The sequence below is a fragment of the Chrysemys picta genome, chromosome 5 (genome assembly GCF_011386835.1).
Source record: "Chrysemys picta bellii isolate R12L10 chromosome 5, ASM1138683v2, whole genome shotgun sequence".
Lineage (NCBI taxonomy): Eukaryota > Metazoa > Chordata > Testudines > Emydidae > Chrysemys > Chrysemys picta.
Window position 1 is genome coordinate 51693831 of NC_088795.1, and position 72089 is coordinate 51765919.

Genomic DNA, 72089 nt, shown 5'->3' on the forward strand with positions numbered 1-72089 from the left:
CCTGCACTGGCTGTGTTGGTGCTGGATTTTATCTATAAAGCCCTAAATAGGTTGGGATCTTAATAATTGAGAGACCATCCTACTCTCTGTACCATATTGCAGCAGTTGAAATAGGTAAAGATATTCGAGCTGGCTCCCACTTCTGTGTATGTGTGTGTGTGTGTGCTGGGGTTTTTTGTTTGTTTGTTTGTTTTTAGAACATGAGACTGACAGTAGAGCATTCATTGTGAGGGCTCTTGATCTTGGACAGGCTTCCTCCATGATATAAAATAACACAAGTCTATTTGCCTTCAGAGCATGCTACAATGTGCTTCTGTTTATGCAGGCTGTTGCAGATATGGGCTTCTGAGAATAAGAGAGATCCTGGTGTTCTATGGAGATCTATTTTTGCTTTTGTAATTTGTGGAAAAGGGACCATAGAATCGTAGAATCATAGAATATCAGGGTTGGAAGGGACCTCAGGAGATCATCTAGTCCAACCCCGTGCTCAAAGCAGGACCAGAAGCCTTGGCTAGAATGTCTTCTTTAGAAATCTAATAATAATAATCACCTAGCCTCTTGCTGTACTGAACTGGAAACTATTTATCCAGAACGATGCACTCAGGGGAGCAGCAGAAAGAGGCAGAAAAACTAAGGATGATTTGAGCATGAGAAAAAACAAATAGGATAGGGGACCTCCATTTCTTCTATTTCTACCATATAGTTCTTTTCTTTCTTTTCTGTTGGGTAGCATATGCATAATTGCCAGCAGGTATCATGAGCCTTTGTGTCAGCATTCACTGTTCTAAACATCAACTCTTATCAGGCCTTACAAACTCACTTCACCTATCACGCTGCTGTCATAATATTTATCTAAAATGTCTAAAATAAAGAATGCCATGTGAGATCTTAAATGACGGTGTGGGGGAGGAATCTTCTTTGAAGAATATAAATAGAATTTGAGGAAACATTTTGTTATCCATTCAATGAGGAAACCCCCATGAAGAGCCAAGGATGTATTCATGAACTCTTGGATCTTGGTTTCCCTGAAAACCAGATAGCTCTGTAAAAGACTGAATTCTTGGAGGAAATCTGCTTTATTAAATAGGAAAGGTAACCACTGATAAGTGTAGACCCCAGTTTGCATTTTTTTTATTTTTGTTTTATATGTAACCATTCCTGGTTTCCATTATCATAACTCACTATCTCTTAAATCTTAGCCTTTGTTTTCCACTATAAATAAGTTGATTATCAATGATTAGTGCTATGTTACATTGGAACTGATCCTCCGTTAAATCAAACAAGCTGGTGTATGCACTGTCTTCTGGGGACAGCTTACCAGGTAAGTTGTGTGAGTCACAGGGGCTGCATACTACAGGGAAAGATTTCAAAGAAGCTTGGAGATTGGGGTGCACCAGTTACTAACCTGCAAAGCAAAGTAAGGACAGGCAAAGCCCTGAGGAGAGTGGTGGTGTCAGGGAGCTGACATCCATTTAAGCAGTTAAGATTAAGCAAATCTTCTTCTCAGTGGAGGCAGGAGGGTAACAGATGACTCAGTCCTTGGCACCTCAAGACAGCGTCACAATAATGTAGGCAGTTGATTGCTGCTAGAGCTGTGTGTGTGCATGTGCTTCAGCATTAGGGATAAAGAAACATCTTAGAATTTAAAAAAAAAAATTGCACGTTACTATTCTGCCCAATTTCATTGGCTTTGTAAAAGTCCTGGCCATTTGATTAAACACTATTTCTTTACCATTCTCCATTTTTGCAATGAAATATCAGTACCGACGTACTAAGATTGAGCTAACTGGATGTGCAATATAACTATTTAAAGAGTTTTGCTACTGTGTGGGGAAGTTACCACAGCAGCACATGCCCTAGGGGCACCTGGAGTTGTGAGGCACCTCACCACTATCTGCCTTTAGCATGAAGAAGTCTTGTCTTTGCCTGTTGTGGGATCAGCTCCATGAAACCACCAGCCTCTGGCAACACACTGCCTTCCAGGGCTCCACAGGCCTCGAGTTCTCTGTATGGGTTAGCAACGGGCACAAACCAATCCTAGAGTCCTCAGAGAATCCTTCTGGAGTGCTCAGCCCCAGTTCCAATGAACGCTCACAGGACTCCCAGACTTGCTATTCCCAAAGGAATAGTACACACCAGTTTGTAAGACTCAACCCGGGGTCACCAGTTAACTCACAACACACTAGAATAGGTTTAAATAATCAAAGAACAGAGATTCAAGTGATAGTGAAAATACTGGGGATGGTTACATACAAGACAAAATCATAACATGCTTTCTGAAGCCTAAACTTAACTAACAAGGCATTTCCCTATCTCCTATCAGATAGGTTACCTCAAGTCCTTTTCCCAGCATTTTCAACCAGGATGGTTGAGATCCCATCTAGATAGATCAAACCCATTGGTGGGTTGGCTTGAACTCAGTTATTCCTTCAGTCTGTGAGGACATCTGTACCCCAGGTATAGTTTCAGAAGTTGATTACCTTATTCCTAAACAGGATAACTCCTGCTTTTTGTTTTTTTCTCCTCCAGCCCCCCGCAATCTACTAATTTTAGCATTTTGCTCAAACTGTACTAAGGTTTTCATTGTGAACTATACAATAGTCATTTGCATACGACCAGCCAGAGTGAGATAAGCATCTCTTCTCCCTGCATGATAGGGTTATGTGGATCATCTTTTGGTAACTTGCCTTGACTCTCAGATTTAAAGACCAAAATTATGTGTGTGTATACACAACTCTTCACATATTTTGCATACATCTCAAAGATTATGATGACCAATATGATACAAGCTTTCATTAGAGATCTTCCATGACACTCTTTGATAATCTAGTAAGTAGTTGCCAGACCGAGGGATTTCTGTAAACCTTATGTACCCGTATAGCCTGTGCCAGTTGGTATCAAGAGGCCTTCGGGTCACTCCTAGGAAAGGTCTAGTTATAGAGAGAGTAGAGAAGTCTGCAATTGCTGTGTTGAATTAAAAATGTGAGAGACTCTATTACAGTCTGCCTTGGTAATCCACTCAGACATCCAGCATTAGTTGTTTGTGTGCTACTCAATTCCATCCATAGTAGTAAAGATTAAGGTTCTTTTAAAAAAAATAATTGGGTCACATTACAAAGTTGACAGGCATTAATCTTCCCCTTCGGCTTGATCTTCTGCTCATCCATCACTACCTGAAACTAGATAATCAAACTGACACATGGGAACATGATTGCAGCATCTTTGAGGTTGCAAGTAACCATGGTATGAAAGATTTAAGGCCTTTGGTAAAGCAGATAAGTTCTAAAGTCATTGACTTTACAAATACTCTGAGGCAGTGCCTGTGTGAGTTCATATGTGATAGAAGTCTCCCTCCAACAGAGTTAGGAGAGTCTGCTAATTTTATCCATCCGGGGAAATGTATAGATCTATGCCAAATCTCACCACCTTTGTGATTCCAGACATAAAATTAAGTTGTCATGCGTTCATTAAGCAATATGGCAATTCAGAATATTGGGTACATTATAAAGTTGTGAGGGGAAAGCAAAGCCAATTTGTGCCGTTAGGTGTTATAAGTATTGGAGTTATCTCAGTCTCACACAGGGCCTTGGAGGTATTTTCCCCTTCAAAATGCTGTGGTGTTTTGCATGTGTTGATTTCATGCTCATGTTTATAGCTTATGATTTAAAACTTAATATTGCAAAAATAAACTGCAGATTATACCTTCCAATAAATAAATAAATAAATAAATCTCTCTTTCTCTCTTAATGTAAAGTGGAATAAACAGAGGAGTGGTAACCATGCAAATATTAAAATCTCATTCTAGTTGCTTTATATGTTAGAAATCCTGACATGTTACAAGGCACAGTTTAAAAAAATATGAAAATCATGGGGATTATGGAAAGTAAAGGGTCCTGAAGCAATAACTACTCTGAATTCCTGTGAGAAATTCCCTGATTTCATAATCAATATTATGTTTATTCTCCTAACATACTGTTAAAAAGGAGCTGTGGTTCCTGGAAAAATAAAAATCTGCAGATGTTTTTCTACAAACATAAAATATACCTTAATTCTAATATTACATTTTGTTTTGTATCCAGGATCTTGTTTGAGGTGATCTATCTCCCTGAGTTTTGGGAAGTTCAGATCCAGGTCTAAACTTTTATGGTTGTATCCACTTTCTGCAGTGGGCTGAAATAAATGCCCTCATTTCAATCTTCCTGAACTTGTTTGAAAAGGTTGTGTCTAGATATGATAAATGTAAAAGGGTTAAAAGACACCATGCTTCAAAGCAAAATCACTGTCTGGAGATGGGAAGAATCTTCAGTTTCTTCCCACAACTATTATGGTGTTTCTTGCACCTTCACCTGAAGCTTTTGGTAGCAACGACTGTCAGAGACAGTTTGAAAATGTAATAATCTCATTTCTGCATGAGTGAACTACAGTATTAACGAGGGAACCTGATTATGTTGAAGGACAGAGGAAACCCACCCATTTTATCCTTTTCCGTCACAGAAAATATGAAAGAAATTTTTAAAAGGCCATCTAATTTGTATTTTATTAAACTAAGGCACGACTACTTGCTTGAAGATATAAAGCGCTGTATATAGTAAATGCTAAATTCTTCTTTTTCTATTAATTTCTGCTGCTAAGTGCCATGTGTAAGAAATTTATCACTTGAATATGGAACACTCTGGGCTACTTAGCGATGCATCTGTTCTGTTGGAAGTGGTGTGAAGAGCTGCAAGTCAAATGGAAAAGCAAGATTAATTATTTTGTACTTTTCTAAATCAAGATTAAAATAAGAAATTGGGATGGAGGTTAGAAGATATGGTGGAACTGCAAGGGTGGCAGGAAGCTTTATTAGTATAAATGATGTGTGGCTGAGTGGAAATGGAGGCATGGTGGTTGGAGGTGGAAAAGGGAAGCTGTTTTTGTTAAATTGTTTAAGACTGTTTAGACAGTCATATTGTTCAGTCATAAATACACAGAACCTTTTTGAACCAATTTGTCATATTGGACAATGAGATAGTCAGTGGGCTGCTCATTGAGGACCAACATTGTTATTGTTGGAAGGTTGTTCTAGGGATATTCCAAATATGTATCAGACTCACTGTGCTTGATACACACAGGAGCAAATATAGGTTATCTTTCTGGTGTTCTTACTGATTGCACAAAACCAGGAAGAATAGATGACAGATAACTGTTTGATACTAGCACCATTTAATGAGAACCCTTTATGATACTAGCAATACATAAGTTGTGCAGTGATCAGTTATATATTTGAAGAGAGATTTTAAAGATCTTTACACACAAACACGGTGTACCATATAAATAAAGATACATTTGGCTATATTTTGGCAGTGAATAGACATATGCAGTCCTACTAAATCTAATTGTGCGTGAACACACAAGGCCAGAATCTGGCTGGCCCAACTTTCAAATCATGCTTTGCTTCTGGACATCCTACATCCTCATTTGGTTGCTACTGCTATATATTTCTATTTTGCAATTCTTTTGTCGCTACATGATAGTGATTAATAATACTAATTCTTTCTGGCCTATAATTTGATGTTAGGTTCATTTGAAGTTGTCAACTTTTGCTTAAAATTGCATTGTTGAAATTTCTGGTTTTCTTAAATATCTCGTATTCTGTAAGCAAGCATTAACTTCACAAATTTACTAAATACAATTCCCAAGTTGTGCCAAACATTCATTTTAAGAAATAAGTAAAACATGAATAATCAAGGTTTCCTCTGGAAAAGGGAAAAAATTGTAATAAAAATTCTCAGCCATATACAGATATGAATAACATTCCCTTTATTAAAAAGAAGAACAGGAGGACTTGTGGCACCTTAGAGACTAACAAATTTATTAGAGCATAAGCTTTCGTGGACTATAGCCCACTTCTTCGGATGCATATAGAATGGAACATATATTGAGGAGATATATATACACACATACAGAGAGCATAAACAGGTGGGAGTTGTCTTACCACCTCTGAGAGGCCAATTAATTAAGAGAAAAAAACTTTTGAAGTGATAATCAAGCTAGCCCAGCACAGACAGACAGTTAGATAACAAGTGTGAGAATACTTACAAGGGGAGATAGATTTCAATGTTTGTAATGGCCCAACCATTCCCAGTCCTTATTTAAACCGGAGTTGATTGTGTCTAGTTTGCATATCAATTCTAGCTCAGCAGTTTCTCGTTGGAGTCTGTTTTTGAAGTTTTTCTGTTGTAATATAGCCACCCGCAGGTCTGTCACTGAATGACCAGACAGGTTAAAGTGTTCTCCCACTGGGAGTGTACTCACCAGCAAAGTGTACTCACCAGCAACCACACATCACTGAACAAAACCACTAACCCAGGAACCTATCCTTGTAACAAACCCCGATGTCAACTCTGTCCACATATCTATTCCAGTGACATCATCATAGGACCTAATCACATCAGCCATACCATCAGGGGCTCGTTCACCTGCACATCTACCAATGTGATATATGCCATCATGTGCCAGCAATGCCCCTCTGCCATGTACATTGGCCAAACCGGACAGTCTCTACGCAAAAGAATTAATGGACACAAATCTGACATCAGGAATCAAAATACTCAAAAACCAGTGGGAGAACACTTTAACCTGTCTGGTCATTCAGTGACAGACCTGCGGGTGGCTATATTACAACAGAAAAACTTCAAAAACAGACTCCAACGAGAAACTGCTGAGCTAGAATTGATATGCAAACTAGACACAATCAACTCCGGTTTAAATAAGGACTGGGAATGGTTGGGCCATTACAAACATTGAAATCTATCTCCCCTTGTAAGTATTCTCACACTTGTTATCTAACTGTCTGTCTGTGCTGGGCTAGCTTGATTATCACTTCAAAAGTTTTTTTCTCTTAATTAATTGGCCTCTCAGAGGTGGTAAGACAACTCCCACCTGTTTATGCTCTCTGTATGTGTGTATATATATCTCCTCAATATATGTTCCATTCTATATGCATCCGAAGAAGTGGGCTATAGTCCACGAAAGCTTATGCTCTAATAAATTTGTTAGTCTCTAAGGTGCCACAAGTCCTCCTGTTCTTCTTTTTGCGGATACAGACTAACACGGCTGCTACTCTGAAACATTCCCTTTATTGATTACTACTAAGAGATGCCATAAAGGCTTTACTTGATAAATTTCCTGCATTCATCCCCCTTTGTTACCTGAAAGATTTATAGTTCATTATTTCTCTGTTTAGATAGATGTGATGAGATTTCATAATGCTTTGTATTCATCACTAAGTGCCACATGTTTCCCATTTCACTCCATTTCTGTGGAAACCTGAAATGAGCTCAGTGTGTTGCCTTTCAGTTTCCTGAAGGAAAAATAACTTTTCATTACTTTGGCATGCTCAACATCTAGAATAATTAGAATTTCATTCACTTCCTTTCTGCAGTATATTAAAAACATAATTAGCTCATGTTGTCTATTTGGTTGATAAATACCCATTTGGTTTTATGGACTAAAACTAGTCTGAACCACACCAGGCATAGTTGTCTGCCTAACAACTTAGATAAGGATACAGGAATATTACACATATAAACATACTTTCATTAGTTGGATTTTTGACCATACCACTTATGTATAGTGATTGGTCTGATAGTCAGTCTATGAAAATGACATTAAGGACACAGTTGTAATTTGGGCATTCTGTTTTTATTAACAATGTCAAAAGTACTCTCTCTACTTTTCACTAATTTTCATGGACATATCAAGAGTAGAGCTCGTCAAATACCATTAATTTAATACATACTTGATTAAATTTGTCCTTTTTCATTGAATCAGCCTTATTTTAATTATTGTTCAGTTCTTATTGAAAGATAAGATTCAGCTATATTGTGTTCTGCTATAATGACAAATATTTTTCACCAATGTGCAATGCCACTTGCAAATTTCATATACTTTTTCTATGTTAAGGACAAATTGCAGGTTACTTTGTAGAGTAACAGTGATGGAAACTTACACTAAGTATGAATGACCTGCTACTTAAAGTGATTGTTTGTAATTCTTGTATGTAGTATATTGAGGACTGTTTGTGGAATTGCAAGCTTTTGCTTTAAGAGTGGGTGTGTGAGACGGGTGAGCTGCCCCTTAAGGGTGGCTGTGCCCTGGGTCACAGCCCAACCCCAACACATGGCGTGGTTCCTTTAATATTTTTGGATGTTTGATCTCCAAAGACACAAGAAATACTGGGGAGAGGAAATGCTCCTGGGAATAAGTAGTGTTTGGGAAGAATCCCATTACTGTCTGGGACCCGGAGTCTTGAAGAGTGGGCTTTCCTTCTCCCAGTCAATAAGGATGAGTTTTAGGAGGGGAACCAGCTTATATTATGTCTCCTCCCTTGTAGCAGGGCACACTGGCAGGAGAAGGCTGCCTGCTGAAGCTACCCAACTGATGAGCTAATTGGGGAAAAGAGGCCAGCTGAAGGCCAAACCGGCCAAGGCCCTGCAGCTAGCCTAAATCCCAGCACCATGGAAGAGAGCTGGAGCGTCTCCTATCTGAAAGAGGAAAATACTGCCTGCCTTAAAATGAGACACAGAGACAGTGTTCGAAATACAACCCAGCTGCTGCCAGATGGGCTGAGTGGTTTTGGGGAAGCATCTCTGTAGCTAGCTGGGAAGATGCCATGAGGCATCAAAACCCAAGGTGTAAATAGCAGTTTGCAGATCTGGTGATGATCCCGCCAATCAGAATAAAGATAGGAGCAGCCCAGGGAAGTGGTGAAAGGATTGAAGGAATTGTCCTTCGCTGCCTAAAACAAGGTTCCTAGGCTAGAATTAAAAGGAGAGGGCGGGCCTGGGTTCTCCTACCTCTTCCCCAGACCAAGAGTGGAAATAAAGGCATCAGAAGTAAACCAGGCCAAAATCCCACAAGTTTCAGATGGAGACTGAGGGCTGGGTTTAGAGACCACTAAGCTTTGGGGCATTCTGTCTTTAGATTTTCCTGTGATACCTGGAAAGGGTCTGACAGGTGATCTGGTGTGAGAGCTAAGCCATGGAAGCAGCAGGTTGTTGTGGAACCAGGACTGATAAGAGGGCACTGCAGTGAAAGATTGCCTGCAACACTGCCCTGACATGAGGGGGCTCCCTGGTGGTGAGTTCACCACATAGCAGAGGTTTCAGAGTAGCAGCCATTTTAGTCTGTATCGTCAAAAAGAACAGGAGTACTTGTGGCACCTTAGAGACTAACAAATTTATTTGAGCATAAGCTTTCGTGGGCTACAGCACGTGCATCCGATGAAGTGAGCTGTTGCCCACGAAAGCTTATGCTCAAATAAATTTGTTAGTCTCTAAGGTGCCACAAGTACTCCTGTTCTTTTTGCACATAGCAGAGGGTTTCCAGGTCCTGCTTGCAGGCTAGAGGGCTCTGTAACAATGCATGTGAGATGGTTTGAAAAGAGCCAGTTTGTTTAAAGGAAGGTGGGGTGAGTTGTGCCCCTCTGTTTTAGGAAGCAGCCTGTTTTGTTTCTCTGTTTTGCAGTTCCTGTGTACACTGACTTCTGAAAAATAAAGTAGTGTTATGTTGCAATTTCCCGGCAAAGTATTGTATGCCTTTATCTAATTTCTCTGTTCTTACGCTGTGAAGTGTAACCGTGAATGGCTACAAGACAAACAGTAATCTATGGCAAATATTGGCAACTTACGATTAGAGTTTCATTTTAAATCTATAGATCTGTTAACTGTATCATAAAAAGTGGACTATCTTAAATGCTTATGTATTGATGCATTGAAATATTTCAGACCTTTGGCTCTGTAAGCTCTGACATACTTGCAACTCCATTTTACATACATTTTGAAAAAAATCATTTTTGGTAATCAAAGTAATACTTTGATCTGTCTACATGATATGAAATTCTCTACAGAAAGTGGTAAACATAGACTGACAAGTGTGGGGAAAGAATTCTCACCCAGAGAGTCAAAGTGCTTGGATCTTTTAGTCTGGATGGAGAATCTGAAAGCTGCCTAGCAGTTTAAAACCCAGCCGAATTAGCCTATGCTCAATATTAGGAACATAGGAATTGCTGTATAATTGGGGGCTGATTTACGTCTTGAAGGTTTATATTTACTATTATAACTCTGGATATTCTTGCTATACAAATAAGCTTGAACCCCACTAAATGCTTGGTCTCAATATTCTCTTGTGACAATGAGTTCCATGTGTTAGTTGTGCATTGTATGAAAAAATAATTTCTTATCAATTTTGAGTCAGCCAGACAAGCAGGGCCATATGACTTTGAGCTGTGGTGCGTTCCCAGTGAGAGCTTAGGTGGCATCTTGAGCAGAAACAAGCAGCAGGCTAAAAGCAGGAGACGTGGACCAAAGGTCAGAGTGGCTGTTGTTTGGCTGCAAGTCTGGACACAGTGGTGTTTTAGCTGGAGTTTCTGCAAAAAGAATTTGTGTGTGTTTTTGCTGTTCTTGGTTTTTATTCAAGGTAAACAGGACTTGTGTATATTTTGTGGATAAAAATAGACTCAGAAAATTCTTTGAGTCTGTGTCACCAGTTTTTCTTCTAACAGGAAACTGACTCACTGCAGCTCCTCAAAGCAGCTGCCACTTGGGAGAGGGGTTGTATGATGCAACATCTTTCTAAGTAGGAAACAAAATTTGCCAATATGCCAGAATCTTTTTGAATTTGAGCTAATGTTAAGGCTGCATGTTCTTTTGCTAACTGTCTGACCGTATGAGATGAGTGTTCCTTTCTGGGCATGGTCAGATTGAGCAGGGAGTACTCCCAAAACCATCAATCAGGCAGAACCTCAGCAATTTGGGAGTTTTCTTATCCTGGTTGTGAAAGCCAAATCAAGACTGTGCTCTTATTGCTGGGCCTGATTCAGCACTCAGTGTTAATATGGTGTGAGATCAGAATCAGGTCCACTGTATGATCTTGCTAATAAAACAAGGTGGGAAAGGCACCTGCTCCTGTTCTGTGACTCCAGCTAGCTGAGCCTTCCCCCTCCCGCCACCCACCCTCTTCGATCTTCCCATATTTGATAATGTTAGCAATTGGAAAGGTCTCAGCTAAGCCTTAGAGTTTCAATATCATTGAAATGATTGAATGAGGAGACGGTTTGCTGTTTGTCTTCCCAAAACAAACCTATCTCAACCAGAGCTGCTTGGAATTCTTGTTTGTGCAAAAAAATTAGAAAAACCTTTTTAAATTTAGTTCAAAATGTCAGGATTTTTTTAAATAAATTTCAAAATGAATTTCTTCACTTTGTATAGAATTTTCAGTAAATTTCCCTCCAACTGAATATAACTTTCCCTTAGAATCATAGAATATTAGGGTTGGAAGAGACCTCAGGAGATCATCTAGTCCAATCCCCTGCTCAAAGCAAGACCAACGCCAACTAAATCATCCCACCCAGGGCTTTGTCAAGCCAGGCCTTATACCCTCTAAGGATGGAGATTCCACCACCTCCCTAGGTAACCCATTCCAGCACTTCACCACCCTCCTCGTGAAAGTGTTTCCTAATATCCAACCTAGACCTCCCCCACTGCAACTTGAGACCATTGCTCCTTGTTCTGTCATCTGGTACCACTAAGAACAGCCTAGGTCCATCCTCTTTGTAACCCCCCTTCAGGTAGTTGAGGGCTGCTATCACATCCTCCCTCACTCTTCTCTTCTGCACACTAAATAACCCCAATTTCCTCAGCCTCTCCTCGTAAGTCATGTGCCCCAGGCCCCTAATCATTTTTGTTGCCCTCCGATGGACTCTCTCCAATTTGTCCACATCCCTTCTGTAGTGGGGGGACCAAAACTGGACACAATACTCCAGGTGTGGCCTCGCCAGTGCCGAATAGAGGGGAATAATCACTTCCCTTGATCTGCTGGCAATCCTCCTACTAATACAGCCTTTCACACAACCTGCCATTTTTAAGGGGGGGACACACTTCTTCAGTCATAATTTCTAACACTTTATTTAAAAAAAAAATGTTTACACAATCAGACTATCTTTGTAACAGAAAGGATTTTAAATTACTTTAAAAAAAAAACAGAAAATATGAATTTCCCCCTTCACCCCCAGAAAATAGGTAAAGGTGCTGATATTGTGGAAAATCATTTAAGATTTTCCAGGGGCCTTGGCAATAAGTGATCTTTTGCTTAATACAGAACGTCACTACTATTGCAATGACAAACTGGTTGTCTTTTCATGAAGATACTTTACAGAATAAAACATTTTGCAGTGTGGCAATGTCTTATAACTGCACTTCTCAGGTTCTGATGGAATTTGACACCTCACTGTAGACCTGAGTCATGATGTTATCATAGAACGCCTCCCTCTTGCTTTATGGCATTACTTTATTTCTGCATCTTCTTTCCCCTGACAATACACTGGAGCGATGCATGAGAAATCTTACCAAACTTCATTCTCATACCAATATCTACACTGTTCCCGTAAGGTTGTGTGCCTGAGCTACAAAAGTGTATTCCATATACTTTGAATGATCCGACTTATGGAAGTTATTCATTATTTTCTGTTACTTTTAGAAACATCCATTTCATCTGTTTGTTTAAAGATAGGCTTGCATGGTGAAAAATTATCTTCCTAAAATGTTGCAATGTTTGGATTCACATGGTTAAGAGACATAGTTTGGATTTTAATCATATGTACAGCTTCTAGATCTGATATGTTAAAATTTGTTAAATGCACTATGTAATAATGTAGGATACAGTAGATCTCTGTAGTTCAGGACACAAGCGCCAAACCAATTTGTATGGTCCAACATTAGTTAGCTAACTGTCTTAAGAAATACTGATAAAAGTTCAAGTAGGACTGTTATGAATGAAATTGAGGTGTGTAAAGTATATAAATATGCAATAAGCTGGGAAGAAAAACCTATAGTAATATTTTACAAAAACATATGCTCTTGCTCAGACCTGAAAGTATTAAACATAAGGGTAAGATTTATAGTTTCAAAGCCCCTAAAATGCAAAAGATCAAAACATCTTATCTATAAATATCATACTATTCTTATCAGATATTTTAGATCTGATCAAATCTGGCATTGAATCACACTTGCCAGAATTTTAATAGCTGACTTTGACATTTAGAAGAAAATTAGATTCCCCCCTTCTCCCCCCAGAATATAAATTCTTAAAGAAAAGCAGTGGCAAGATACTGTATTAAGGTATCATGAACATCACATAAAATCTTGGTTCCATTAAAGCCAATGGGAATTTTGCCCAATGTGTTAAGTAATATTTCTTCAGCTTTAAGGTACTACTGTATTTCTGCAATAATCTCTTTAAAGATCAAAGTGATAAGGAAACCAGGAGTTTGGGAAGTGGAAACTTCAGATGATGCACACTACATACAAGGTAGTCCCGTGCTGCAGGAAGGCCCATGGGAGGTAGCTTAGGGGGAAGCAATTTTCATCCAGTTACCCCATAAAGAGTTCTTCTGGATCCTACTATTGAGCTAGTTCCCTACAGAAAAAGCTGTGGTAACCTGCCTCCAGACTCCACAGAGAATCTGGGTTTTTCCAGAATCCCAGGGGATCAGTGGGAAGCCAGGTCCTGTGCTCCTGCAGCCTGTGGCCCCTTTTGCTGTTTCCTCTTCCTGACATCACTGCTCCGTTGGAGTCATGCTAATAGTTACTTCTAGCCATATTTGCCCCTCTAAGTCACCCCACTTAAAGGGGAGGTTCCTTACCACAGGGGCCTGCAGGAAGGGTAACACAGACTCAAGCTCTACAAGACTGTTGGAGGGACAAACAACATCCTCCTTGACCCAACCCTTAACCCACCCTGGATCCTCTTCCCATGTAGTACACTATATAGAAACCCTTCAATTTAAACTACTCTGCACTTTCAGATAGAAAATCATTTCACCTGGCAACTTCTGACCAGGGCTATTTATTACAATCCCTTGGTATTACTGATATCAAAAGTCAAAGACAAACAGTTGCATTAAAACTTCATGTGTAATAGTTATTTAAGTTGCACCTTTCAGCAATTAGAATAAGACCTGCAGTGAGGTAAGCCTCTGGAATCAAGAAGAAATATTCTTGCAATAGCTATAAACTAGAGGAGGTCATACTAAGCAAAAAGGTAGCCTAGGCTTCATTATGATATCACACTAGGGCAGTTGTGCACCTGTAAAGTTCAATTGACTTCAGTGGAGTTACTTGTATCAGGGTAGGTTAATTGTAGTCAAGCCTATTTTGTTTCAGAATAAAATATTATATAATTATGTACCACCTTCTCTCCTACCACTCTCAAACAAAAGGCAAAACACTGTGCTTGCACAGCATCCTCTGTCTGATGCAAGTTTTTATCTTGACTACATACACTCATAATGGATTCCATTTAAAAAATCAACATTTGTCCACGGTTATATCACAGTGTTATATTTGAAATACTCTGCCCTCGATTTAGAATAGGAAATAGCTGTGGTATCTTGGATACCACTATATAGTAACTAATATAGACACTGATTTCTTTTTTTTTTTTTCAGTATATGTACTATATATTTCACCTTCATAAGGTGTAGAGTATAAATTGGCACTAATACTCTATTTCGGTCAGTTCTGGAAAGTATTTTCATATTTTTTTTCTAAATGTGTTTAACAATTTAAGCATCTGAGCCATAAAATGGAAGGAGATATGTTTGTAAAAAGTGTAGGCTATTTTATAGCTTATGCTGTAATTTATCAATTAATATGGCTTTTTCACCTTATTAAAGTTTTTGCTTGCTTGACAGCAACAGTAAATGTTTCTGCATCGCATAAATAAAAATGATTGATTGAAAAGTTTAACTTGGCTTTCCTGCACCATTTGTATATCATGAGCTTTCCTGCAGAGATAAGTGTGAGTGGCAATACATGGATAAATTCCTGCTATATGCAGAAATAAAGAGGTTTGTTTTCTCTTGCCAAAGCAAATAAAGGGCTAATGTGCCATTTTTAAGAAGGTAAGAGTAATTGAGTGCCATTTCTATAGCAACAAAGGTTTTTCATTTCCTATTCCCTCTCACACTATTATTCTGAGCCTGCTCTGGTATTTTGTAACCAATAAAAAGGGCACACAATATTTCCTGAATATTTGCAGTTATGCTACTCTTAATTTAACCCAAATGTGCACAGCAGACTGGCAGTTGTTCCAAAGATCTGCAATTAAAAGTCACCAAAATGTCCATTAAAGGCAGAGTTAGGGTTTGTGGATTTACAAGATTGAGCTAAATGAAGGAACTTCCTGGCAATACTATATCAACTGTGGTCACTCTGACTGGCACAACAGTCCTTAGTAGACATGTTCATTTGATCTGAATCTTTCCTTTAGGCAACAATGAATAGTAGTGCCCTGGCAAGTGTAATTTAATATTATAACTCATTATTTTGAAGGAGCATGTGCTTTGTTACACTAAGACAAATTAGTAATTATGCATCTACTTTTTCTGTATTTATAATTAAATCAATATGATTATTACTAGTAAAGGCCAGATGCTACCCTTGATCTTTGTGCAAACCTCCCTTTGACATCAGTGAGAGTCTCATTATGGTTTGAGGGTAGTATGGAGTGCGAAACGTATGTCTTTGCCCACTGACCATAATTAAACATTAATCCATCCCTTTTCACTGGATGAAGTTTGACACTCTTGTGGTGCATTTTGGCTGTGATGTATGTGGTTTGTCAGAAACTCTGAGGACCAAATTCAGCCCTGGTGTAAGCAGAGGCATCTGTCATGGGCCCATCGCAGAAATTTGATCTTGACTTTCTTTAATAAACTCCTCCTTTCTGCAATTGGTAACATGAGGATGTCAAACACCAACTACTCTTGTGACATCCAGCTCACTGACTCTTTCATTGTGGGTTTTTTGTTTGTTTGTTTGTTTGTTTGTTTGTTTTTTAAGGGATTTGCAGACCACAACAAATTTCAGCATGGTATCACCCAAATTCCACAGCTATATATCTGAGGTAAGAGAGATACTGAAAAAAAAACACCTTATGTTCATGTGTTAATAAATCGCTAACACAAACATCACTAGGCCTACATATCAGTGCTCCACAGAAAGGCAGATTAGAATACCAAGTTTCACTGTCAGGTATCATTCATGGTTTACTCTGCTTTGTAATAGTGTGTTGACCTGCCTAAAGAGGTCAGATTTCACCAACCAAAATATTCCTTTTTCAACTGCACCAAGTTGGACCCAAAAGCACAACCCCAAGGTATATTCATAGATTCTTTCCCTACCAACTTTGCTGATGGGTGCAATGTCAATAGCTATAGCTTTCTGATTTTATTTTATTTTTAAATTTTAAGTACTCCATGAATGGTGACAGATTGACAGCCTTGGTGTCTAGAGCTCTCTATTTATTCAAACAATAAAATATGTACAGCATAGGCAGTAGCAGAGCAAGCTTCCCCCATATCGCTTTTGAAGTGTTGCTTCCTATATGTGGCAAGACCACCTCTGTGGGCAAGAAGATAGCTCAGTGCTTGGCTTCTCTTTTGAGACTCCCAACAAGGTTGTTAATTAGTGCCAATTGTGCTGATTAATTGTGTTTTGTTAGGCACACATCCACTAGGAACCAGACTGAAATCATGTATGCCATGAGAGAGCCAGCAGATAACAATGAGTGTTTGATTACTGCTGACCTGTGCTTTTTCCTGCTTTATAGAATAGAAAGTACAAACATGATAGATCTCATGTAGGATCCCTGCCTCCACAGGGACTGACCTATGACCCAGCAGGAAGCCTTCAGAAGCAGCTTGTTCTGTCTTTTTGTGTTTGGTCTATTGGTAATCAGACTGGCCATTTCAGTGACCCTGCAGGTTTGTATCAAAGGAGCAGCTTCAGGCTTCCACATATGTGGACTCATGACTCTACCTCCTTGAAAGCAGAGATTAAATTTAGACTGCAAATGGGAGCGGGGGTCCTTGCCTGATGTATTCCCCATCCACACTCCCTCCCCTGGGGTTAACTAAGCAGAGACTTTTGTATGCTGTTAAACCCGTAATATAACTTTACTTCTGCTATGTAACAATGGTTTTGAGCACTTAGATATCTTTCAGACAGATCCTTATTTGACAGCAGATAGCACAAGATGGTTGACTTATTGCACAAGTGTGATCAGAGATGGTGTGAGTGTAGGAAAGGCTAAGCAGTTGACATTTCTCCTCACTACACAGACATCTCAAACCCCTTGCATAATTGCTTTCTTACATGCAAGTGAACAGGAGTGGGCTGATGGCAAAGAATGGGTGTGTCATGTGATCTTCAGCATACAACTGAGATGCTATGTGCTTCCTTCTTTGACTTCTCTCTGTCTCTTGTATGCAGATGTCTAGGTTCTGTAACCAGAGAACAGGTTGTATCAATGCAAGCTAGGCATTGTAAACCACCCTCCAGAAGTCGGGTTGAGCACTGTTCCACCACATGAGTTATTGTCTGCCATACTGTCATAGTTACAGCACTGGGAGGAAATCAGGCCAAGCTGGTGCATACTTATAGCAATTCTGGACAAGACAGAGTAGCCTGTTGAGCCTGGTCCAGGATCTCTGCTCAAGTGGACAAGGAAGCAGGTACAGCGATAGACTCTTGAATTTGTATGTGTGTTGGACTCTTTCACCAATTCTTCCACTCTGTAGAGACATAATTTTCAGCTCCCTGGTGGTGTTGAACATCTGTGTATGGTAAAAGGCCAATTGCACACTTGTCCAGAAGTATATGAGCTGCTGTAGCAAAGGGGTGTTAAGAGATCAGCTGTGGTGTCACATCCTGGTCTGCAGAAGTGGGATTCCTGACCTGAATAAGAACAGACATTTTGAGTTATTGGAATGTGTTGTTTACAGTCTGGGAATAGAATATCAGTCAACCAGACATGTAATGGGTTGGTTTAAGCTGTCACAGCTCTCCTGGAAGACTTACAGTATTTGCATCTCGTTGAAGGTCTGGTAGGTAGAGCTATGAACACTGCTAGCACATTCAAACTGGAGATTTGGTGCTTGACTCAAGTAGCCTCTCATAACATGAATGGCCGAATTTAACTCTGTTGACCAGCTGAGTGTGGTGGCTGCACCCTCAGACCACAGAGCAATATTCAGAGGGAGAAAACACAAGGGCCAATATGAAGAACCAAAGGGTCTGCTCTGCAAGAGCTTTTTAGGCACTGAAAGTGGCCTATTCCCCACCTGGCCGTCCCCACCAGAGATGATGAGTGCCAGCTGCTGCCATTTTTAAGTCACTTGCTTGAAGACCAGGCCTCTTTTATTTAGAAATATACATATGAATGTAACAGTCTGACTTTAGGCACCCATACTTGAAATATCTGACCACGTTTTATAACATGAATGTCCTTGGATAATGTTCACATGACTGACCACACTTTATTTTTTACAGTAATTCTTTCTTGGTTTACCTTCCATCATACAGGAAAAAAGGCTGAATTCCATAAGGCTAAAAAAAAAGTGTCATTGCAGTAGCTCCCCATTCTTAAAGGAAAGGGACAGAGAGAAACCTATGAGACAGCCGCAGACCCAACAGGAGAGAGAATCAGATCAAAGCTGGCAGGTGAGCCACTGGTTTGAACTATAAGAACTTTGTTCTGGGAAATTTACCCAGGCTCTTTTATCCCTGTGGGAGTTTGATTATATTTATAGAGATGTTTATACCCTTGACCAATGTGGCTATTTTTCACATCCCAAGAAAACGAGAAAACCTCTTAGGGTGCAAAACCCATTTTCGAACTATTTTATTTGTGGATCGGAAACTTTCTTCCAAACTGCACTACTGTAGCAACTGAAACAATTCTCTCTGCTTCTTTCTCATAGAAAGGTATAGTCCCATGGAAATGTGTTGAGATAGAATGGTTTAGAGGTAATTTTACCTCTGGTATTTAAATTTACACTTGTTTATCATCAGCTCTTCTTTTATTAATAGTAATAATTTTATATAGACTATAATTATACTAAAAGTTTTTTTGTAATGTTAGTTTACTTAAAAAGTGGGTTATTCTTTTTTGTATTTGTATCTTACTTGGCATATTGTGGCCACCACTAGAAACAGATAATGTAAGACTCTACAGTGCAGAACTAAACCAGGCTTTTAAAATGTGGGTTCTCTGATTTGTTTCTGTCAGCTTGTCTATTTATCAGAGTTTGTTATTTACTAGAAAAAATATTCAAATTATTCCATTAATATAGTCATTATATGTTCAATATAGTCAATGAATACTCTTCAATCCGCTATAGAGATTGCCGAATACCACACAAACACACTAGATGGTTGACAAACTCAAAATTTGCCAGTTAATGTATTCAATTAACAGTATTCAAATAAGTGGTATTTCTAATGTGCCAATCACCTTCTTGGTCTATCACAATCTAGGTCTGATTTTTGTAGTGATGAAAGAATGGCAGCACAGGCATTATATATTCATCAGTGAAATGTGTGGTGCATAGGTATAGGGATTATTTAGTTTATAGAATGAAGAATTGTCCTACCAGAGACGTTGCAGGCAAATCACTTAGAAGATCAGTCCTTGCCCCAGAGAGCTTACAATTGTCTAAGACAAATTAGAAATGGGAGTGGAAAGCAATATCTCACAAGAAGTTCTTAAATGTTATTTTTAGAACTGGTCAAAATAGTTTTCTGTCAGAAAATGCAGTTTCATCAAAATTAAGTGTTTCATGGGAACATGTTGATTTTGACTAAGTTCTTGATTGGAGGAATCAAAGAATAGCTTACAATTTTGATTTGATAATGTCAAAATGTTTCATTTCAATTGATTTGTTTTAACTTTAATATTATATTAACTTAAATAATATTTATACATAATATATATTTGACATTATCAAAACATAACTACTCAACATTACTGAAACTTTTTTTTCAGTGGTTCTAAACTGAAAACTGACAAAATTTTTGTTCTGCAGGAAATTTTGAAATTTTAGGTTTTTTGTTCCAATTTGGAACAACATTGTTTAATTGATGGAATTCCCCACTGAATGAAAAATCTGCATTCCAACTAGCTGCAGTTATTCACCCAAAAGCTAATTAGCTAGCCCCCACTTAGGTATTGTTTCTTGCCTTTTAATTCAAGCCTAGAACCCATTTTCTGGCATATATGTCTATCTACCATAGTTAAGTTGCATTTTCTTCCTTTTATGGCATTATTTATTTACAATGTATAACGTGGCAGTAAGTTAAATTGGCAAAAGGATTATTACCCTCCAAAACACACTAGAAAGAGTGGAAAGGTTGTCATCAACTATGATGCTAGCCAATTCAGTTATTTGTGTCCATAAAAGGTGATATTTTTAATTCTTATGCTATTATTTTTGTTGCATGTATTCTTTTCCTTACTGTGGAGTGTAATTCTTGAAAAATTATCAACTTGATCAAATGGACTTCCCAAAGTATGTTTTACTGTTTCCTGTCCTGTGTCTGTATTCCAGAATGAAACACATCTGAAAGAGAACTAATACTAGCAGAGAATAAATCTGCTAAAGAAATATCTCTATGTTCAGCCAGTAGATGTCTCTCTTATACCCATTCAGTGATTATATTAATTCAGTACACACACACCCCACTCGGTCTTATTGTCCTATGAACACCACAATGGTACTCTATCTTGATCTTTTTCTGGGAAGGAAAATAAATATAGAAGTTAATGTAACTTTAACAAAGGTCCAAATGTCAAACATTTTTACAAAATGACCTATTCCCACCACAAGAAAAAAACTAAGGGGGGGAAAATATATAATCCATTTTTGCTGTGTTGATGCTGCTTTTCCATACAATATACTTGTATAGTTCTGCCTCTCTGCAATCTTGCTGTGCCCATATTGCAATACCTAGGAGTTCAGAATCAATGGGTATCAACAAAATTGGGGGAAAAAACCCTCTCATCTGGCACAGCACAAACTAACTAGTGAATGAGAACTAGAACTGGACAAATACTTCAAAATGTTTTCCACAGCCATTCATTTGAATTTGCTTGAAATGGGTTTGCAACCTTTTTAATGTCGGATTTCCTGAGCATGTTCCTGTGAACAAATTGAATGGCAGGAAAACTCACCAAGTAGCATATTAAGTAATAGTTTCAGAAAACAATTCTGAAATTAATAAACATGAATATTTGTTCCAGAAACTTGATTCCAAGAGTTATGCTCATCCACTCAGAACAGAAACATAGCATGTGACCTATATGTCCAATCAAAACAGCTTGAATTTTTATTTCAATTATTTGCTTGTAAACAAGGTACAAACTGACACATTTGCAGAAATTACACAGGGAATGATTTAAAATGACTAATAAGGGACCAGATCCTACAATGTGGTGTGTACAGGTGGTCCCCAGCACCATGCAGAGCCCTACTGACTTCATCAGCTTCAGGGCTCCTTCTGTATTTTATATTGCAGATTCTGAGCCATTAAATTTCAGGTTCAGCAAAATCTGTGTGTGTGTGTGTGTGTGTGCGCGCGTGTGTTTGTGTGTATCAAAATTCTCACAAGCAAAGAGGATCAATTAAATGCATTTGTTATTTTCTCAGATTAGGGATAAAGTGGCAAAAGGACTAAGAAATGTCATTGCAACTGCATACTCCCTGATATGGTATTCATCTGTATGTTAACAAAACAGTGACGTTATGCATTTTATCCCATGTCTCTGTATATAGTACAAGCACATTGCTTTTAAATACATAAATGTTTCTCTAGTCATCTAAACTAATTTCTCTCAAAGGCTCCATCTCCCACTGTCTCCATGGTAAATGCATTTTTCTAAACTCCATTTTTTGGTTGTACTAGTTTGACATATTGAGCTCAGTCCTGCTTGCTGAGTGATATCAAGTACCATTGACTTCAGTGAGAGTTGAGGGTGCTCACAACCTCAAGGAAGTACTCTGTATCTTGTAGAATCAAGCCCATTGTGCCTAGTAATGGTTTTAACAGCTTTCTTCCTTCTCTTATGAAAGAGATGGCTGACTTTTGAATTTCCATACCATAGAGCTATGTCCCATTTTTAAAAGGGACTTAGATATCCAAAATTATAGTTAGGCATGTAGGGTACATCTACACGAGGGGTCGGCAACCTCTGGCATGCGGCTCGCCAGGGTAAGCACCCTGGCGGGCCGGGCCAGTTTGTTTACCTGTCGCGTCGGCAGATTCGGCCGATCGCGGCTCCCACTGGCCACAGTTCACCATCCCAGGCCAATGGGGGCAGCGGGAAACGGTGCGGGCGAGGGATGTGCTGGCCGCGGCTTCCCACTGCCCCCATTGGCCTGGGACAGTGAAGCGCAGCCAATGGGAGCCGCGGTCGGCCGCGTGCCAGAGGTTGCCGACCCCTGATCTACACTGTGGTGAAAGACTGCAGCTGGTCAAGGTCAGCTGACTCAAGATCACAGGGCTTAGTCTGTTTGGGCTATAAAATTGTAGTGTAGACTTTCAGGCTCTGAGACCCCACAAGAGGGATGGACATTGCTTATAAATACATAAGAACCTGCCAGAACCTGAATGTCTATGCTGCAAATTTTAGCCCCACAGCCTGAGTCAGCTGACCCTGGTTCTGAGACTCAGAGCCATGAGGTTTGGTGTGTTTATGGCAGTGTAGACCTACCTCCTAGATGCTTTTGAAAATTCCAGTAGGTGCCTATCTGCATCTTTATGCATGTAAATACGTTTAAAAATCTAGTCCCAAAATGCTTAAATTACTTTTGAAGGATTTTAGGCTCCTATGTCACTTATACCCTTTGGAAAAATTTACCCTAAATGAGTATTTTAATTTCTCTGAACACTGTCAAGCTGAAATATTTTTACTGTTAAAAACATTAGGACATTCTGCCTGGGCACAGTTCCCAACAAAATGGGTGATTGATTTATTCCTTCAATTCCACTGTGAAGCAAAAATTTAACACAAATTACTTTCCTGTGTCTTTTTTTTTTTTTTTAATTGTATGAGTGGTTTCTTAGGTTTGGTCCTGGCTCTTCTGTCAGTTTCTTTCCAATCCAAATCTTTTGACTGGGCTAAATACATGATCTCAACAACAGGTTATTTATCATGTTTGGTGGTGGATGCTGTGGTGATTGCCTCCTATTCTTTTCTGACTGTAAAACTGAATTAGAGCCTACACCATGCAAATGTACACAATACACATTGTAATGGCAGCTGGTGGAGACTGCTGCTGTAACCAATTCTAAGTCTTTCTGGTCACAACTTCTGTTTCTTGTCTTCAGTGCTTAGCTTCCTCCCCTCCCCCCCAAAAAATCAGTACCCCAAAGAAAAAGTAAAAAATACCAGCCAGTAGCACCAGCTGGTCCCATTCTAGTTCTCTGTAAACAGATATTCATCCTCCAGGTTTCCTCCCTGCTTATAGTCATGGTCTCTCAAATCTACATCTATGCAGAAAGAATCTACCTACTTTTTGTGAGGAAAGATTCAAACATTTTAGAAAATGGATTCTTGGGATTCTCCTATTCAATATGAGTCTCTCTTAAATATCTAAATAGTCAGCTCCCCCTCTTCCAGCCTCCAATATATAGATCAGTAGTCTTCTTTCTATCTTTCTCAAAGAGGTAGGGGTATAACAAGGGGTGAGTCAACTGTTTACAACTTAGAGGTTTAAAAGATTAGAAATCCTATTCATAAGTGTGTATATATGTCTCCTGACAGCACAGATGCTCTTAATTGTTATGCACATTTTTGTCACAGAAAGGAAATCGCAAGGGTAGCAGCTCTATGAAATATGGTATAAATAGCAGCAACCAAGAGCCTTCTCCCTCCTCCTTTTTTTCTTTTGCTTTTATTGGGTTTCTTCTGTTTTTATAGTACTCCGACAATTTCAATTCGGAGGTCTAAAGTTAAACACCAATATCTATATTCAGAGGTTCTGAGCACCTAGGGTCGCCAACTTTCTGATTGCAGAAAACTGAACACCTTTGCCCTGCCCTTTCTCTGAAGTCCCCCCACATTCCATTCCCCCCACTCTCTCTGTTGCTCACTCCCCCGCACCCTCACTCACTCGCTCATTTTCACTGGGCTGGGATTTGGGGTACAGGCTCTGGGCAGCGTTTACTTGGGGGGGCTCCCAGAAGTGGCCAGCATGTCCCTCCCCCTCATAGGCAGAGGAGTGGCCAGGGGGCTCCGTGTACTGTCCACGGGTGCTGCCCCCGCAGCTCCCATTGGCCGCAGTTCCCAGCCAATGAGAGCTTTGGAGCCAGCACTCAGGGTGGCGCCTGCACCACAGCCCGGGGGAGCGCTCAGAGCCCCCCTGGTTGCCCCAGTGCCTAGGAGCCGGATGCACATGTGGGAGCTGCCTGGAGCTGGCCACTGTGGCCAACCAGACTTTTAGCAGCCCAGTCAGCTATGCTGACCGGAATGCCAAGGTCCCTTTTTGACCAGGAGTTCTGGTTGAAACCCGGACATCTGGGAACCCTATGAGCACCACTGTATGTCAAGCCACTTATGTGCCTAAATATGGATTTAGTTGCTTAACTTTAGGCCTGAAAAATGTGCACTTGAGTTGATCTATTGCTGGGATCTCCATATCCCAGCATAATAAAGGTTCATCTGAGTTTACTGTTTGTTGATACAAGACACTATATCTTCTGATGTGGCCACCTAAATGATGGGCCAAAGGCACTTTGCAGACCCACTATGAGGTTGCTGACAATGACTGATTTGATTTTGCTGCTCCCTGTTATTTAGGGTTACCATATTTCAGCAAGCAAAAAAGAGGATGGGAGGAGCCCCGCCCCCGTCCTGCCCTAGCCCTGCCCCTGCCCCTCCCACTTCCCGCCCCCCTCAGAACCTTCAACCCTCCCCCCGTTCCTTGTCCCCTGACTGCCCCCTCCTGGGACCCCTGCCCCTAACTGACCCCCAGGACTCTACCCCCTACCTAAGCCTCCCTGCCTCTTGTCCCCTGACTGCCCCCTCCTGAGACCCTCCCCCCATTCTAACTGGCCCCCTAGGACCCTACCCCCTACCTGTACCCTGACTGCCCCAAACCTTCTCCACACCCCCAAAAAGCCCCTCCCGAACTCCTGACCCCCCCCCCGTCTCTTGACTGCCCCCTCCAAAATCTCTCTGCCCCTTCTCCTGCCCCCTGGCCCCCTTACCCTGCCGCTCAGAACATGGTGTTGGGCTCTGTGCGGAGCCGGACACGTGGCTGCGCTCCCCAGCGCAACACACAACCCGCCCTGCCCCTGCACAGTGCTGCCGGAGCGGGGCGCCGGGCTGCAGGGTAGGAGGAGCTGCCGAGGCCGATGCAAACGGCCCGGCAGGCCAGCCGGCTCAGAATGCAGGGAGGGAGCGGGGGGGGAGTAGCTCTACAGCTGCTCCGGAGTCCAGCCCGGCAAGCTGCGGGGGAAGGGCTCTGGCTGCCAGAGCCCCATGCGAGCGGCTGACTTTCCTGCAGCCCTTCCAGCCGCGCCTCGCTCTGCATGGGGGGGAAATCCCGGACATTTTTAGTGATTTACAAATTCCCCCCCGGACGCTATTTTTAACACAAAAAGGAGGACATGTCCGGGTAAATCCAGACGAATGGTAACCCTACTGTTATTACTGTTAAAGAAGAGCCTCTGAGTTTCAACTTCCATTTTCCTACAGTTACTGAAACAGCAGCTGAGCCTCATCTTTTCTCCATTTTCCATGATCTCAGTGAATTGGGCCTTTTATTTAAACTGCAGAAATCCTAATATGTACATTTTTGAGCCCTTTGAGACTTCAACACAGCTGTTTTACATCTGGTTTAAGGAGCAGGAGACACTCCGACACACATTAATCACTCTTGGTGTAAATAAGTTTTGCCTAAACCATTTTAGTGCCCAGGGCATTCTGAACTACGGTTCATCTGTGTCCTCATGTTTATAAGTCTGTTTAGCTGCACAAATAGTGTTATGGAATCCACTTTCTCTTCTTCCCTTTGAGAGCTGTGCTGAACTGTGGTATATGTGAACCTTTACAGTTTTGAGTCACTTGACTTTGGTTTTGATGAATTTCAAATTGTTTATTCAGTCCCCAAAGTACAGGGGTTTTTTTCACCCACATTCACATCAGACCTCTGTAAAACATTTGCATGGAATTGACATTAAACCATAAATCAGCCCAAGTTTGTTCATAAGGTTTGTCCTGAGATTTCAGTTTGAAACAAAATCCCCAGACAGGCTAATTTGAATTAATTGTAACAAGTTTTCCATAGTTTTAATCCTTACTTCTCTTTCTCCTCTCTATAGGGCTCAGGCATAGTAGAGATGAAGGGACTCTGAGGGAGGCAGCTGGCTGCAGATCCTGATTCTCAGTTGCCTGACTGCTCTGTTTCTCCGCTCTCCCCCCCCCCGCTTCCTGCGAATCAGCTGTTCACACAGGAAGCCTGGGGCGGAGAAGCAAGCAGCGGTGCGCTCAGGCCCAGGAAGGCAGAGGCGGAGCAGAGGTGGGCTGGGGCGGGGAGTGCAGGGCTGGCTCTAACTTTTTTTGCCGCCACCCCAAGCAAAAAAAAAAGTGAGGGGGCGCGTCTGGAGAAGCGAGGCGCGAGGAGGGGGCGGTGCGGCTGGAAGAGCCAAGGGGGCGGCATGGCACGGCTGGAGGAGCCAAGGGGGGGGCAGCGCGGCCGGAGAAGCGAGGGGGGGATGCAGCATGGCCACAGCGCGGCTGGAGGAGCCATGGGGGGGCGGTGCGGTTGAAGGAGCGAGGGGGGGCACGCAGCATGGCCGCAGTGTGGCCAGAGGAGCCATGGGTGAGGGGGGGCGGCACGGCACGGCCGGAGGCCAAGGGGAAGGCAGTGTGGCCAGAGGAGCAAGGGGGGGCGCAGCAGGCCACATGCAGCCGGAGAAGCCAACGGGGGGGGCCGCGGCACAGCCGGAGGAGCCAGGGAGGGCGCGGCCGGAGGAGCCAAGGGGGAGGGGGGGCGCAGCGGGAGGAGGAGCCAAGGGGGGCGCCTTTTTGTATGTGTTTGCTCCCCCTGCTCTTAGAACCTGGCTATGCCACTGGTGTGATCTCACCAGAGCTATGCACAGTGTCATCCTAGTGCTCTGCTTTACTAATTGCTGCCAGTTATCTCACTGATGGCTTTAATTTTCTGTTCCCTATCACGCTGACCTTTTTCTTGATTGGTGTTTGGGATCAGATTTATTTAAGTTTGGACAACACGAAATTTTGTAATATGAATGCATCATTGTTTTCCACTTAAGCTTAGGACATGAGTAAACTGCAGTCAAACTTCCTGGCTTGTGAAATATTTAGTAGCTAAACTAAGGAAAAATAATACATACAAAATAAACTGTCTCTTTCCTTGGAAAACTTTTCTCACTGATCTGTACAGCAATCACAAATATTTGCAAAGGTAAACATGAAAACAAATGAAAGACTTGGGGAAGATATAAAAAGAACAAATTTGTCAGTTTAAAGGCCTGCATCAAACATCATGCTGTTAGCTGTCTGCATCATGCTTAAAATTTAAAGCAAGGGAACAAAACATTCAGAACATACAGATAGTAAAGAACAAAATAGACTATAAATGGAAGACAGCTGGAGACAGCAATTCTGAAGCTATAATCTTTCTTGAGTATATCTAAAACAGAGTACTCATTTCTCCTCCTTGACACTAACAAAGAGCAACAGTGATTCCCTGAAAATGCAGAACTTGTTTTGAACTTCTGTATGAAGAATTTAGTTCTTAGTGACAATGTGAGAAAGCATTGTGCATTAAGAACCCAGTAGATAGCTGCACTTATTGTTAGAAGACTGGTAGTAAACAAAAGCATATCTGCCTCTGGGAACAAAAGTGAGGGTTTACTACCTGTTTATAACAAGAATAATTAGTCAGGAGCTGTCATCAAAGCACAGCAGTCTTGACAAGATTATAGAAATGGCAAAATTATAATTCAGTTTCAGCATGTGTTTGCCTATGTAAAAGATAGCAAACATGATTCTGATATCCTTTACAGTCACTCTGATTTGAGTAGCATTACTCCTGGTTTATACCAAAATAAATGGATTCAGAGTCCTTGCCTGTGAATTTGAAAACCCAGCAATGTTGGTGGAAATTAGTTGAAAATAGGAACAGTGAGAAGTCCCCTCCCCCAACCTCGGAATCTCAAGATTGCCAAGTACACTTACTGTGGTTCAGCATCATTTGAAAATAAAAAGGGTTGTGGAAACCCGGGCCTAAGTCACAGCCGGCAGCAGCAGGAGGGATATTGGCTGAATACAGAAGAGCAGATTCCATTCCCATAGATATGAAAATAGAAAGCAAACATGAAACTGTGGGTATGCAGATGATATAAGGCAATTCAGCTAACAGAATAGGAGACCCTGATCTTTTAATGTGTGCAAAGAATATATCTATCAGGACGTTCTCTTACATCATCCTCTTGGTATCAGGTTTTTGTTCTCTAGATAATACCTTGTGCTGTATTAGTTACTAAACACTTGTACAAATGTGGTTGGTGTTTTTTGTTGTATCCTTTCATCCATGTGGTGTTACACATTTTCAAAAGAATAGGCACAGGCAGTTCTGCATTTTTGGTTGCTAGAAAATCCTGAATAATCAGTCTCAGGTGAAAGAAAGGTATTAGAAACACTACTTGTTTATGATATTGCTGCTACAACCTTTAAGGATGAGAGGATACAACCCTGTGTATACAGGACATAACCTTTAGGGTTAGATCCTTGACCTCTCCAGCAGTGCAAAGCAGCCCTAAATCTAGATTAACTTGTCCTTTGAGGATTCCCTCTGTGGTATGGAATCCTCAGGTATCATAGCAGTTCCTATGCGACCCCACTTCTGACTTACATGTGCAGGTGTGTGCTCAGTAAAATGCATATGTGGATCTCACATGCCTGTACTCCGTTGATTCTCCATTTTGATATGGTGGGAAGCCTCCATAAGTTAAAGTAGCTTTTGAGCTGTTCTGATTTACATTAGATGTCTGATCCAGCAGTTTGGCCTCAGGATCCACAGCTGCCAAACTGACACAAACACCACCTTTGCTCCCTTTCTCCAATCTTGCCCCAAGCACAGCTCAGCCAGGCTGGAGGATCTTGCCATTGGAGTTCTTCAGAACAGTGGCATGTAATCCAAAACAAAACAGCATCTGCTTTCATTTTCACTATTATAATATATCCATACTTATATCTAAGTCCCTAATGTATGCAAGTCAATATCCACAAACATATAGCTGCAGAAATTCTTCTAACTACTGGGTGATTTTCAGATCCATTGAATTCAAATACCTGTCTTGTTTTTAACCAATAATTTCAATCTAGACCCACATATGTAATGTAGTTTACTGTGTGTGGGGTGGGGGGGGGACGACTTTGTACAAGTGAACATTCATGTATGCACAGTTACTCATTATGTGAGTTCAAATATGACATTATACACAATGGTTTCTCTCAGATTTTGAAGGTGTAATTTAGACAGATTTGAAACTTTTGTCCCAGATCAATTGCTGTTTAGATATGCCACAACATAGCCACTAAACCACAGATGCAGATGTAATGGAAGGTAGGTTTGTGTCTGATATTTTTGGTTTCACTGATACACAATCCACATAGCACAAAGTGCTGCAGACTCTATTTTCTTTTACAATCTAAGCACTTAGGTCATAGCATGATTAGACAGCTTCACATCTGAAGAGGCTCAACTCTATTAGGTTTTTTACCTTACCTACAAGCTGGAACAGTGGTTCTCAAACTTTTGTACTGGTGACTCCTTTCATGTAGCAAGTCTCTGGGTGTGACCCCTCCTTATAAGTTAAAAACACATTTATATATTTTTAACATCATTATACATGATGGAGGCAAAGCAGGGTTTGGGGTGGAGGCTGACAGCTCACGACCCCCCATCTAATAACCTTGCGACCCCCTGAGGGGTCCCGACCCCCAGTTTGAGAACCTCGGAGCTAGAATAACTATTTCCTGAACTCAGTGGTGGATAGTGAGCAAAATAATTGATGGAAATTTTCTCCCTCCCTCCACCTCCGCCCCATGATTGCAAAGCTTGTGTGCTGACCAAGGGTCCTCAAGAGATAAAACAACCACCAATTATCTCATTCAGCTTACACCATAAAGCATAGCAGCTGCAAAAAGTTACAACTCTGATAATTCTACAGAATGCTTTCCTGTCACTATCTGCTCAAATACTGACTGTTCTTTTAGTTTGTCCTTCATTTTGTATAGTAGCTATTCAAATCCTGTAGTTGTTACTATGTCTCACTCTGTCACCACTTGTAGGTTCTCTTCTCCTTTCCAGTTTGGAGACTGTGATGCTCTGTACCTCGGGGGAACACTCTACACCCACATGTTCATCTTTATAAAATGATTGTGTGGTAACCAATGCAAAGTTTGTCATGTTGGATGTCTTTGGAAGGTTCATGATGCACTGAGCATTGTTGTTACAGTAATGTTATAGTAATGTTATAGGTTATAATTGCATGTATATAGTTATGAGGCTGAAAATGTATCCTCATGGCTTAACATAAGCCCAGGCAAAAACTCTCCAAGAGCAGAGAGGCAGTTCACACCTCATCAGAGAAGGTATGGGACAAACCCAGCCCAGCCTCACAGGAACAAAAGACGCTAGCCTAGGCAGCAACAAAATAATATGTTAGGTTCTCCAGTGAGTCACCCCCCTTCCTTTGGTCAGTTTGGAACTGCAATGAGGTAATGCTCACCTGCCTCTGAAAGGCAGGGGAACAAAGCCAAGAGGGAAGAAAGGATATGATAAAAAGGAGAGACATTTGCCATGTTCGCTCTCTCTCTTTTCCTCCTACATCTACAGACACCACACCAAGCAACTGAAGCACTGATCAAAGGGGAGAGCCTGGCTGAAGTGAAACCAGCCAGCCTGTGATGAGAAACATCTAAGTTTGTAAGGACATTGAAAGTGTTAAGATCATCTTAGAATGCGTTTTGCTTTTATTTCATTTGATCAAATCTGACTTGTTATGTTTACATTTTAAGTGATTATAAGTCAATTTTTATAGTTAATAAATCTGTTTGTTTATTCTACCTTGAGCAGTGTGTTTGGTTTGAAGTGTGTCAGAGACTCTCCTTGGGATAACAAGCCTTGTACATATCAATTTCTTTGTTAAATTGACAAAATCCAGCGGGCATAACTGGACACTGCAAGATGGAGGTTCCTAGGGTTGTGTCTGGGACAGGAGACATTGGCCAGTGTCATTTGGTTAGACAATCCAAGGAGAAGTTTACATGCCAGAGGTTGTGTGTGAACAGCCCAGGAGTGAGGGTTCTCACAGCAGAGCAGGGTAAGGCTGGCACCCAGAGTCAAGGGTTGGAGTAACCTAGCAGATCACCGGTCCAGATAACACCAGAGGGGAACATCACAGGGACCCAATGCCTTTACAGTACAGGGGGAGGGAGAAGAAGTTAGCCACATCTTTTCAAATTTAACATCTTTCTGGCATCATGAAGCAGGTACAACTTTGGGTTCCTGTTCAGAAAACCTTGTCACCTCTTCACAGTCAAAAAGAGAATTCTGCTGAGCCTGTAGTTGATTGTTGATCCTAAATGCAGGGACCAAATATCCCTCTTTCTGCCTGCCTGTCTTTGCTTTCAGTTTTTGCTATTTTGGAATATCATTTGTACTCTTTAAGAATTCAATATTTCAGCAGGTAACATCTGTTGATCCTTAGTTTCCCAATAATAAATGAACTCATTGTTAAAATTTGAAGGTGAGGAAGGAGAGCCAATTTACATTTACATCCCACCTCTGCTCCATATGCCACCTGCTGTCAGCTCTGCTTCAACCCTCTGCTCTTTTTGTTCCCCTACCATCTGATTTCTTATCTGAGAGCACTTCTAGTTCTCACTACAAGGACCCAAAAGGTCACTTTTCAGTAAGTGGTATAGTCTGTCACCCTCAAGTTCTACCCGGAACTTGAGAAGCTCCAGCCCTCTTGAGAATTTCAGTCCACCAGGTGTAAACGTTCTCTCATCGGTTGTCTTTGCCACTTCCCCACCTACTGGGGGAAACCAGCTAATCTGGGCTGCTACAAGAAGCAGGCAGAATTCTACCCATTCCTCTCGGGAGTTACTGGGGAGGAGAAGGGGCAGTCAATACTATTATCTCAGGAGATGTGGGTGAGGAGGGAGAAGAAAGCGCTCAGGATGGCCTTGGTCCCTCCTTTCCCATTAGCTGTGAAAAATGGATCAGCCAACTCTGTGGGAGGAGCAGGTGGGCCAGGGCATATAGAATTAATTCGCTTGAATTTAGGGAGAAGCCGGTAGCTCCACACCATCAAACAGCTTACTCCATACATTTGATAGAGTTGGCAACAAACACTCTCACTCTCACGGCAGGCCAGGGAAATTCAGGGCATAGCTGTAAACAAAACTGAGTCTTATGGGTTGAATTCTTTGCTGGTATAAATTGCTGCAGCTTCCCTGACTTTACATTAGCAGAGAATTTGTCCTAGTATGTGCAATGAAAGCAGGCAAAGATTACTGAGAACTTCTCTTTTTTCTTCAGTTGCTGACAACATCTGAGTTGTTAAAACTATAATGCTAATGTTACCTTAAGGTACTTTTATGTGTTTACTACTAAGCACTGCTACTGTGCTTGTATGTGAACAAATTTTGAAATTGAGACCAAAATTAAGTAAACCAGGAACAGAAGAATAAAAAAGTTGGTCCCCTTTGCTATCTACATGTAACTCTAAAGAAAAGAAAGAAATAACAGCAAAACCAAAGTGCCATTAAATACTTCAGGTGTGCAGAAATTGCCGTGCTGGGCCAGATTCTCAAAAAGCAACACTTTCTCCTATTTTTAGTCACAAGCTTCTCTAAATGAATCATTAACATTGAAAGACTAAAATGAACTGAGTTTAAAAAAAAAACCCTAAAATATGCCTAAGGCATTTTTTTAAAATTGGTTATTTTCTTAACTTCCTTTTCTCTAGTATCTGGCATTATGGATGAAATAAATCATCCTAAATTCCAAAATTCTGATAACTAAATAAGTAATAGAGAGAGATGCTACACTAGTACATTCTACTCCTACAGTTTTCATTTGCTGTTCCTCCTAGTTTATGGATCAGTCTGTGGCACTTCATTCCAAAGTTTGATTTTTGGTGAGTGTGTGTGTGTGGGAATGAGCCCTCTGAGAAATAAAACACAATAATAATCTGCTCTGCAGAAGTATTCCATTTTTATTTCATGGTAGTTGCATTATCCCAGGTGATTTCTTGCAAGACATTGTAGCAAGCTTGTAATACACCATTATATGTTAATTTTAAAAGCAAGGTTCTTCTGAGTACTTGATTTTTTTCCCCCTGTAGAATTATATGGATTCTTCTGCTTTCTCCACTTTTAGTTTTTAAACTCTTATTTTGTTACAAAATCAGTTTTATACTGCACAGATAGGTACAGCTCATAAAGCCTTTTTTGAAGCCCAAGGGACAAAATTCAGAGCCAATGCACAATATTTGGAAGAAAGCAGGAGAGAAGGACAAGCTTAGTCAAAAGACAACACATCAAGCAGAACAATGTCCATAGTTGGGTAGTAGTTCAGTATGGAATCAGAAGGATAACTGTAGTCTACAGTAATAAATAAAAACAGTCCCTGAAACTCTTCAGATTTTCTTTGGTGATCTCACTTTCAATAGGTAGGATGGCTGCCAACATCACCCTTTGATATTCAACTTCTTGACTACCTTCAAGGATTACATGCACAACCGGATACCTATACTTCCATGCAGAGTCACTATGGCTGTGCATTCAAATTGTACAACTGCACTTTCAAATTGGCCTATCCATTTGTATGAATAACTGTGGTAACTGCATGTGCAACTGTTAACAAAAATATAGACATGCAATTGTGCATGAGCATGATTAGTGGAATTGGAGTCAGAGGACCCATGTTTCCTGGAGGGACTGTTATTGATGCAACACCAGGGGAATAGGGAATGGAGGGGAGTTAGTCTGGAAGCAATTTAGCCACAGGTAGGGTGACCAGATGTCCCGATTTTATAGGGACAGTCCCGATTTTTGGGTCTTTTTCTTATATAGGATCCTATTACCCCCCACCCTCTTTCCCAATTTTTCACACTTGCTGTCTGGTCACCCTAGCCACAGGGACAATATCAATGTAATCCCCCAGGTTTATTAAAGTGCCACTTGTTCCACTTAACTTGAATTCAGCATCACTCTTTGCAAATGAGACATGGTGATGGGTCTAAGCTGTGAATTCTCTGAAGTGCAACAGCTGGCAGCATGAGCTATGGAACTTGGTCTGAAGTCCCCTAGAGACCAGAATTTTTGTAGGCACAAATGTAGGCCAGCAATCTACTCAGTCAAAAGAGGATTTTGAGCTGTCAGCAGACCTGGCTGTGCAGGAGGATGACAACAGCAGTGCATGTGTTTTTGCTAGTCCATGTGGATGCCCACTTCTTTTCCAATGTGCTTCCATGTCAACTGTCTATTTCCTTGTGCAATACAATTTTTGTGTAGGAAAAAATCATTTTTGATGTGTCAAAACTAAATGTCAGTTTTTGTTTTGTATATGTGATCTCCTTTTTTAAAAAGCACTTGTAAAATACTTTGCCTTTCAAAACAGCCTCTTATGGTGAATGAAATGTTTGTCTTGTTTTGTTTTGTTTTTTCAACAGGACACTTCTGAATGTGTTAGAATATGGTCTAAGTTTAATCTATTGAATAATATCATACAGCTACTTAAGAAGCATGAACAAAAAGGCATATAAGAAATACATATTTTATTTACATTCAAAATTTTAAGTAACCAGATGACAGGTCAAGGATCTGTCAATAGTTTTAAAATCCAGGAGTTTGAGAGTATGTGAGGAAGCTCCATCTTGCTCCTTCTAATCTGATGGAATTTCTGGAAATATTTTTAATTTCTGCTACCATTTGAAACATACAAATAGGCATTCTAGAAACAGAAGTTAATAGTGCAACTGTCTAACTTCATACATACAAGAACTAGTCAATAGCATAAAGGAATCATTAGGTTAGGAATTTCAAAGATCCAAATATGTATAGAAATAGAGGAGGGCATATTATGCCTCAGATTGCAGTATGTTCTCTCTCTCCTTTCTGTATAAGAGAGAAATAGTCTATTACTAGTGGGTAGAGTTGCTCCTTTATCTCAAGTCATAAAGGTCCAAGCTTTTAAATAAAAAAATAAAAATTAATGGAGATATCCTATCTCCTAGAACTGGAAGGGACCTTGAAAGGTCATCAAGTCCAGCCCCCTACCTTCAGTAGCAGGACCAAGTACTGATTTTGCCCCAGATCCCTAAATGGCCCCCCTCAAGGATTGAACTCACAACCCTGGATTTAGCAGGCCAATGCTCAAACCACTGAATGTTGTAGATTCAGTCTTTACTTATGACATACAGGATGATGGGGGGAGAATTCATTACACTTGTGACTATAAGTAAATATATATATCTCCAATTTTATCATATATTGTGTTGATTCTGTTACTTCCTGCTATTTTCAATACACTCCTCTCCAACACATTCTTACATGTTACACAAGGCAAATGAAAGAGATCAAAAAGGAATAAGAGAAGTATTAAGAATTCTCTAATACTCTGCAAAGGTTTAGTCAGTATTGGACCTTTTATCCTGTTCCATTCAATGTTTTTCCAGGTCCATTAAATTGCAGAACTTTCAAACGATTGAAAGCCAAGACTCTTAAAGCAGATTTCAGTTATGACCACAAATCTCGCTGTCAGTGAAGTTAAAAGAGGGGGATAAATTCATGGCTAATTCAAAAACATGCCTAGAATGTGTGGGCCATTTATGGCTAATCTTTTCATCTGACAGTTGCACCAGACATAAAGGACAAATCACATTTTTGTGCCTGTTACTAATGGACAATCTGTCAGCTGTCTAAATGCATCAGTTGACCAGGTACCGTATTCTCTTCACACCTGGATGTATTAAACAAGGAGTTCAGGAAGTTTTGTCGCTTCATTCAATCAGATTTGAGCCCCAGCATAATACATTCCAAGCATAAACTATAAACTGCTGTAACACATGGGAAAATTAAATTTGGAACATAATATTTTAACCCATATCTTACCTTTTTCTAAACAAATTCTTCTGTTTGATGTTTCTCATGTGTGTATTCTTTTCCCATTTAAGCTTTGAGTTTGTATGTTTTTCTCCAGGGACTTGTCACATTGCAGGTTTCACCTTCATGATGTCAAATACCAACAAGATTTGCACAGTGTACAACAATACACAATGGGTGCAGGAATCTCAATCCACATTGTGAACACATTACCACACTGGGTACACATGCTCAACTAGATCTGGGCGGAAAACTTCAAATATTTTGAAGGAGGAAAATGCTGAAAAAAGTGTTTTGTGAATTGTTTTGTGAGTCCTCCTTTTTCAAAGCAGCGCTACCTCTAATCCAATCCCTGTATATCTTGACTTTGTGCCATAATGTATAAAGGAAAATAAAGGGGATGATAGAGGATGACAGAGGCTGTCTCCCTGCATCCAAATGAGCTCCCCGAATTCATGTGTACAGCACCCATTTTTGAAAGAAAAATAGGCACCTCTCCACACTTCCTGGAGTAACTGTAGTTTATGCAATGAAGTAACCAGGGCTACCACTTACTCAGATTTCTCCCATAGTCACATATGAATGAGCCCTATTCTTAGCTAATGTAGGGTCTGGCTATCTGTTCATTCATCCTAACATTTTCATTGCATTTTTTGACGGCCACTGTGCAGTGAACAGCGGTTTTTAATGACCCAACCACAATAGTACCCTGGTCCAATTTCTTGACTGGCTTCTATTAATTTAGAGCCCATAAATGTATGACTGTTTCAAATTATCCTGCTAAATATGCATTATCTTACAATTAAACAGTGAATTTCATATACTACTATGCTGAGCATTGACTTAGTTTTGTCAGTTCTTTCTAAAGCTCTTCAGGCTTCCCTATTTTTAACTGACCTAAATAATTGTGCTGTAGGCAAATTTTGCCCATTCACAACCTGCCTGTGTTTTGGGCTGTGGTTTCACTAGAGAACATCCTGCATTTACACTTCACTTTTTCACTCACTAAACCAGGCATAAGCAAGTTGTCCTTCAGTGAATGTCTTTGACGGAGAAGAAAAGCCACAGGGAAAGTGTGTGAATGATCTGTCTCCTGTATGCAGCATGCAGTTAAATATTGCCAAGTGGTATTGTACAGCCTGTACCCTTTAGTCTTTTGTGATACTATCAATATCTTCTGTAAGATGCTAAAATGTAGAAGCATTGGAGGACTTAATCTGAAACAGGTTCTGGTTGGCCATGTCACAGGTGAAACTAGGTTGATCTGATGCAAGTGCAGATCACATTTGATTTCACCCCACCACAGTTGGCTTTCTCCCTCTTTATCTGTCTTTGTTTTCTGACTAAGCATTTATACCCCATTTACCACAATAGTATCTAAGTGCCTAACAAAATTATCATCACTACACTATAGATGTCCACACAGGGTCTAGTGTCTCTGCCTACTTCCCTTGAGGCAGCAGGAGGGAATTTCTTTTACTCCTTCTCCTCCTTCTCCCTTTCCCCCCTTCATTGTTGTTTGTATTGTGTCCGTGGGAAAGCTAAGTTGAAGACATGAGTTTTACACTCTGTTCTGAAAGCGGTGAGATTTGTGGCCATTCTTGCCTCCTTCAAAAGTGAGTTCCATGGACTTGGGCAGGTTGCTGAGAACAGGGCCGGCTCTAGGCACCAGCAAAACAAGCAGGTGCTTGGGGCGGCACATTTGCAGGGGGCAGCATTCGGGCCATCCTTTTATTTTTTTATTTTTTAAACTCACTTCCTCCCCTCTCACAACCCTGCAAAAGCGGAGCCACGGAGCAGCTGGGGATCCAGCATGGGAGCTGAGAACCCATAGGACCCTGGGAGCTGTAGTTCCTTGCCTAGCTCCCTGCCTATAGAGCCAGCCCTGGAGCAGGGAAAGAACTACATTTCCCAGCAATCTCTTGGCAGCTATCAACAAGAAAGGGAGAGGTAGGGAGTGAGGTAGCTGAGCCATGCTGCAGCTTGCTGTGAGTCGAAAGGGGTGGTACTGTGAATGGGGATCAAGTGTGCCCAAGGAATAGAATGCTTTGCCCCATATATCCCCTTCAGAAGACTTTCCCAGACTGGATTCGGAATACAGGTGTGAGCTCACCTTGCAGCCCGCAAAGAAGGAATTGGGTGGACTAAATGGACAGTGCCCCTCTCTATCTGAAGCCTAGCAAGGGAGGTATGTGGATCCCACTAGAATTTAAAATGAAAAGTAAGGGAGGGGAGGCTCTGGACCTGGGCAGCTTTAGATACCGTACCAGGCACTTAGGAGGATTTCCAGTTCTGAGCCATGGACACAGAAAGTGACTTTTCCTTTCCAGATTTAGCTAATATTCAGAAAGGGAATCTAGCACCTGCCTTCAAAATTCAGGAGTGCTCAAGCTCAGTTCAGGCAGCTGTTACTTCATTTCTCCCAAATCAAATATACTGATCCACTGTAACTTGCTGTAGAAAAAGTAGGATAAAATTGAGCAAGAAATGCTTCCCAGTAGTTTTTAGGACTGGAATTGCTATTTTCAACAGCCATTGCCATTTTTTTTTTAGTTTTAGTTGTTTAAAAGGAAGACAGTGATATTGCATTGGCAAATTCCCCATAGAAAGAAAGAGTGGAACAAAAGAATAGTAAAGGCACCTCAACTTTTCCTCATTTATGGAGGGCAGTTTTATAATATACATCCAGATATCCTCCAATCACACAAGCTGAAAATTGTTCCACTTTACTGCAGTTCTGAAACCATACGGGAACCAATCCTGTCGGTGTTCTGTGCACATCCAAAATTCCTGCTGAATGACCTGCCCTGGGAGCGAGTTACCAGTGACCCAGGGCTGGGACAGCAGGAGGGTGCAGGTTGGGGGGATAGCCCAGGGCTGAGGCGGCAGGGGGGTGGGGGGAGGGTGCTGGTGGGGGGGGAAAGCGGGGAGCCCAGCACTGGGGCGGCAGGGGGTGTGGGTGGGAGAACCCAGGGCCGGGGCAGCAGGGGAGTGCGGGGGGGGGGAGGGGGAGCCTAGGGCTGGGGGGCAGCCAAATTTTTTTTTCCTTGGGGCAGCAAAAGACTTAGAGCTGGCCCTGGCTGAGAAAGCTCTGTCTCCCGCTCTCACAAGGTTCACCCTTGAGGTTGACATCTTCATAGATCCTGGAAAAACGTAGCTGTCTAGAAAGATTGTCATTGTGGAGACAGAGGCCATTTCTTCCCCTTCCCAGAATCTGAAGCACTCCAAATATCTATCCTTCCTTGACCTTTCTATCTCCCTCATCTCTTCCCCCTCGTACAAGCATGAGCAACACCAGGGCCGGTGCAAGGATATTTTGCGCCCTAGGCGAAACTTCCACCTTGTGCCCCTCCTCCTTCTCGCCTCCCCCCGAGCATCGCTTATTATAAACTTTCAAAAATGAATACTGCATAATGTGGCATTGTTCATTAGAATTAATACATGTTCGGCTTGAAAATTTATTAATTTCATTATTTAGTCTGCATGTTTAATAAAAATGAATGGCCTTGGGTCTCCTGCACAAGACTAGAGTCCCTCCTGCCTCTCCCCCCCGACCCCATGGATCTGGAAAGGGCTGTTTTGGGGATCAGAACACAGAGCTGGGAGTCGGGATCTGGCTTCTATTCTCCACCCTGGCACCAACTCATTGGATGACTTCAGGCAAGTTACTTCCCCGTTCTGGGCTTCAGCTCCCCCCAGTGCTAAAGTGTGAAATAGTTCCTTGCAATGCAGGTGGAGGAGGGTGTCTGAAGGCCTGTCTTCCCCACAGGTGTGAGGCATCATGACCATCCTGGTTGCTTTACTCTGCCCCACACCAATCGCTGCTGAAGCCCCTTACTCAGAGAGCTCTGGCCCAGGGCAGAGGCATCAGTGTCATTCTGGGCCTGATTTTCAGAGATGCTGAGCACCTGCAGTATCCCCGATGTCTGTGGTTAACTCCAGGGTTCTCAGTACTTCTGAAACTCAGGGCAATTTATTTTGAATGCTGGGCCAGGACTGAGCCTGCAAAGGCAGGTCCATATACACCCCTCAATCCACAGCAGATTTCCTATCAATAACAATACAAGCCATCAGGAGAATGATGAGGGGCAGTTGGCCCAATGCTGGGAGTGGGGAGGATATGGCCCTAATGTGGTCACTAAACTTCTACCTAGTAAACTTACTGGTGCTTCTGCTGTCATTTGGTGGGAGAACAAAAATCTCTTGGGTGCTGCAGCCTGCCCAGAGTTCAGCTGCACTTGAGTTGCTAGTACACTTGCAGTGGTTGTGCACCACGCAACTGGTCACCCATGTACCATGAAAATCTGGCTCTGACGGTGTCGTAATTAGACTTAACAGTTACTGCCGCATTTCCTAGAGCTGTTGTCCCAGGCTGGCTGCAGACTCAGGCAGACAAAACTGTGTTGGCTAGACGCCTATCACCTTTGGAAGATTTTCCTTGTAACCATAAGGGCTCGAGACAGCTGTGTTTCTTCACTGAAAACCTGCAATGTGCTGCCCCTGAATCCCAGATTAATACCTTGTGTGGGCAGGTGCAGAGCTCAGGGCTTGAAGGCCTCTGGTCTAATGGTCTGAGCTAGCGCAGAACTAGGAGCTTCGATCTCCTGTGTTCAAAGCAGGATTCTGACAATGACTCCCCAGGTGACCTTGGGCAAGTCACATCCCTATTCTCTGCCTCAGTTTCCCCCCAAATGGGGCTCTATTTACCTGCTTCACAGGGCTGCAGGGATGGATGGGGATGAAGCCTTGGAAGGTGGCACGTGCTGAGGACGGTTACACTTTTGCAGCTCTTTAGCCCTGTATCCTCTGGCAGGGCTATGATCCACCCCTGCAGGTGGACTGGTGGCCACGGTCTCCTCTTCCTTTCCCGCACCCCTGCCCTCCCTCCCACCACTGCACTGCTGTCAATACGGCCAGCTGCAGGCGGGCTGATGTCATCTGCTCTGATCTGCAGCGAGCAGCCCTTGGGCAGCAGACGATGCTGTGGCAGGGGGTCTGGGACTACCAGAGCCGGAGGGAGCAGGCTAGGGAGCGATGTGGCAGCCCGGGGGCTCGGGGAGGAGGCGGCTCCGGGCTGGCGGAGGCGGGGTGGGCAGTGATGTGGGGCACAGCGGAGGGAGGTGGCGGGGCCCATGGTTGCAGAGGATGCCCGCAGAGATAGGTGCTAACGTGGCTGCGAGCGGCCCATCCTCCCGCTGGGAGGATGGGCCGCTCGCCCATCCCATCACCTATTTTTTACAGCAATAGTGTAAAAAAAAATTGGGGGGCACCGCTTTTTGGCGCCCCCAAATCTTGGCACCCTAGGCTGCCGCCTAGTTTGCCTAGTGGTTACACCTGCCCTGATCAACACCAAGAAAAATATTGACTGGATGAGAAGGGTATATAGAATTAATTATCTTTTGTTTATGGTTGCTGTATGAAAACATGCAAATACTGATATCAGTAGACTTCTTTTTTTAATGAAAAATATTTGCAGCAAATTTAGTCCATTTGTGCATGAACAGAACCTGATTTCCTTTGAAACACTTCCTTGATTGTAAGCAATTGCTGGATAGTTTGGATGAATAATTTTCTGCCTATGGATATTTTGTCCAGTGTTCACTTGAACTATTTGCTATTTTTATTAGTCACATAGTATTGTTTCTGCTTCCTGATTGAGTGACAGAAGCTTTTTAAACAGAATAGTGAAAAGCCCATGTTTACTCTCAAATTTTAGATATTTGTGCTAAAATCCATGCATCTTTTATGAGAAGTGAAAAATGCCATGAATACTTGAGAGCTGACTAAATCCTTCTGCATTATGAATAATATGACTCCATAGTTCAGTTACCCAACCTCAGTGCAAGACTTTTGGCACTATTGTAACACAGAAATTTATAGCAACAATCGTGCGTTTGCAAAATCAGTCCACCTGGTAAAAGTTTAACAAAGCTGCGTTTGAGGCCATTTGTTCTCCAGGAAATTGGACAATTTTCCTCTACCCCATCAAAATTCTTACACATCTGATCAACGTACCCTCCTAACACTACCCCTGCTAACAAGCTTCAGAAAAAAATAAGCTTAAGGCCACCCTGTGAGGCCGAGAAGTGCTATTGTCTCCATTTTATAGATGGGGACAGAGGCACAAAAAGACCAAAGACAAGACTCACAAAGGAATTTAACCACGGTGATGCTGAGCATCATCCTACTTAACTGTTAGGGGCCCAGAAAAACATAGTGATTCGCAAAACCTGAGTTCCATATGTAGTCTCCCTTAACAATGGAAGTGGAAAGACAGGTGTCTCAGATTCAAGAAAGCCACATGCTAGGTGGTCCCTCACCTAAATTAGCCAACAGGAGGGGCCAACCTGAGGAGTGTGCTAAGCCCCTTCCTTTTCTTGGAGCTAGACACCTAAGTCTGGGCTTACAGGTAGGCACTTCCCTCTGTCTCAAAATCTCAGCTGCAAACCCTCTCTTGGCATTAGGTGCCTACGATCTTAAAACAAGGCTAGGTGAGTAGGAAGATGAGTTCCCTCATAATCTTCAGCCCAGTGGTTAGGGTACTCACCTAAAATATGGAAGGGCCCTGGCTCGAGTCCTTCCTCCACCTGATGAGGAGAAGAGTTTTAAACAGGGCACCCTTTAAAGCTGTTCCACTGTGAATTAAGTAATGAAAGAACCCATTGGGCCAGAGAGAGACAGCAAACAAGCATGAGACTGATGTTGTAGCACACTCACTAGGGAGTTTGGAGACACAAACTCCAGTTCCCTGCTCCAATGACTTTTTAAAAAATGTTTGTCTGCAATGGAACAGTTATAAGGGAGGTCCTCCTCCCTCTCCCACCCCTCTGGCCATTTTGTGTAAGTTTGCCAACAGGGGCCTGATTCAGTAAGCGTGCTCACAGCTCACCCAGCAGATCGGGCCCCCCAGGCAAGTTAGGTGTGTAAACACCTATTTTTTCCTAGTTTGTGCATCTCACTGGGCCTTAAGTGTCCAGACGCCTTGTGTGGGGCTGCAGTGCACATGCTCAGAGGCAGCAGCATAGGTGCCTAGGGAACTTTTACTGCAGGAATTTTGGTTTAAACAGTTGCAAGCTTCAGCAGCAGCTGAGCAAGGGGGTTGTGAATCCCAGAGCAGCCTCATTCTGGGATTTAGGCACTTAAATCCTTTTGCAAAGCTAGCTACAAGTGACTTTTTCAAGGTGATACAGGCAGTCTGTCATGGAGACAGGAATTGCACCCCACTTTCCCACATCTCAAGTGAGTATCCTAACTATTGGACATGCCTTCCTTTTTATTCAGGCTTGCTCAGATTTAGCTGAACGGAGCCTCATCTGAGATTGTTCACATGGCTTAGAAGCTAATAAGCTCAGTTTTGGATAAGGAGTCTTGTTACCTCAAAAGTGCTGTACCTTTCCCCCATCACTTGTAGTCATTCAACAGACAGTTTATGGAAACAAATATCAATATGCAAGTTGTTTACAAACTGTACACTTAAACTATACCCTATTTGTAGGGTGTGATCTGTCACTAAGGTCACATGGTATTATTTCTGTTCCTTGACTGGGTGACTGAAACTCTTAAAATTAGAGAATAGCAAATATTGAAAGACAATTAGTGAATACCAAATGTTCTTGTAAATGAATGTATATTTTTATCTGCATACAAACATGAGTGTTTGTCTGAAGAAAAGCCATTCTCCAAAGAGTTGTGAGAACAAAAATCCAGTTCAGATGAATGTTCACGATTACCAGTTAAAATAGGGCACAAACATGGTTGAACCAAAGTGCTTCAGAATTGGAATAGAAGTGCAGTATGCATGAGTCTTCCAGAACTTCCTGGTTTCATCTGGCTTGGGAATCCCATGAGAAGCCACTTGCTAATAGCATTTCAATATTTTTGGCCAAAAAAATTAGTAATACATTTTAAACATTAATCTAGCTGTTTTTGAAAACTCAAAAAAGACTGAGTTTAGTTCAGTTTTTAAGCACAAGTTCAGGTTATTTTTCCCACTGGTTCACCCATATATATTTTCCCCAACAGGATCCATATTAAACTCGTCACCTAATTCCTGATTCATCATGATGCTAAAGCATGTGCCTCACATTAGGCTTGTGAACAGTCTCCATTGAAGTCAAAGGGGCATTCATGTGCTTAAAGTTAAGCATGTGCTTAAGTTCCTTCCTGAATCAGGGCCTGGTAAAACAAACCCAACAGCATATATAAGATCTACTTAGCATAAGACTTTCACAACTTTAATAGATCTGTGTTTCACTGAATTCCACTTTAAATTGATGGGTAGGACGAGGGAAAGAGAAAACTCACTTCTTCTAAAGTATTGTGTTTGGTGCAACTTTTTCTAGGGTTACCATATTTTAAGGGTCCAAAAAGAGGACACTCCAGAGGCCCCGGCCGCGCCCCAACTCCGCCCCTTCCCTGCCCAGCCCCGCCCCAACTCCGCTTTCTAATTTACTATTTGAGAACTAAGGTTTACCTCAGTGCATGTGTACTTATTTACAACAATAGTGAATATGACCCTGAAAGGATACAAATTTGTATCTTAAGGTTAGCAGATAATCTATAAAACATATAGAATTATTTCTCTTTCAGAGTATTTATTTCTATTTTAAGTTTTTATTTCATGTTTTATATTGCAAGCTGTTATGCAAAAATAAACCAAAAAATGACATTTCCAGCTTCAGTCACGCAGATATATTTTTGCTTTTGTTTTTAAAGCAATTTGTAAAGTGTTTTAACTGCTGCCTAATTTAGTAAATGTTTAGCTTAGCAAAATGAAAAAGAAACCAAAGATTATTGTAGAGAAGACAGAAGAATATTGCGTGTTGCCAGACTGTTGATCCTATGCTATTTTGTAATTTATGGCTTTTACCTTTTATAAACTTAAAAAAAAAAAACACCTAAAAAATGAAGGCAACTAGCAACCTCGGCAGTTGGTTTGCTTTAAATGGAGCATTCCATTTCATAGAAATTTGATACAGTACTAAAGCAAAACAATGGTGTTTCTATTTTCTGCCATGTAGATTTTTTTAACGTATACCAGAGCTGTCATATGAGCAGCCTGTTTGCCTGCTCTACAAGAGGTTTTATGTTCCAAAAGGCCCCTGCTCTCTAATAGTGAAAATAAATCAATTTCATCTGCTGGTAGTCTGATTTCTAGGTGGTTGGGCTTTTTTTCCCTTCCTTTGTGGGCCCCTTTCCACAATGCCATATGGCAGCTGAGAGCAGGCTAGGGCAATGATCTGCATTTTCAGCTTCAACAAAAGATTCAGCAGTGTCAAAGAGGCTCATGAATGCATGAGACACATTCATGTACAGAGAAGTGCCTCCAGCCCTGTCAGGAAGGACTAAAGAGAAGGCTGATAGACCTGACACTGCTTTAGAGTAAAGAAAGGCAGCAGTTCTCTCTGTGGCTCATCATGCTCCCATCCGCCTCCCCCCTCTTTCTTCCCCTCCCTCCCTTTGGTTCCATGCCAAAATCCCATTAGGTCTATTAATGACATGTGGTTTGAAGTAAAAGCGTGTGGCAGAACAAGAAAGGCACAAGATCGACCATCTTATCTATTCGTTTTTGATACGTGTATCACGAGATAGAAGTATATCAACAGGCGTTGTGTCAGCCATGCTTTAGCAGCTTGGCTATGTGAACAGCAAAGAGAAAAAGGCACAGGGCACTGTGATTGGTTTCTCAGCTGTTCCAATTCATCTCCTTAATTCTTAACCCATGAACAGATGAAATACCTTTTTCTTTAAACTAGCAAAGTCTTCAAAACTCATTTTGAATTGCAACTTAAGGTTTATTTTCCCCCCAGAGGTCTGTTCAGTACAGTCCATTGGTTGGTAAAAATAATGTACTGTACATTATTCGGGCACTTTCCTAAGGACTGTCTTAGTTAAACAACAAAAACTTAAAAAAAAAAAAAAAGTATGAGAGCATTCTAAAGTAATGGTTCAAAACACCAGAGGTTACAGTAGAGTAAAGCACTATGTGGTGGTGCTGCTGCTTTAGAGTATTCTTTTATTGTAGTATCAAGGTGGGCTGCTTGCAACAAATGTTGGTATATTTCTTAGCTCTCGTAGTTAAGCTACTTATACACTGTACATTTGACTATATTATAAAACATACTGTTTGCAAAACAAATATTAGTATTCTCAAAAAAGAAAAAAGAAAAACTATTTTAATGTAAAAGATTATCTCGTTTTGGAAGGAACAAAGATGCAAATATTTTCGACATCAAGGCAACACCTAATATTGTTACAAAGTTTTAGAGGTGTAAAAAGTGTGGTAATAGTGGATGGCTATACAACATGCTGTTTTATTCCTTGTGTCTCAGATGAGAGCTGCTGTTTTGTTCACTACAAGGCAAGATACAGTTAAACTTTATATTTTTAAAAAGGCAGCTAGATTTTTTACAAGCTCAATGCTATTTTAAAAAATAATATTAATAATTTAAAAACTTCAGTAAGAAGGTTAAAAAAGCACCTGAATCCACTCCAGTATTATAAGCTGAATGTTCTTTCAACATCTGTACATACATTTATGTCTAATCTCAAATAACTCAGCACATAGCTAATGAATTCAAGTTGTCTCAAGGGCAAAAACATGAAGTTGAATGTTTCTGTTGGATTTAGCTGAGCTGAAAGAGTGGCTCGGTTTGTTGGTCATGGCAACCACTCTTAAAACCCTCAGCTGTCAATTTGAGCAGAACTACAACAGAACAATTCAGCTATTCAACTTTTCCCTTTCTCTTCAGGAACATCTGTTTACATGGCCTATGTCCACTCAACAGGGTGTGGACATTTTATCAGCTACGCAGCAGTGGAGAGCAGCTTTTGGGGCCCAGAAGCCTTTGTCTTTTATGATCTTTAACTTTCATTTTACACACAAGTTTGGGGATTAACTATGGTATAAGATTTTATGCAGTCCATCTTTTGAACTTTTTTTTTAAAGTCAAGCTATAGTCAGACTAAGTGTAATATGCCAAGACAGTCTATAGCAAATTAAAATGTACCAAAGCCCTTAGTCTTAAGATGTTTAATGGTTTGTTCAGACAGTCCAAGTACTCACTGTGGTTTGGAATGTAGTCATGTCTTCTTTTTCCTTCGCCAGTTGGCCACATCCCATTACCTTGAGTTTTCTCTTACTTGTGTGCAGCAGTGACACATTCATTGCTGCCTACTTTGCTTTATATATTACAGGGCTGCAAAGTAGCACATTTTGCGGAGTGTCGTGTGTCTGTTTTTCCAGAACTTGCAGAGTAAATTTTGCTGTTTTCCTCCATGACACTGAACAGGATCATTGAGCCCTATTAGTCAGTGTGGGGGAGGGAAGGCAGGGGAGAATGTGGAATGCAGGCAAAGTTTATCTAAAAGAGGCCTAAGGAAGTCAATAGAAAGACAATGCATTGATCTACCTCGGGCTTTTTTCAATAGCTTTTCTCAACATAGCATATGAATGCTCAAACAATGGCAAGTTTTTGACAATTTGGTTCAATAGTATTCTTTTCTAACATATAAAATTCCAAATCTATCAGTGTCAAAATTATAAAATATATTTCTTCTGGACTTCACATTTTCAGTACTGGCAAAACAAAAGCAAAATGTCACTTCAAACTTTGTAGCATAGAACTACTTTCATTTTGATGAGATATTGTGTTTTGAAGAGTAGTGGTCTCCTATGACTTCAAAAAGACAAAATACATTAAAGTCAAAGAACCAAGTGTGAGTCTCTTTATCTGGGCTCGGAGGCACACTCCGAGCTGCAGTGTAGACATACCCAAGTGACCTTAACTTTTAACTGATAATCTTGGGACTGATGATCCCATGCAGTTACACTGCTTGGACCTTTTTGTATTTTCCGCAATGTCTCAATCTTCATGTCTAGTCCCACAGGGTAAAATACTTCCTGCAAAGCGTAGCAGAATAGCATGAAATATCTAACTTTCTTCTCATTGTTTGCATTAGCTGAGCTAGAGTAAGGTCTTAGCGTGAAGTGACTTGAAAGAGGGGTTCATCACCTGGACTAATAACTGCTTGATCGGAGCTATCTTCAAAAGACTGACATGGGGCGAAAGCACAGGGGGTTGAAGTTTTGGATTAAAAGAACTTTTTCCATATATTTCCTCTCTTCTTAGGCATAATTTCATACACCACGGTAGAAATTGCAAGTTTGGCACCTTAGGTCTGTCTGGCTGTGGCAATTTTTTCCTAGCTAGTAACAGACTCGTTTCTGTTAAAATTCTATTACTTGGAGCTATTCCTCCCATGGATTGTAACAATTCTTCTGAAAACAGATCAGCAGCTTTCAGTATAATCTTACTCTAACTGGAATAAGATCCACTTCTAGTAAATCCTGCAAATGTATGTGACAAGAATAGAAAACACCATTTCATTTCCTGCTTGCCACCCAGACAGGTTGCAATGAGAGTCATTTTGAAGTTTCCTGACTCCAGACTCATTGTTAATTGCTGGCTCTTAGTGAAAGAATGTGGTTAATGTTAAACATTTTTTTTTCCACAACAGCTTTTGATATTAAGCAGAAACAGTAGGGTAAGGGTCATTCCTCAGATGTTTAGCTGACAAATAAAAGGAAGAAAGTGCAGAGTAAACAGAGGATCTTAACAGATTAATTAAAAAGGCAATTTTGTTAGCTTTGATGTTTACAAAACAGACATTTTAGATAAATTAAAACCAGGATATGCACTATACATATTGTGAACAAACTTGAAAAGTTACATCTATCCTGTATAGAGATGAGAAAATAATTGATTTCATGAATTTGGTCTCCATGGCGCCTTTTTACTTGGAGTTTGTTGCGCATGGATAGAGTCAAAAGGATTCCACTCAGGTACAGCTTTCTCCCAATATTCAACATATTGCAGGATCGGGTCCTTATTCTGCCAGTGGAAAATTTGCAACATTTTCAGTTTCCTTGAATGTGGACAATGAAGTTTTGCAAGCATTTTTTAATCTATGGAGTGATTGCAAAACATTCATCTGATATTCAGTATTAATATTTGAACTGCATTTATTAGATGTGATTGGTCACAAGTTTAGGTGGGTTTTGCTTCTATTTTTGGCCTGATGAGTGACATTTATAATCATAGGAGGACAGAGAGAAGTAACTGGTGCAGGTAATAGTTTAGCAGTTCTAGGAAATCTTAGAATATATTAAATGTTTCGTTTCAAAGCCAGGGAGAACTCACCGGATGAGTCATTACTAGAAAAAATGAACTACTGTAAAATATATTGTGTGCTGAGTTTAACTGTAATATTCTCTGATCTTTCACACACAATAACTGCATGTGAAGACAGTGCAGGCACTGTCCTGATTATAATGGGGACTGTGACATTCTTGTCTGGCTTGTTTAATTTCTTCTGGGCCTGGGTCAGCTGAAGGGCTGTTGGAAGCAGTAGCCCCTCTCATGTAAAACATACCGATTTTGTTGGCATGTGAGATTAAAACTTACGTATTTGTATGAGCAAAACTCAGTCTCTGTCACTCAGATGTACAAAGAAAGAGTGGTAGGGAGAGGAGGCAGAAGCACAGCTACAAAAAAATCATTTTGAAATGAAATGCACATGAATATTGGCTGAAATATATATAATATAATATAATATAATTTTTGCAGTCGTGAATTGTGTTTAGAAGGGATGAGTGCCCCGTTTCTTTGAACCAAATATGAATCTTTTCATGTTTTCCCATCGATATAGAGGCAGACCTAAGACTAAAGCCCAGAACATTTGGGGGTACATTTTGGTAAACAGTAGCTCTAGTAATATATCAAAGGCTCTTTCAGTGAATATTTTGTATTGCCATACATGCCTATTGTTAGGAAATTACAGTGAGTAAAAACAGGAGTGTAGGATAATAGTAAAATTAACATTAAGAATGAATGTGATATTATTCCCTATAACAGAGGTGGGCAAACTACGGCCCGTGGGACCGTCCTGACCGGCCCTTTAGCTACCGGCCGGGGAGGCTCCCCCCAGCCTCTCCCCCGCTGTACCCCCCTCAAAGCCACCCGCCACCCCTTCCACCCACATCATACATCTCTGAGATAAAAGTGGTGGGTTTTTTTTGTTTTTTTTGGAGGATGAGGAGACTAGTGAAATGATTCAAACCTACCTGACTCATTTTACAATAAAAATGTACTGTATTTGCAGAGAATTCTTAGGTCCCCCTCTCCCAGACATTTTGTTGCAGAAGAAGGGTCTAGACGCCATTTCTTGTCAACTATTAGATTAGATTAGAGTAGCATGAGTTTCCAGGCCATCTTTGCAAAGAAAAAGATTAAAAGCATGCTTAAATAAGAAATCTGATTCTTCTTTAGAATTCCATTTATCAAAATCATCGGGCCATAGATCCCCATTTACTCTTTATATATTGTTCATTTATTTAGAAGTACTGTAGGGGGGGAGGCTTATGCAGTGTCAGACTCATGACTGATTCCTGGTTGAGCTGGAGAGGGAGATGTTTCACAAATATCACTAATAAGTTCCAGATGATGGAATAGGCAGTATGGGGAAAAAGCAAGTAGAACTTGTCATCCTATACCGGTGAATGGGAAAACCAGGCAGTCTGGCAGATATTTACAGTGTCTTGATACTTGTCAGAGTTGCTGCATAAAGCAAAAATTATAGAGACGGGCAGATCCTCAGCTGGATCTTCACTGAACCTATGTCAGTTTACACCAGCTGACGATCCACCTTGTATTGTTCTGTAAGTGAAGCTGTGTTTTGCGACAAGCATATTTTTTGAGAGAAATAGACAGTGATCACACCTGCATATTTAGTAGAGTTACAGAGGCAAATGCTGTACAATCCTTTAAGCCCAATTTCGTGGAGAGATGTGAAGCACTGTTTACAGCACTAGTGCTGCGGCTGACACAACTATCGCTAATAACCCAGCAATAAATGTGGAACATTTTTAAATTTGTGGCACTAATCATCTCCATTACAGCCAGAGTGCAGCTGGAATATTGACCGGACTTAATTTATTGCTCTTTTCACACATGAATAGAATTCTACCTGAACATTATTTTGGCAGGCAAATTCTTTTCTATCATATAAGAAATGGCCAGATGTTCACTACCTGGTTTGGTGATGGATTTATGTAATTTGAAAAAAACATAAAAAATACAGCTTACTGGTGCCAGATTCTTTAAAGCAATTTTCGAGTCAATAGAAAGATTCCTCATTAGAGATGTGTGGGAACCGGATATACCATTTTGCTGGAAATGTCAAGAGTTTGAAATTTATTTCCTGTTTCAGAACAAAACTATTCAAAATTCCCAGCAAAAAGAAATTCCCCTCTCTCCCACCCCCCAAAAACTGTTTTAGGTCAAAGCATTTTATTTGGATAAAATCAAAATATTTTGTTTTGATTTTGGTATTTTAAAACATTAAATATTTTTTATAATATACAAGTGAAATTATTTTTGTTTTGAAATGAAAAATCAAATAGTTCCTATGACAGAGTATACCAGGTGTTTGCTGCCTTCTGCTAGAGGCCCCAAGGCCTTGGTTCACCCTGCCCTAAGGAGATGTTCTGCTGGAAGGGAAGAATATCAAGTTCAGACCTTCAGGGTTTGCCTAGAGAAGCCTCCCATGATCATCTCTAGGCAGAACCAGTGAGAGTTGGTCCTCCAGCACCTAGAAGGGCTAGGAGCAAGAGAAAGCCAATCCGGGCCCAGCAGGCTAGATAAGAATGGCTGACTGCTTCTAATAAGGGCCAGTTCTGGGTGAAGCCAAGACAGGGAAGGAAGTCGTGGCCTAACCCAAATAAGCTTGCCAGGCCAGGGCCCTATCCTTGACAATATTGACCTTGGATCTCTATGAAGGATTAGTATATATTATTTATTTAATGCTGAGGTGGCTGTTTTGGGTTCAGCATTAGTTTGTTTTCTGTTATCCTTGGAAGGAGACTGGACTGAGACCTGATTTGGCCTGAAGATCTAGGCCATGGAAGCAGCAGACCAATCAGAACCAGGACACAGAGATGAGATGGTAAAGTGGAAGAATATCTGCACATCGCATGTGACATAAGGGGGCCTTATCAAAGTGGATTTTTTTTTCCTTTTTGTCCCCTGAAACAAAATTTCATCAAAATCAACACATTTAGCTTTCAACAAACTGCATTTTTCAGACAGAGAAATGTTCTGTCAGAAAATTCCTGACCAGCCCTACTCCCAAATGCTTCAATGGGCTTTGGATCACATCCTTTACATACGTATATGAGTGAAGAGTAGTGCAGGTTGCTTCCCATCCCTGAGGTCAGCCATTCTAATTCAGTAGCATTTTATCCCCACTTTGCATATATTTTGCATATATTTTGCATGGGTGTAAATAACTACACAAGGTGCAGAGGAATGCAGAATCAAGCATGATATTGATTGATTGAGGTATTCTAGTAAATCTTATTTATAAGCAATGTTGCTGTAAATCAGATGAATTTCATACAGTAATCTTTGGACAAATATTACTAGGATAGAAGTTGTGGAATGGAAATATTTACATTCTTAGCCACTGAGGAGAGCTCACAAAGAGAACTAGAAAGTAGATCTCACAGATTTCCTATGTAATGAAAAGCAAACTCATGAACTTTCAATTCCTGGCAAATTAGTATGCTACATTACTGAGTAGACATTACACTAACCCATTAATTGTTATGGTCTTTATGGGTAACATTTCCTTAAAACAGAGCTTGAGCTCAGATTTAAAAAAAAAATCCACTGTAAGGAGCTCAGTGTTCAGAATGCAGTTTCTTCTGTTGCTCAGGAGATTGCATTAAACCCATAATACCTTTTTAACCCTGAGTGAATCCCTGCTCTATGGTAGCATTAGGAGTCTTTGACAGGCCATCAGTAAAGTCATGTAGCTTTCTCATAGCATTTGCATTTTCTTGTTTCATCTAACTAGGTATGACCATTGCCAATCTTGCCATAAAGATTCAAACAAAAGTTTTTGTTTCTTGGTAAAGAGAATAAAATCAATTCAGAAAAAATTAAATAAGACTCATGTTGTTTTAGCAGCACATATTCTGAAAAAATGCTGATGTAATTTTCAGACAATAAATCTATAGTTTTTCTCAGGTCAAAATGATTGGTATTTATTTTCTTGTGGGCAATACAGGAAGTGAAAAGACTTTTACATTAACTGCATCTGGCGTACAGATGTCATTTATTGCTAAGGCCGGAAATATGAAAACCTGTTTAAAGTCTGGTATCAGAACAGTTATTCATTTTTATTGCTGACTGAGAAGTTCTGAACATATTGCTTCTATATTTAGCGGGGATGTATTTAAATGTTTTCTTCAGTTTTAAAGAAACAAATGTTTGTTTGCTGATGAAACATTTTTTCTTCAATGTAAAAACATATTAAGTAATTTGGGCTGTAATGTACTGTAAACATCGTGACTGGTGAGATTTCTAGTGCTTCCTGGTTACGGCTTGCCTCTGAGTACTACACAATAAGGCTTTCGCATAGTACCATATATTACCACTTCTGCTTCTAGTAGGAATAAAGAGGCCAAATTCATGCTTATTGTAACTCCCTTGAGTTTAATGGAATCAAATTTGGGATGAATTTTGCCCAAGAACTACAGAGGTGCTCAAAAAATGAAGTTAGTATTAGAAGCAGTAATCCAGCTTCTTGAACCTCAAAGGGGGTTGATTCCAGTTTGATTTGCCCCCTGTGTGCAAATGTATTCAAGTCAATGGACATACTCACTGGCTAGTACGTTGAAAAATTCTGCTTCTTTTGGAAGCTTTACTGTCCCATTCTTCAGGATGTGTTTTTAATTTAAAAAACAATTCAGTTTCAACTGAACTCAACACCAATTTCTTGTTGACTCTTTAACTCCTCTTGAAACATAGGACCTGAAGCCTGGTCTTTTTAAAAGCATATTTCAATTAAGGCTTCAACCCCTACCCTTTGTTGTAAAGCTGGTTACGAATTTTTTGAGGAAAGGTTTTTTTCATCAGAAAATGTCAGTTTATTGAAATCAAAACTGTTTCTGCAGGAATGTATCAGTTTTGAGGAAACTTTTGTCAAGCCCAGTTCAGAATTTCTGGTTGAAAGGGGAGGGGGAAGAGAAAGAGAGAGAGAAACCAAACTAGCCAATAGCTTGGTTCAGAGCAGGGATCTAAATCTGGATATCCCATTTCCCAGGTGAGTACCCTAGCCATCATGCTGTTGTGGGATGGTACTTTTTCTCATATATATTTCAGTTTCATCTTGATTTGGAACGTAGAAATGTTTAGACATCTTGAAAATTTTCACAGGATTGGGGAATCCTTTCCCATCCAGCTCTACCCTGTAGGTATCTTCCAGCAGGCCTTCCACCTGACTGGTGCCTGGAACCCCTCTCAGGTCCTTCCCTTGACCTTGCATCACCATCTCAGCAGTCTCCCTCCTATAGATATTCCAGCTCCTACCTGTCTTGATCACTTGACTCAGCTGATCATCTACAACTTTGAAATACAGCTGCCCAATGATGGGTGCCCTGTCACCCATTTGGATTGGTTATTTGATCTGAACACTTGATTTCACAATATATAGAAACCTATGTACTGGTGAATGCAGCACTGCAATATATAGAAACCTATGTACTGGTGAATGCAGCACTGCAATAACAGGGTGACTTAGAGCTTTTCTACACTGGGAAGTTTCTGTGCAGTAAAGCAGCTTTTTGTGCTCAAACTGCAGACGTGTGTGCAGAAACTCCTCAGTTGCAGCACTGCAAAAAAGTCACCTCAAAGAGAGTCATAAGGCTATTTGCGCAGAGGCTCCAGCTCTCTATTGCCAGTATAAACACTTGATTGCTTTTGTGCTAGGGTTACCATATGTCCGTTTTTTCCCGGACATGTCCGGCTTTTTGGTAATCAAACCCCCGTCTGGGGGGAATTGCCAAATAGCCGAACATGTCCGGGAAAAATACCGTCCGGGCACTTCCCCTCCTGGGCTCTAGCTGCTCTGCTCTTCCCCTGACTCTTCGGCTCTGTTTAAGAGCCGAGCTGCCCGAGCGCTCCGGCTTCGGGCAGCCCCCTTGCCTCCAGACCCCGAGCCGCCAGCCGGGCACTTCCCCTCCCGGGCTCCAGCTGCTCTGCTACAGCGGCGCAGGGTCCGGAGGCAAGGGGGCTGCCCGAAGCCAGTAGCGCTTGGGCAGCTTGGCTCTTAAACAGAGCCGAAGAGTCAGGGGAGGAGCAGAGCAGCTGGAGCCAGGGAGGAGAAGTGCCCGGCTGGCGGCTCAGAGTCTGGAGGCATGGGGGCTGCCCGAAGCCCGAGCGCTACCGGCTTCACGGTTTGCTGGGCAGCCTCCAGACCCAGCGCCCCTGGCTGGCCGCTTCCCCTCCCGGGCTCCAGCTGCGCTGGGGAAGCGCCGGCCAGGGGCGCAGGGTCTGGAGGCTGCCCGGCAAACCGTGAAGCCAGTAGCGCTCGGGCAGCCCTTTTCGCATGGCTGGGAGGGAGGAGGGGGAGTTAGGGCAGGGACTTTGGAGAAGGGGCGGAATTGGGGCGGGGAAGGGCGGAGTTGGAGCAGGGCAGTGGGTGGGAAAGGGGCGGGGCCAGGGCCCGTGGAGTGTCCTTTTTTTTAGTTTTTAAATATGGTAACCCTATTTTGTGCTGTAATTGTCCTCTGGAGTTGTCCCATAATGCCTCAAGGGACCACTTTGCTCATTGTTTTGAATTCGGCTGCCCTGGAGACATGCGGCCCTCCACTTTCAAAGCACTGTTTCTGACAGCCTTTGTGTGCTGTGCTGATCTGCTCCAGTACACAAAGCAAACCATTAATGTGGAATGCTCGTGCTGTTGAACATAGAGGCAGGGGAGGCGGCCGGGGGGGAGCTGATGTCCGGGTTTCCCCCTCCCCCTGCCTCAGGATTGGTTGCTTCCTGCCATAGTCTGAACTTACAAGACAGCATACTGACCCATTCTGTCCCACAAAACACAGTCTCTCTCCCCCACCTCCACCCACTCACCCACCCCCACACACACTCCCTGCCCCCACTTCAGCTGAAAAGCAGCTGGCAATGTTGTAGGATACCCATGCAACAATGGGATTGGGAAATCTGCATCGTGGCGCTGTGCCAGCCCCATGAAGCATTGCAAACCCTTCCCAAAGCACCCTGCAGCCAGTTGCACAGTGCACTACTGTCTTTGCCATTCAAACGCTGCTAATGTGGATGTGCTCCAGCGTCACAAGGAGCACAGTGTGGACATGCAACAGCGGTTTAATTCCAGTGTTTTAATAAAAGTGGTAAACTTGCGGTGCAGAAACTTGCCAGTGTAGACATACCCAGAGACAGTTGAATGTCATTGTCAATCTAAGCAGGAAGACAGAATGCCAAACAATGAGCTGTTTACCCAGCACTGTAGCATAATTAAATGAAATATTTCCCTTAATTTTTACCCACAGTACCAGTTTTCTTAAAGGAATCCAAGTCCTTTGTCTGTAAACACAATACAGCACGGCGATAGAATAAGTGAAATTTGAAAGCAAAGTGCAATGAATGCACAGTAAAATATGTTCTTTTTACCTATCTTTTAACAACATACACTAAAAATTGTGGTAATATTTGGGATATAGCACACTGGAACCAAAAGAACTGCATTTTTTTAAACCACACATAGTGTATTGATTTGTAATTTATTTGATTTCAGCTTCTTAATCTAACTGTATCATTTCCAGCTATTTTATAAATAAGAGAATATTCAAGCAGACCTACAGTTGATTCAATCCAACCCTGTAATCTAATGAATACTTCGTGACTATAAGAAATTTGCTTGAATCTTAAATTGGGACCATTGAATCCCAATCAACAGTTTTCCCCACTTAAGATAAAAGAGGTTCTCCAGTAACTGACAGTATTTACTCATACTCCTATCTTTGCAGGCCTTGAGCCACTAGAGGATAAAACCATGTTACAGCTCAGCAGCATATTTTCAAACCACTAGAAGTCCCTATTCAGCTCCACTTTAAATTAAGTCACAACAGCACTCTAGCTATCCCAGGACTGGTGATGAAGCACTTTAGCTGTGCTTTGCCAGCTTCATAAATGTATTTGGGGAATACAGTAACAGCCCTCAGGAAGTCTCAGGATAGCTTTGGCAGGATGCATGAGGTACATATAAATCCCTCTTTGTTGGAAGAGAGTCTGTTTTCACTTCCGTAGCAGTCCCTTTGCAGCTCAGCACTAGTGCTGCAGAAATTCTTCATTGGTAAAATAAAACTTTTTTGTTATACTTTTTTGTTGGGATTTCCCCCGAGATCGTTTTCCACTCGACTTCCCAAGAACTGAGTCCAACGCCAGCCTTCATCACTTAGGTATCTATGTGGCATACAGCTATGCTGGGTTGACCAGACTCAAATGCAGGAAGGATGGATGTGGTGTACATCACAACTCCAAAGTTAAACAGAAACCCTCTTCCTTTATATATATATTATACATCTCATTGCATTTACTGTACGTTGCATCTCACGTTTTTGGATTGGCTTAGTTACTTTGCATGAACCAATAGCTGTGTAGCCTATACTGTCCATGGTTCGACTTTCTCTTGATCTCATCTATACCTTCCTAACATTTTATCTCTTCTTATCTAGTTCATTGTAAGTAGTTCCCTGGATGTTCTCCTTCTTAACTTATTTGGCTCAGGCTTCTTAGCCTACTGACCTATTGATATTTTGTTTTCAACCTGATAATTCGTTTACCTTCCTAATTCTATCTCCAAAACATAAGGTCTCCCTCCATGTGTTAAGTACTCAGAGGACAGAAAGAATCCAAATTAACAGTTCCTTTTCATACGCTTAAATTATAAAATCGGGGGGAGGGGGAGGGAAATAAAGACATGTAGCTTCAGCATGGTTTCTTAGATTTTGTTCAGAACTGCAGCATTTTGTCCTTACTTTCCTTTTACAATCAGCTGGAATTCACAGCCTTGCAAAGTAAATTAGCAGGTCTTGGTTGCTTGGTAACAAAATGCTCTCAGTGACTTATTAGGGACAAGCACTGACAGGGAAGAGGTGAACATTCTGATTCCTTATATAGCTCTCTCTCTTTTTTTTTTTTGGTTCAATTTTCAGCAAGTCTCTATGTACATACAGTATTTTAACACATGCTCATTTGTGCACACCTCTATATCTACACGTGCAAATCTGGGGACCAAGCCTCCCCTGCCCCACTTTCAATAAGTAAATGCACATTTGTGCATGTACATGTGATTTTTCATGTAGCCCAACAGAGGACCCTGAAAATGTGGCCCTTTAAGTTAATGGTTGTTGAAGAATAAGTATTTAAACACCCCTTTCAAAAAAGAATCACTTTTTTAATCTAATTTCTGATACCAGAAAAAACTGACAAGCTATCCTGTTTCCTGACAATGTTGTACAGAGAGTATCACATTAATAAGGAAAATAACCTTTCATCCAAAAAAAGGGGGGGGGGATTCCTCACCTCTTAGGACTTTTGAGGAAATAAGATTACATGTTACTTATTTCCAATGTATGTTATCTGCTCATATAAATAACTAGTCAACAATCACTGCAAGAGTGTACGAACACAATTCCAAAGATGAGATTAAACAGAAGCAAATGGCTAAACATAACACAAGCACTCCTGTCAAATTATTAAATAACTAATTCACTGAGTCAGAGAGCCAAATAGAAAAGCTGGCCATTTGTGCATGTGGTCACACTGTAGTTAAGATAATTAGGACCAGCTGTTGTACTGTTTTGTTTTTGAAAGGAACCAACATTAATTGAAGGCAACCATATTACATGGAGACAGACTGCAAAGTGATCCTAGTGCCCATGCTTTTATCCTTCAGACCTTCTTTCCTCAAGCAGTTCATTTGACCACGATGACGCAAGTTCTGTCCAGCTTTTCTAACTATCATAAGCCAGCTGGGACTGTTTGCATTCAGGATAAATTTTCTTATGGCATTATATCTGAATGATTCTTACAGGGCTGTTGGAGCAGATTTTTTGGTGATAACAATTGACCCAAGAACAGAACATTGAACAAATCAATCCATTCTTTTGATACAGATTATAGAGCCAACATTGTTGTTGTCTCAGAAACTGTAGACTGTCTTCTTTTTACAGGTAGACTAGAGGCAGCATAGAAAAAGAAAGTTCATCATTACAAAAAAGTAGCATCCTGGTAACAGAAATATTTCACAGCATATCTAGGGAGCCATTTAATAGTCTTTGTTGCAAACAAATATTCTCATTTTTTTCTCCTAGAATAAGTTTGAGCACCACTGAGGTGTTTTCCCCTTGATTAAGAAGCTAAAAGCTTCGCCCACCTATCCTTTATAACTTGAGGTATTCTCCTTCAAAAGACCATGTGGAGAGAATATGAATTAACATCCTTAGGCATAAACAGAGTTTAAAGAATGTAATTGTTAAATACTATGTTTCCATTGGTATAACTAAAGGCATATGGCTCCATCCATATGCCTTACAAAAAAGGAACAGGTTCCATTGGTCCATAGTATTCTGAAATATCTAGCAAGGATGGAAACAAATTACACACACATGTGAACAACACATAGTGAGATGATTGCTCTAATTGTTGTGCTAACTTCTGCAAATAAACGTCCATTTCTTGGATTCCTTTTATCTCACAAGTTAAATAGGAAATTAACACAATTAAATGCCAGAAATCCATAAAAGTTTCCTCCAAAGGAAACCTTTCACCACTTCCTCTCATACAAATGTAAATAACATGCAATAACCATTAGATCTGAATGACAAAGCTGAAATGGTTTGAGGCCTCATAAGAAATTTTAACAAATATCAGCTAGGTAGATATATGTATGACCTGATATTATCCCACATCAAATATTAGCAAGTGGGGCTAAGCATAACATTTAAGGTCAAATTATTAGCTAGGTTATAAAAGTATAATCAATTTGGAGTATAGGGCAGGGTGTAGCTGCTCTGCCCCATGAGGAGACCAAGCAACAAATTGTGCCCGGGTGAATCACAGCTTTGTTGATGATTCTCCCTTTGGTGCAGGGGATGAAACCTATGCCAGCCCTTTACCAAGCAGAGATTACTCCTCTTCTGCCATGATTCAGTTGCACAGGCCAGCATGTTTGGGAGGGGCATAGTGGAATCAAGGCTTCACTCTTTCCACACACCAGCCTGCCAACCTATGTGAGAGGAGGGATAGTGATCCTACAGATGTTGCTCTTCGCTGTTGCCTGCAATCCAGGTCGCAGAAAATATGCTTGTGCTTTGTATCGCTGACCACACTGCACAAGCACAATGGACAAATGTGTCGTGTCCAACACTGGCTTCCTAATCTGTGTGCACAGAACAAGTGATTGTACACAAGTGCTTGCTTGTGTGATAAAATGCAAATTTGTACTCTGAGTCAGACAGTTCAGAAAACTTGGCATTTATAGTCTTGCAGAGACTGAAAAGTTCAGAAATGTCTCTGATTTTGTTACTCTCTCGTCCAACATAATCTAGTGACTTTCATTTTAAGGAATTTTCTTTGAAATGTCTGGATTGATCTAATATATTTTGGCATTAACTTATTCTAACTGAATGATATCCTGGACTTGGCTTCCTTCAATTTTTGTTAAGAAAGAAGATTCTGAGGTGACTTGATTGTTATAAGGGGAAATAGGGCGTATTATTCATGGGCTAGACTTCAGATTCTTTGTTAGAGCACTTTATGTGCTCAGGTAAGAAAGACCTTTGTTCATATTGTCACTATCTAATAAAGTTATAAGTTGTGTAGAAGCGCTCTCCTCTAGGAGGTATTCCTCATTAGAGTAAAGATGACACACATGAGAGCCTCAGACGGACACTCCTTAATTAGAGAGCCTGAAATCCAGATTGAAATTTAGTTTCCCAAATTTGGAATCAGTATCCGTACATCTGTGTGCCATTGTCAAAGATAGTGAGATATCATGGGTTCAAATGTCAACAGTACATAGAAAACACATAGCTCTATATCTCCTCTTTATTAAATTCCAGGAGCACCATCACTCAGCTATCCCAATGCTCATGAGACAGCTGAATCTAGGAAGGGGCAGCTACCCATGTTTTCTTTACTAAGAACTATGCATGTTACGCACAATCTAGCACCTATCATTTCCAGTGGGTAGTATATTTACTTCGAAACAGATTAGTAATTTAATATTAATGCAAACATTTAAATAATAAGATAAGAATGCCCATTTTTACAGAGTGGAGAATGCTTACAGGAATAATTTGTATGGGTGCATTTGTTTTGCGGAGGAGGAATCTGTACTTTTATTTTGCTCACTCCAGCAATGGAACTGTGGAGTCTTCAGAATTAACAAGCTCTCCACGGAGAGTAGGTCCATATTCCTTTCAAAGTACTGGAGAATCAGTGAGTGGAATCTAATTTCCCCATACAGAATATGGGTTTAAATCACAGGAATGAAGTGGTTAAAGGAACACATTTATATATATATATATATATATATATATATATATATATATATATATATATATATATATATATATATATAAAAACTAAAAGAAAACAGGTAAACTGGACTGTTTCAGATTTCAAAAATGGGTTTGGTTCAAGATTCAGATGAAAGTTTGCTCTGGGTGAAGGTTTATGTGGGTCTTTATTTTACTTAAAATGTTTCATCCATCTCCGTATGAGTGGACCAATGACACCTAGTATTTCTCTGCTGCATATGCTATCTTTACTGCCATATTTATTGTTTGTAGAAAAAATGCTATAAAATGTGTTTAAAATGATGAAAAGAGGATTTACAGAGAGTGAATTTCTGATCAACATAAAAACAACCAATATTGCATTTTTAACTGTCCTGGTATTGATCAAAGTAAGAATCTTTTCCCAAATCTGCCATGTTAAAGCCTGCTGTTAATGATCACTACTTGATGTTGAAAGGAATTCATACCAATGAACCTCTCTCATCATAATCATGGTTAGTCTTCAAATCCCTATTTTTATGAGGGTTGACATGTTAGACCTCCCTTATAATGATCAGTAGAGTTTTGATTGTGATTCAGAATGCAGGATGGAAGGGATGGGTTTTTTGGTTTTTTTAAACTCAATTTTTTTAACCACTTGTTAAAATCCCTACAGCCCACACAGCCTAATGTGTTAAAGGGAAGGATGCAATCATGGACAACTGGATGATGCAAACCCTGATGATGATGATGATGATGATCCATATGTTGAGCTTATGCTCCATAACATGCATTCTTCGTATTCTATTAAGTGGGCTGCTGCTTACAAAAAAAGCAAACATCATAAACAGTAATGGCTAAGATTAATTTCACAACCATAAAAACTTGCATTACCTGTACTAGGGCCTTAACCAAAAGAATAGTGCACTAGCATTCAAAGATATTCTTATCTGAGGAGGAAAACAACTAATGAAAGCAAGTCAGATGCAGTGCCTTCTTGCAATGGGTTTGGAACAAAAATGCTGAGTTCTTGTCATTGAAATTTAAATCAACACCTATTGCTTTCTGGGAGTTCACAATGTGCCAATTCAATGTAATATCAATATTTTCATCATAATACATTTCACTTCTATAATTACTTTTAATCTGAGGATCGCAAGGCAGTTTACAACGTTTAATTAATTCCTCTTTAGAATAACTTTTGAATTATGAACTGTAGGCTCAATTCTCCCATGTCTGAGCTCCACTTGCCCCCATGGTGGGGGGTATTTTCACTAGGGAGCCAGTTATATCTCCCTGATTCTCTACCAACCTGGTCTTCAGCATAGGGGCTTCTCTAACTCATGCCAATAAGTTGTATATTAGACCTCCACTCTGCCATGTCTCTGGCTCATTCCAAAAATGCTCCCTCCCTTGAAAGGTCCTTTTTGCCAGGATCGGGGTGGGGAGTTTATGCCAGATTCTCTGCAAGGGCTATAATGTGACAATCCCTGCCCCATGGAGCTTCCAATATAAATAGCCAAGACAGATAAAGGATGAGAGGAGAAACAGGCACAGACAGGTGCAGTGACTTGCTGAGATCACAGAGTAAATCAGTTGCCAAGCTGGCTACAGAAGCCAGATCTTCTGACTCTTAGTTGAATGCCCTATTCACTTGATCACTCTGCATCCCAAACATATAGCATATATGTTTATTTTATGCAGATTTTGCCAAAGATCTGTTCCTATAAAATACTTCTAGAGATTAAAACATTGTGGCGTTTCCCCAGCACCTCTCACACTGAAATGTAAGGATTAAACTCAGATGAGTGTGGCTGAAGAAGAGAAGACCTACTCAAAGAAATCCAGTTACTAGTAAATGATTTTCAGATGATTTCATTAGTGGACTGAACAACCATAAAGTTATTCCAGATAGACATTGAATGATATATCAGCTAAGCTATACAGCTTCCATCATTCAGTTCAAGTTGATTGTGAGCATACCAAAAAAAAGTGGATTTCTGTGACCCTGCATACTCAGTGAACTATGAAAGCAATCACATGGCAAAATATTTGTAATCACTTTTGGACACTGTTAAGTGTGTAGAAAGCAAATTAGTTACAGTTGTAGAAAAATATTTTGAAATGTCAACAACACAAGCCTTTTGTTGATTTGTTGAAGACATTTTCTATCTGGTTCCAAGCATGAAAATATCCTGAAGTGACGCAGGGCTCAGCCGCGCTGAATGATGATATAATCCTGCAAAAACCTCAAAATGGGGGAAATGATCTATTCACTTTGGGCCTTATTGTGCTTCTACTGAAGTCAATAGTAAAACTCAATGGGGCAAACTGGATCTGTGTAATTTAAATGTATTTATAGGTATTTAGAAACATACCAGGGCCCATGAACTTCCAGAGCAAAAAACTGGCATTGAGAGTGATATCTGGCCTGACATTTCCTACTATAGGTTGTTGGGGTTCACAGTCAGAAAAAAGCTAGAATTAAAACCTAAAAAAAAAAAACCTCTACAATGAAATTGGCAGTTTATGTGAACTAAAGTTAATGAAAGAGACACTTACCAATGCAATGAGAATGAGAGCAGCTGCAATATTACTGAGACACATTTCCCCCCGTTATCGCTTAAATTATCTGAAGCCACAATATATTGTTGCCTAAAATATACACGCAGTAAAAGACAATTGCCAACAGCCTTTACAAATATGCTCATAAACACACTTGTGGATCTCAAAACTGATACTCTGAGGCATACCAAAAAAGGGCATGAAAAGCTTGCAGTACACACAAATGGATTGTGAAAGAGGCTAAGTTAACTAATAGAATGTAACAGATAAGATCGCATCTTTAGACTGCAAAGTCAGAACATTTGAATATTAACATTTTTCCTGGTTGCCTAACAACCAGGCACTATAGAAAGTCACTACTTAGAATAGTTAAGATATAGGCAGGCTGTTCTATTGGACTTTGGATTTAGTTCAAGTCAGGCAGTTGTTTGGGTCAAATCTTATTTTACCCGAAGTAGTTTGCTCCTACCCTTTGCTCACATTCTGCATATATTCATCCATTTTGTTGGGTTATTTTCTTAGGCTAAGTCTACACTACCCCCCTGAATCGGCGGGTAGAAATCGACCTCTCAGGGATCGATTTATCACGTCCCGTCGGGATGCGACAATCGATCCCCGAATCGACGCTCTTACTCCACCAGCGGAGGTGGGAGTAAGCGCCATCGACGGGAAGCCACAGAGGTCGATTTTGCCACCGTCCCTACAGCGGGGTAAGTCGGCTGCGATACGTCGAATTCAGCTACGCTATTCGCGTAGCTGAATTTGCATATCTTAAATCGACACCCCCCCCCTCCCCCCCGTAGTGAAGACCTGCCCTTAGTTTAGAGTTGTTTAGTGGGTCTGTACAGAGGACAATGCTGTACTGGTTTCAGGGCTAGCTGGCACAGGAGACCAGCACTGATTCAGTGCAGTCATCATGGCGCAGATGACACAAGAGGTTTCTTCCAGCCCATCATCAATTTGTGATTATTTTGATTGTATAGGAAACCACACAAATACTAAGATATCTATTTGAACACAGTATAGATTTTTCAAAGTACTTTCTGCTGGACAAAAGAGATTACTATAGAAGCACAATATGCACTTTTAAATTTAATTCTTCATAGCCTCCACTGTGTAAAAGTCTAAGAGTTATAGGGTTAGAGGCTTAAGATCCTTGTGGATTTATAGGCCCAGGGCCTGGGACCAGGTACAGGATAAATTAAAAAAAAATAAAGTAAATGAAGATATAAATAAAGGTATACATTGACACTTATTGCTTTGTCATATTTACTGGATTGTAAATAGAAATCAAATGTATGCTTGCTTCATTAACAATGGGGGCTTGCTTTAATTTTATTTTTTACTGAATAATAATAATATTATTATGCACATGAGATTTTTACATCAGATATTTGTAGTGTTACTAAATTATTTTAAACCGTCACAATTGCTGAGAGAGAGACTGTGCCTTTAGGCACACAGTCCCAGGGGAAAACCCAGGGGAGACCTTCTACCTCAAAGGCACAGCCATGAAGCATAATTTGTCTTGGGGCTCCCCAGTTGTACTGGAAGGCATAGTTTATGAGAAAATTTGCAACACCCTTTTTTTGGGATGCAACATAATTCCAGTTGCACTTGTTGGCATAAAAAGTCAGGAAAACCATGGCTCCATCTATTCCTCTGCCCACAAATGTGCTTGGCAGTGCAACCTCAGGGAGTTTACTCCCTCTTAGAGCAATGGGTAGACTTGAGGAGAGGTCATAATTTCCCTCTTTGGCTGTTTCAGGGATAGTGCAACAACACATCCTTCCTGTCCCAGAGGTTCCCTGGCAGGGGCTCCAGAAAAAAGGTAATACAACATAGACTGATTCCCCACAGGAACAGTTCACATGCTCCAATCCACCATTCTTCATGAGTGCATCCCCAACTTCTAGATCTTTCCCCCCGCCCTCGCGATGTCCAGGGACAGGGAGGCAAGAGGATATCTGTACCTTTAATTTATACTAACATTCAGGCATAAATCTTCAATCTTAGATGCATTCTTAATTCATAAATGTCATAATTTACTTCAACTGGTACCCAACTTTCCAGTGAATGGTCATGTGGTTGCTGAAACATTAGCAGGCTATATATATTATTGAAGATGGTATAGAATTTAATATTATCAGCTTCACCTGAATGCTCCCATGAGCAGTTTTGTTCATTAATGTTTAAAACAAAAGAACTCTGTTTAAGAAATTAATTCATTCTTCAGACTTTATTGTGGGGTAGAATAAGTAATAACAGAGGGAGAGAAAAATCAAGGTCCAAGTGGTGAGTATACTCAGGCAAACACTATACACACCCGCAGTGCATTAATACCAATTGTTGGGAAACCCATAAGGGAAACAGCTTTGAATTATTACGTTTTGTGGAATTTTTAGTTTGCATGCCAAGGTCTGTGGAGCACAGCTGAGTTCCCTAATGTAAAACTGTTTGGCAGGCATATTTTTCTTTTCAAACATTTTTACCATTTGTAGTAAGATTTTAACTTAGTATCCAAACACAATCAAATGTTACCTTATCTGATGTGATATCAGTGGGCCAAATACATTCCTGTTGTAACTCTGACTGCAATAGAGCTTCACCAAGGAAAAATTCAGACCAGTATCTTGACTTCATAACACACACTTCTTTCCCCAGGCCATATCTGTTATGTTTAAACAGATTGAAAACAGACCCACCAGGACTTCGGTACCAGATCCTTCAGTACAAAATAGAAATGGTGAAGATCAAAACTGAGATGTGCCTGTGCTGACAGCTACCACAATTACTTTTTTGCACAACCTCAGTGGATTTCTAAAGGAGAGCAAGGGGACAGGAAGGAGGAGAGAGGAAGCATTAAAGGGAGGAAAAGCACTGTATAAGATTAAAGGTATCTATTTTGTCTATAAAAATGTGTTTGGAAAGAAATAAAAGTCCAAAAGACAGTTTCTTTGGCAAACATTTAATGTGGACTTAATAAATCAAAGGTAAAATCTGTGAGCATACACACATGGACACACACATACATAGGCTGAGTAAATGGGCTTTTGTAACTCTGACAATTAACCATGTAAAAGGATACCAACTACATTTCCTATTGGACTTTGGTTGAACAGCTGTTTTAAAATCCCAAATAAGAATGAAATAAACCAATTCATTCACATTTAGCACTGAATACAAGTACCTGCATTTGTATTATGGGATAAATTATGTTTATAAAGCAATATATAAGTGCTATATATTATTAGAACTATTCAGGAATACTCACCCAAAAAGCTTCCTGCTTGATTTTTTTGTTCAATACATATTGGACCATACCATATTTGTGAATCACATCTATTTGTGTAGATTGTTTTCCTCTAATATAAAAATTATATTAAGTCAAGATCATGGGGGTGGTAGTGTGATGAGTCCAAATCTCTTGCTTCTCACTCCCAAGTTTATTTCAATTCTGTGAACGTCATTTCACCAACCCTGGGTTCTTACCTAGCAGGCAGAGGTCCTTTACTCTCAAATCCTGCAAGTTTCACAGTGATTTAGGCCCTGATCCAAAGCCCTTGGGAGTCATTTGGACTCATTCCAATGACTTCAACAGACTTTGGCTCAAGCCCCTACTTGGGCCTCAGAAGCCATGTTTCCTTTTTTAATATTTTTGGAAGTCAGTAGATGGTACCATTACAGACAGTGTTACAGGTTCTGTTTAGCAGAACAAGTTCTTGATAAAACATTGTTGGTCAGCTGTGATGCAGTTCTTTTCAGGCACTAATCTTAGTGCACTGGATGAGGCGTACCACAAGTTGTGATAGGCATGTGCTGGAGCAGGGCCGGCTCCAGGCACCAGCTTAGCAAGCAGGTGCTTGGGGCAGCCCCTCCGGAGAGGGGCAGCACGTCCAGCTATTGGGCGGCAATTCGGCGGCGGGTCCCTCACTCCCGCTCGGAGCGAAGGACCTCCCGCCGAAGTGCCGCAGATTGTGATCGTGGCTTGTTGGGTTTTGGGGGGTTTTTTTTGGCTGCTTGGGGTGGCAAAAACCCTGGAGCCGGCCCTGTGCTGGAGATAGCATCAGCTGCAAAATTCCAGGTTTCAGGGGTGTCTGAATGAAAGTTTTGATTCAGATGTGTCTGAAGTCACAACAGAATTTGAAAAACCCAGGGAAGCACTGAGGTGTGGGTACAGTGGGGTCATGGTTGGTTTAATTTGGCTGAATCTATCCCTGCTAGTTTCATCTTTAGATATTTGAAAAATGTTTGCAACTGAACTCAAAACCACACAAAACGTATTTGGTTTGGAGTTTCATTACAAACTCCTAACTCACACATTGTTTTCTAAAGGAAATGGTCCAGCTCAGTAATTTGTCACAAAGCTCTTTCACACAGATTAACCAGACACTGCTGATGAGCATTGTGAGCAGTCACCACTACTGCCTCTTGTTCACGGAGATGAGGTTGGAGTTTTCAGAGTGCTTATTCTGTAGTGAGGAACTCTCTCTGCCATGGCATAAGCTACGTACCTAAGCTACATTCTACTACTATATCCCATCCTCATTTCCATTACCCTAACTTAATTTTGCTCTTGACGTAGTATTAGATGCATCTATATGTGCTATAAATTTGTCATATACGAGACTTTCAAAGAGCAGGGCCACCCAGGGGGGGGCAAGTGGGGCAATTTGCCCTGGGCTCCACAGGAGCCCCGCGAGCCCTGGCCCGGCGGCGGTCCGGGTCTTCGGCGGCATTTCCGCGGCGTGGGCCCTTCAGTGCTGCCGAAGACCCAGAGCGACTGCAGGGCCCCCCGTCGCCGAAATGCCGCTGAAGCCCCGGACCGCCGCCGGGTGAGTACAAGCATCGCAGCTCTCCCGCTTTGCCCCAGGCCCCCTGAATCCTCTCGGCGGCCCTGTCAAAGAGTGCTCAATTACAAAACATATCTTCTACAGCTTAGAGTAGACTTGAGAGATTTTATTCTTTTGAATCAAAACTACATGAAATTTAGTGAATTAACTTCTTGAGTCTTTCTTTGAGGTTTTGATTTCATTCAAACTTGAATCTCAAAGTAAAATATATGGGGTATAAACTGATGTGCCTCAAAACTGAAGAATATGTTCTTACAAACTCCTATAGAGTATCTTAGACTTGGAATTCATAAAAGAAAACATGAAATAGTATAGGTTTTATGTTATTCAGAGAAGGGACTGGTTTATGAACTAAAGCCCTATTTGTAGTTGTCTGGATCTGAATATGAATGGAAAATAGTGGTTGGTAATGTAAAGGAATGCTGATACATGATGTGAAATGAGGAAAGACTATTATTCACTTCACAGTACTGATGCTAGTGTGCATTATAGTCAAGTAAAGATCCTTTTGGGGAAGAAAAAACAAGACAGCAATAGTGAAAGCATCTGCACTGGATTAACATTTGGAAGTGGAATTAAAAATATGAATTACATTAAGAATGGGCCTGTACATCGCACAGCCCATAAAAATTAAAGAATGTGAACTAGTTACAAGTGCTATTCTTGGTGTCCATTTTGCCTGGAAACCACAATCCACCGAGGACATATGAGTCTTTCTTGGCCATAGGGTGTTCTCAGAGAGACATGCTCCTTTCTGGAGAAAACTTGGAGCATATGCATATTCTCCCCGCGTCTGTGTCCAACTCTGCTGGTCATTGTAGAAGGAAGTATATAGACTGTAATTGTGTGATAATGCCATGGAAACTACAGCAATTGCTTAACTGGAAAAAATATAAGCAAAACTACATTATGGGCCAATTTTTTTGCAGATTTATGTCCACAGAAGTGTATGGAGTTATGCCAGTAGAGAATTTGGTGGATGTCTTTAGTGCAGTAAGTCTTTATACTTTCTGAGAAGGTGAATGACTGTCTCAGTTTGCTCTTTATTTCATTTCTTCTTGCCACTGTTCGATTTCTCTCATTTGGTAACAATTAGCTCTTTGTGCACCACAAACAAGTGCCCTGCAGACCAACAATGTTTAATAGATCACAATATGTGACTTTTTCTTCTATTGTGTAAAGCTTAGGATCCCTAAGTTCTTCTGCACACAGATATGCAGGAGGTGAACATTTACCTGAAAACTTGTTAGGGAGCTGCATTCATGCTGCATATTCATCTCTTGAGTGAGGGAATAGAGGATTCAAAACCCATAAGGATAAGATCCTTAACTAGATGCATGCATCTTTTGGTTTTCTCCCAGCACTGGCCACATGGCAGGCCAATACACCATACTGTCCTTTGGTTCCCTCCACACTTGCAGTGTGCTTTCCACTTCCTAGGCTGTTCTTTAGATTCAGTGAAGGAAGCATTAATATGGAAACTGCTTGCATTAATTTCCCTTGGAAGTATGCTACAAAGGGTGGCTGTATCTCGAGTCCAGCCCCTTATGCCCCCAACTCAACCTGTCATATCAAGATATGTGGTAGGGTGATGCTAATACATAGCTCTATTTCATTTCAGTGTGGCCTCTCCATTTTTCCTCAGTGAGAGAAACAGAGGCCTAGGTTATGAAGTATATGTGTAATAAATGAAATGTGTTTATTAGTAAGGGGTCAAATACTGACCATGCATGCACAATAGAGGAGTTGTGCTTCCGGCTGTCTCATGCTGACCATTGCCAGCCACGCCTGGAAAACGGTCCAGAACAACTCATCAACCTTTCTTTCTGAGGTTCATTCCAACATCTATAAAAACTCCATGGCCCACCTGTGCCACAATAACTGGTTTTCTGCATGTAAAAGCCAGGGCCAGTGTTAAGGGGTAGCAAGCACTGCAATTGCCACAGGGGGCACCATGAAGCTAAATTGCTCAGGCTTCTGTTTCAGCCCCATGCAATGGGACTTCAGCTTTCTACCCTGGGCCCCAGTTGTCTAACACTAATCCTGCTTGGCAGACCCCCTGAAACCTGCTTACGACCTCCCAGGTGGTCCCGGACCCCTAGTTGAGAACCACTGACCTAGTGAACTGCTGAAACAGTTTTGGGAGCAAGTACGAATAATCTTCCTACCACCTGAGCATTCTTTCATCAATCCAGTCCCTGCCTATGCCCTGAGGATGAGAGGAAGGGGATTTGAGTGTGATCAATAAGGCCTGTGCCACCCCCAATTGTCCAAGGAGAAGAAATCTACATCCTGCATGAAAGCTCCATTTCAAGAGCTGCCAAGAAGCCATTACAGTTGTTTGGACCTTTAATGATCTTCACAGGTGACTGGCAGTCAGCTGCAGCCATCTCCCCCAACCCTGAGGAGGCAGGGGTGCTCTGAGCATACGTAGAACCTCCCTCACATCATCCTCAAAAGGCCAAATGGACAGTGTGATAGTCATTTTTTCCCCTAGCCATCGCATGGCAGCCCTCCTTAGGCTTCCACTGAGTTCCATTCCTATGGAGCTAGGCTGTGATGCAGAGCTTCCAGCACTAACTTGCTGTGCATTTCAGTCAGGACAGGAATTGCCCCATACATTATAATAATATCAAGACTCTAATTAGATCTCAGTTTCTGAAGCATGTGTCAACCCTTCACCCACTCTAATAACACATTTCTTCTCTCCCCCCAACTCCCCCCCCGCCCCCCGGCCCAAAGTTAAAAGAATTTAAAATAAGATGAACATTGTGGTTTTATTGCGAGAGCTATTGTTGTAATTCACACAATTCTAATCAATAATCCTCAAAATGCAGGGCAATCATGCACAGAAGTATTGTAAATTGAACAAACCTTTCAAGAGAAAGATGTCAGATCTTGATATGTGCAAATATGGGAGCTTTCAAAGTTCTTCGGTGCAGGCTTCTATCAAACATTCACCCCACATACACTGCTGGATGAGGCTACATCTTTGACATCTCTTTTTTGCTGTTGTTCTGAGATTGATAGGTAGATAGATATCTACAGTATCTCTCTCATCTATGCTGAGGAGTCAACATTTATAGATACTGTCTTCAGCAAGTCACTGGCTGCTATCAGCTTTAAAACATGCCTTTAAGCTTTTTACCATTACACTACATCTGAAAATGACATTGCATTTTCCTCCCAAAGTCACTAGCTTGAGTGCATGAGAA

The 72089-nt window shown here is 41.0% G+C and overlaps 1 long non-coding RNA gene across 1 annotated transcript; it reads right to left on the reverse strand.

The window, feature by feature from the left end:
* Positions 1–5185: 5185 nt before the first annotated feature.
* LOC122173718 (uncharacterized) lies at positions 5186–47326 on the reverse strand. The gene is made up of 2 exons (XR_006174445.2): positions 47096–47326; positions 5186–17777 (listed from the first exon to the last, which is right to left on the reverse strand). It is a non-coding gene; the product is annotated as an uncharacterized LOC122173718 (long non-coding RNA).
* Positions 47327–72089: the final 24763 nt, after the last annotated feature.